Below are 61456 nucleotides of genomic sequence, written 5' to 3' on the forward strand. Positions count from 1 at the left end.
ACCGACTGGATTCCATGGGACGTCAAAAGATCGCGTGGCTGCCCACCTATGAGCTGGTCAGACGTCATCATCAAGACCCTGAACGATTGGTTTGAGGCTCTTTGTGTTCCTAGAACAAGCAGAAGCCTTTGGGCGACACTAGCACACGACGGGGACGGTGCCCGCTTGAGCAAATCGATGAATAACGGGATATCAAGTGATTAAGTGATTTGCATATTACTGTATTTTAGGATGTCAATCCCCTCCAACCTTAGCAGATCCAGTTATAATTATGATGTGTGATGAACAATGCGTGAACTGATATTTTGCCTTCCTTCATTCTCCTTTGAAACAAACTCCCTCTTGTTTTATTTCCAGCATGTCTGATTACCCTGACTGGTGTTTTAAAAACACCACGTTGCAGGTTAATGCCTTCAGGGTGACTTCCTGTTGTTCTTCCATTCAAGCTCTAAACCCTTCACGGGACTTCTGAGTTTCGTCTGAGGCAAGGTCCCCTCTCTCCTGTGTCACTGCCTTTCAAAATCCTGAATTCCTCAGTGATAGCATGTTTGCCTTGCGCGCGGCCCGGCCCGGCTGAGCCAGGTTGGATTCCTCTGCCCCTCTTGGAGAGCCTGGCAAGCTACCAAGAGTATCTCACCCGCACAGCAAAGCCTGGCAAGCTACCCACGACATATTCAATATGCCAAACACAGTAAAAACAAGTCTCACAATGGAGACATTAGGGACCCGCTCGAGCAAATCAGTGAACAACAGGAGGACAGTGCTACAGTGCTCGTTCAATAGCACGGAGCCTCAGTCCAGCCCCCTGGGAATCTTTTTTTTTTGAGAGGGCGTGGCTTGGGACGACTCATACTTTAGGATTTTCCAGGAGAGAAAGCTTGGAGCGGGGAAGGAAGCCTGTCTGAGGTGATTTTCCTGTGGTCTGTCTAGAACTTGTTGTGCTTATGTAAATGCAAACACCTGTTTGAATTATTAGTGAAAAAAGGGTGTGCTTTGGGTTCGCCTTCCCCAATGGCCCAAGGAGCCTTTAGGCTAGAAACAGTCTCTTGCTTTGTCCTCTTCCTCCCCTCAACTGTTTATCTCAGTACTTGGCACTGGGTGAGTCAGAAGCAAAGAAACTTGGTCGTGTTTAGGTGAAATAAAGCCAAGATGCTTTTTCTCCCCATGTTTGACAACCCGCAATTTGCCCTTCCGAGTGCTTCCTTTTCACAACACTGTGCTCCATGAGAAATGAGAATCTCTGCATCCTGCCAGCTTGAGCCATCCTCTCCCTGGCCCTCCACCCCTTCTTCCTGCCAGGGGACTCAAACTTCTATGACCGAGGCACATCGTGTCAAGGGAACAGACATCAAACGGGCTTTTCAATGGTAATGATTCACCTTTATTATGGCCCAGATACAGTCAATGATCCAGTAGTTTACCAGGGGAATTGGGATCTGGGGAGCATCCAGGCACGCTGAAACAAGCAGAGAAACAGCGCACTGCCTCTCTGGTCTCTGCTCTAGTAGAGGTGTTCCAGGACGTAGCCGGCGATGTGCTTCACGGCCAGCATGGTCTCCTCACAGGTTGCCTGGATCTGGCTTTCGGGGAGGGCAAAGCCATATCTGCCCTTATCTCTGAGCTCAAAGGTGAAGGAATATTTGATTCCCTGGTCATAAGCCCAGTCGTCGGAGCCGCCAGCAGCAGGATCTGAAAATGAGCAAAGAGCAGAAAAAAGATCTTCCTATCAAGGAAAGAGAGTTTGAAGTTCAAAAAGCCAGTTTTCTTTTTATACTGACCCAGGGATTCCAGGGGTCGGGGACTGGGCAACTTCTACTGGAGGGAATTCCACCAGATGCTAGGCAGGTAGCTCAGTTCTGGGGGAGTGATGCCTTTCATATCCAAAGGAGAAGGTGATTTGTTATGTGATGTTTTCCCTGAGTTTGTGAGGGAGGCATCACTTTATTGTCTCATATGTAATTTGTTTACCAAACATGAGCCATTTGGAGGCAGACAATAAAGAAAACGGCAGGATAATTGGAGAAAGACAGACATCCAACCCTGCCCCGCTGAGCAAGATGAACTGGGGGCAGTTGAGGGTGGAACTGGCCTTAGCTTTTGTTCCTGGAATCTACCCTAGGTCAGGCATTTATTGTTGTTCACGTAATGGCAGTTATGATGTTGCTGTTGCCTGCCTTCCTTTCTTTCTTCCTTCCTTCCTTCCTTCCTTCCTTCCTTCCTTCCTTCCTTCCTTCCTTCCTTCATATGTTCATCCATTCATTCATTCTTTTAAACCACCTCTCACTTTTCTCTTTCTCTCTGTGACTTCTTAGCAGGTCCCCCATTCCCTTCCCTTCTCTTGGGCTTCTCTCCATCCTTTCTCCCCAGTGAGACTGACACACTGGGGGTATCTGAGTGGGGACATCTTATGGACTTCCTAGGTTTTGTTTGTTTGTTTTTGAGTTTTTTGAACAGAAAACTGATGATAATTTTGTCACCCATCCACTGCCCAGGATTGGAGAGAAAGGGCCTTGGGGAGCCAGGTTGCTGTGGAGGCGGGAGGGTCATGGCACCTTCCCGAAGCCAAGACTCACAGATGGTTGTGGCTCCTGGTCCGTAGGTGTATCTGGTGCCGTGCAGAGTGGCCAGCTCCTTCACGGTGGCCTTAGCCAGGGCATTCTGCAAGAGACCAGAGGTGTGTGGATGAGTCAGTCTTGGTGCCCACCCATGGACCCGCACCGACCATTATAGGTAAGACAGGGAGGACAAGCATGTGCCCATTAGGGTCTGCAATTCTGAGTGCTCCAGGGCTGCTCACATTCTCGCCCACCGAGTCACAGAGACTGAGGGATTCATGGAAAAGATCATGTCTCTGAAGATCTCCCCAAAGCCTCCACGTGTCCCCTTTCACCCATAGACTGTCATGGTGTTAATGCAATTTTCTGGTCTCTGGGTCCCTGGTGACCTTCTCCCCATCTTCTCAAGTAATTGTCCCAGGACCCTGTCCAGGAATGACTCCTTGGGGGTATCCCAGCAATGTATGTTTGAACCATGAGAGTTATGAAGACTCTGCACCAAGAATTTGAGAATTAGCTTCTACCTCTTATTTTGCCTTGGTCCTGGTGTTAAGTTGTATTTTAGTCAAAGGACTATCTTTTACTTCTTTTTTTAAGTTATGTTTTAAAATCTCCATAAAACTATTTGTTTTCAAAGTCGTAATATACATTGATTTGAACCTTAATTCAGGCCACAGAAACAAGGCCAGAACTCTCTCTCATTGTCCCAAATCCCACGCATTGCCACAGCGAAATGTGACTGTGGATGAAGAACTAGGTTATGTCTCTGACTGAGCTTGGCAAATCTCTTTTGCCTCTGCAGCTTGTAAGAGGAAGACAGGAGGCAGAGAGGTATATAGGGTGGTGTCAACACGATCTGTCAAGTAAAAATCAACTGCATGCAAAATAACCTCAAGCAAAACAGAGCAGAACTCTCAAAACACGGCCAGTTCTGATGCCAGAATGAGCCCTGACAGCGCCTGTGTGAACTGAACGCTGGACACACCGCATGTGACCATGTGCACAGCCCACACCATAGCTGAGAAATACTGGAAAACCCACAGTTTCATAAGACTGGCTAGTCCGGCTTGGAAGGATTCTAGACTAAAAAGCCAGAGAACACTGGTTTTATTTCAGAGTACCGAGTAACAAAGACATAACAGGTACTAATTTATCTGTGTTCCTTTCTTACACATTGCATCACACCATCCCCTCCTACCCTCCTATTTTGCCAGCTCCCAAGGAGAAGGCTTGGTCCGTAACTCTTTCTTGCCTATAAGCTCCTCAACCCCTCTGACATGCTGCCTTTTACACACGGACCACCTGAAAAGCAAGCTTGACTCTGGCGAATAAAAATCTGAACATCATATTGTTTAACATAGGAGAATGAGCCATATTCAACCTGGTTATGAAACTGACTACATTTCATACTCTGGATCATAAATGTGTCTTGCACATATGACTGAAAAGTGTAAAAACTGTGAGCAAATCAGCATAATCCATATATTTTTTTTAGTTTTGGGGTCACACCCGGTGGGGCTCAGAGGTTTGTGCTCAGGGAACTCTATGTAAGGGTAGGCCTCCAACCTGGGTCAACAGCATGCCTGGCCAGCACTTCCACTTCTCTCCTATCTCTCTGACCCTGGTTTCTCACTCAAAATTTTTATAGTTATAGTAGTGTGTCCACAGTGGCGTTGATGTTTATGGCATTGTTGTACACAGTTATTTCACTTTACCGTCACCAAAGTGCCCAAGACCCCTGACCCATGGCCCCGTGTCATCCCCACCATGTCCCGGAATTATCAATTTGTACTCCAGTACTGAGAGTCTGTTATTGATTGATATTATCTATGTCTTGTTTTGTGTCCCTACAGATAAGTGGCTGGAGCGATAGCACAGCGGGTAGGGCATCTGCCTTGCACGCAGCCAACATGGCCGACCCGAGTTCGATTCCTCCGCCCCTCTCGGAGAGCCCGGCAAGCGACCGAGAGTATTCGATATGCCAGACACAGTAACAACAAAGTCTCCAATGGAGACGTTACTGGGCCCGCTCGAGCAAAATCGATGATCAACGGGAGGGCCTTTACCTTAGGGCTGGAGCGATAGCACAGCGGGGAGGGCGTTCGCCTTACAAGCGGCCAACATGGCCGACCCAAGTTCGATTCCTCCGCCCCTCTCGGAGAGCCCGGCAAGCTACCGAGAGTATTCGATATGCCAGACACAGTAACAACAAAATCTCCAATGGAGACGTTACTGGGCCCGCTCGAGCAAATCGACGATCAACGGGAGGGCCTTTACCTTTACCTTTTACAGATAAGTGAGATCATCTTGTGATTGTCCTTTTCCCGCTGGCTTAACAAACTAAGAAGAGAGAGAACTTTATCGCTACTCAGAGATTCCACTTCTGGATATCTACTCCTGAAACAGAAAAACACTAACCCAGGAAGACAAATCCACTCCACTGTAGCTCTCAGTACCGTGGACAAAATATGGCACCAGCACACGTGTCCAAAAACAGATGAGTGGGTAAAGAAGTTGTGGTATCTACATGCAACGAAGAGTTACGCAGCAGGGAATGAATAAAATCATGCAGTTGCTGCAATTTGATTCATTCTGTTTGAAACAAAATAGCAACTTCCCTGACTTCCTGTTCAGATATTAATAATAATGGAGTGGACTCTAATGTTCAGTAGACACAGGCATGATGGTAAGACTTGAAGGACTACAACTCCTGAAGAGCTGTACCTGGTCATTAAGTACCTCGTCAGTTGGAAAACTTGCAAAGAATCATGAAAATTAGAATAGGATTTTCTGCAATAGCCTATGAAGATGATGCAGCACTTTACTGGAACTTATTGACAAGAACAGAAAAAATGAAGATTTTGCTTCTCATTTCTCCGAACAGGTTAAGCAACGAGTGCTTTCTCTAACCGTCTGGGATCTTTGCTGGGGAGACCTACAGCCCATCCTCCTGTTGTTCCATCTTGTTCTAGCCAAGACGCTCAATCTTCTTTCCAGTTTTAGCATGGAGCCAACGCTGCTCAAACTGACAAATCCTGAGTAGTGTGCAGAAGAAAATGAAAACCACCTTTGCCTCCACCCCCAACCCCCACCCCACAAAGCATGGTGAGGTCTAGGTAAGCAGCAGATTTCCTGATATACTTCTATGTTTCTTTAACTTGCCTTTCATCCATGGACATCTATAGTTAATTATTTTTCTATGGGGCCAGAGTGAGGGCAGTAGAGAGGGCATTTGCCTTGCAAACGGCTGACCTGGGTTCAATCCCTGGCATCCCCTATGGTCCTCTGAGCACCATTAGGAGTGTGTGGCAGAGCCAGAAGTAACTCCTGAGTGTTTCCAGATGTGACCAAAAAAAAAAACAAAAACAAAAAAGAGATTTTTTTATTATAGGCAGAATTTCTGATTTTTAAAAAATGTTTTCATTCCCTAGCTTCCTTTCTTGGGCACTTCTTACAAGTATCTATCCCTCCCCATTAGACTTTGATGATTTTTCATATTGCTATTACTTATAAAGCCCTAGAATGTCAATGAGCCTTCAGATCTCCCAATATTTTTTACTGGTGTAATGTTAATACTAGAACTATCTGACCCAACCAACTGAAGGCGGATCACTTGTGATTTGTTATCTCTTTTGTCTTATCTTCTCATCAGTTTGACCATAATAACCGTTAGAGCCAAGTCAAAACATTTAGCTGGTCAAACCATGCAATGGCCTATGCAGACAGAAATAATGGGTATTTTCACAGGCACCTTTTGGAAACAGCTGCTCTGCCATTGATGCCAGGCAATGTCTGAGATTGACTTTGGCTTACAAAGCTCTTTGCTTCCTCACACTGCTGCATGTTGAGGGAACATCTAGTCTGTGCATGAGTTGGGGTTCTCCTGACCCTCAGTGCTCCCTCATCCCCACATCATCCATGCAGATCTCCCACCTGGTGTGAGAATCCAGTCTTCCCTCCAGGTGTGAAAACTCTGAGCCCCTCCCTTCTCACTCAGGTCACCTCCCCGGGGTACCCCAGGCTCCAGCTAAGTCAGGCCCTTCAGTGACTTCTATTCACCCACCTTGCCTCTTCCTATACCCAGGACTTTGGGTGCACATCCACTGAGAATGATTGCTTTGCTCTCTGTCCACATGGAGAATTGCCATGGTAGCATGGCCCCTCATGCTCCTAAGAGCCCCAGAGAATCTACCTTGGTGAGGAGTCAGACCTCCCTAAAGTTCCTGTCACTTATGTCTTGATCAATGGTTCCCATCTGTTTGGTCCTTGATTCATCTCTCTCCAAGAGCTCTTCTCTATGTCTCCTCAACCTTTTGCAAACATGGAGCACATGGTTGGTCCCATGACTCTTACACTGAGACTTCTGGGTATTACTAATGGGATAAGATTTGTGCGTGACATGTTGTCCTGAACAATGGCTGAACCATGACCCACCTGAGTAGAGACTATCAGGGTTTCTGGAGAAAGTGGACATACCAGGGAGTGAGGGTTGAGTGACTTTCGTCTTTAGACACCAACCTCCACCGAGCCCTTTACTTTCACTCCTGAAAAGATTTACAGAGTCTGAATCCTTTCTTTCAGTTTCTCCAAGGCCAAGAGACAAAGGGGAAGAAAAGTCAGAGCAGACATGAATCAACCCAAATATTATCTTTTAAATTCCAATTATCTTCACAAAAATCCCCAGTGTCAGCATGGCTCTTTCCTTTTGAAGAGGTCAAATACTTTCACAAATGTTACTCATTTATCTTCTGGGCACTATCTGTCCACATTTCATGGAGACAGGACTCTTTAGCAGGATGGAATGCCGTGTGGAGCCTTATGCTCCGTGGCAGGTTTCCATCTGGGCTAGAGGACAAATGCTGGCCAGGAAGGGTGGAGAGGGGTGGAACTGCATCTGCTGAAGGGATGCAATGGTAACTTCTTTTTTGGTATGTCTTTGTACAAAGGGACTCAGGTGCCCAAGGACCCACAGAAGTGACCACACACCAGAGAGTGTGATCTGAATTCTGAACCTCCAGTGACTGGCACCCTCTCCAGCCTGTCATTGAACGGGCAGTTTATATCTTGCTCAATGGGTCCAGAATAAGAACTTAGATTTACATAAAACCTTAGACTCTGCAAAGAACTCTCAATAAGAGTTGGATATTTTTATCCCCATTTCACAGATAAAAGGACCGAAACACAGAGATGATGAAAGAACTTAGACAAGGGAAGACACCCTGAAATGGCTTGTTTGAGCTAGATTCTTCTTGCTTGAAATCCTATGCTCTTTTTCACGTCTCCATGTAGCCTTGGAACACTTCAAAAGGCCCGTTGCCGGGGCTGCCTTAGCGGGTTGTAAAGGACAGAAGGGAGCTAAAAATAACTCAGCCTCTGAGAGAGCTTTGCTTTCCGTCGAGGCCAAACATGGCTGCTGTCATGAACCCTTAGATATGCGTTTCCCATCACATCTTATACACGTTCCCCTTTCTCACTAGTCCTCTTAAAAAGAAGTGTGGGTCAGGGAGCAAAAGACAGAGGAGTCCAAAATGTCACAGCTACCTCAAAGCCCAAGAAATAAAGGACCAACTTGTGTAATGTTTCCTCAGGCCACGAGCACTGACTAGGCAGGGGTTGGAGAAATAAGGGGGTGTTTCTCCTCTCCACTGACCTGCCTTCCTGGGGACAGGATTTCTCGGGTACACTGCCATCTCCAAACACACTGCAGGTGTCTGGATGGGGCTGCCTCTGGTGATTAATATCTGGGCCATTATCACAAATGAGAGAACTAAAGCTCAAACCTCACTATGGACCATAAACATATTCAAAAAATTGACTTCAGACAATGAAAGAACTTGGACCAGGGCAGAGAAGAGTTGATGCTAACTTCAAATCCTGTGATGAACCATCTCTCTAGGCGAATGCTTGTGACACAGCAGATTGGTCTTGATCTGGGATTTCCTTCTTTCCCTCTCTCCTGTGATGTGGCTAGCTTCACCCAGGATGTAACATTTAACTTTTAAGCCTATGTTCCCCAAGGAGAAGCCTGGAAAGCTTCCGGGGGGAAGCCTCTGGGATGTGCACACACAAATGTGTTTCTGAGAAGCCTAAGCACAGACATTGGCTCTGGTCACAAAACCCACGGATTAGAGAGAGATAGGGAGATGAAGAGGGCCCTCTTGTCTCTGCAGAGTCCCCAGGGACTGTGGGAATGCTTTCATGGATGTCAACCAAATTGTTGCTTTGGCTGATCCGCAGACATATTTTTAAGCTCTCTAAAATGCAAGGGGAAAGTAAGTCATGAGTCAGCGGAAATGGCAAAGTCGAGAGAAGTGTTTTTTTTTTTTTTTGGAAGTGGTGCTGCTTCTAAATAAATATTTAAAAAAATACTGTCTACTGGGCTTGTCCTGTTGCTTGCATGTCTGACATACAGCCGTGGAGGTGAGAATGAGATTCTGGGCCAGAGTCGGGCACTTTTTATCACGGTTAATGCAGGCATTTGTGGGTCACCCCCCTGCTTGCAAGTCTCTGCTGTGGGGTGAGGTGGAGGCACTGTCCCTTGCAGTGTGGGGTGTTGAGTAGAGTATTGACCCGGTAGCACGCCCACAAGTTTGTCAACCAAAATGTCTCCTCAAAGTTGCCAGAGCTGTAGCAATAATACAGTGGGGAGTGTTTGCCTCACACGCGGCAGGCCTTGGCTTGATACCCAACATCCCATATAGTTCCCTGAGTGCCACCAAAAGTAATTCCTGAATGCAGAGCCATGATTAACTCCTGAGCATTGTGGGTGTGATCCAAAAAAATAGCCAAAAAAAATAGATACCATGTTTTCCCTCTGGGCAGGGAATGGGGTGATATTAGTTTAAAGTCCATGGTTAGACATAAAAGAATATGTTTTAGAGAAAGGGAAATTCAAAGGGTGGACAACTGCTTTCAAAGTTGCTCTTAATGTCTTGTTTTTCTTTGCTGACCTTGGTACACGTGCCTCCTAAATCGATCAGCTGGAACTTCTTAAACTACTGACTTAAAAAAGCCAACTTGCCAGCATTAAACAAGAACACAGTATTCCCAGTTAAATGTGTTTTTTGGGGTGGGGATGGGAAGAAGGGTTTGGGCCACACTTGGAGGTGCTCAGGGCTTCCTTCTGATTCTGTGCTCAAGAATCACCCCTGGCCGTGCTTGGAGGAATAATGCAACGTTGGAGGTTGAACTCCATTGGCTGCATGCAAGGCGACCTGCTGGGCTCTCTCTGGTTTCTAAGTTTCAGGCAATCCACAGATGTTTTTCCACGTTACCCTTGTCCTTGGCAGTCACTGGAAAATGCTTTCGCTCACATGTCTTTGGGGTTTAGATGAGCTCATAACTCCTGGGATGCCTGTGTTTAACCTGGCAATTATTTGCCTACCACTGGGCCACTGGCCGTTGGAACCATGAAGACGTTCAAATCCCCCTGAATCCTGTTCCTCTCTAGGACACTTAGGGTTGAAAACACTCAATATGGGCTCTCTGCTGCTTCTTTTGACTCCCTTGTTTAGGATACGAGTTTGCTTTGAATTTTCTGTCTCCTCTCTTCTGATCTAACCCTACTCCCAAGTCCTGACTATCACTCGAGGAATCAGAACTGATGCTATCTCCTTGTCAGGAGCCATGGCCTTTGTTGAACTTCTTCATCAGGCTCCACCACTGCTCTGAATTCCTACTCTGGGCCTCTCAGCAACTTCCCATTTGGTATTTCTCCACCAGGTTTCTGATCACGGGAATTTACCATGGCAATAATGTCTGACAGTTGCTATGGCAAGAGTGGTTTGAGTGGAACACACAGCAGCTGTCATTGATATTTCTGATCAATGCCTGAGTGACTCAGGGACTGATCAGGTCTTGGAGATTAATTTTATCTGGTCAAGAAATCTTGTTTTATGATAAGCCAGATACCAGTTTTTCTGATAAGAGAAATTCCAGTTGTCACTTACACACTTTTGATCTTCTAAGTAAAATTAGGAACTCTGAGAACATTCTGTACCCAATGTCTTATGCACTAGTTCTGTCTTTGAGACATTGCTGTTCTTACCTCCCTGAGATGTCAGGCGCCCTTGAACTTGTGTTATTAGCTGTTATTGGAACTCATGTGATAACCATGATTGGTTCCACACAATCACCATTCACCACTAACTGCATCATTCCTTCACTTTGATTTTATATCTATTATCATGGTATTGTTTTTATTCTATATTTCGATGGAGCTGTGTACTTCAATATTGGTGGCTCATTAACTGAAATTTTCATTAAAATAAAAAATAAGATGCCGTTAGACCAAAAGTGTTAGACCCAAGTTTTATCATTTTTCAGAAGTACTGCCCTCTTTCTTTTAATTTCTGTCATCTTTCTGCTGGTGAATAAATGTAGACTCATGAAAATATGGGCCAGAGTCAAAGCAGAGTCTACAGAAGGCAGGTATCCTCGCTCTGAATGTACAAGGGTACACTCTTGACATGGTCCAGGGACAGAGATTAATCAAGATATGTTTTGTGGAATGAAAAGACTATCCTGGTGAATGCTCTTTTGCAAAACATCTACATGGAATACCATCATACATGACCATGGGATGTACTTATGCATGTACACACATTTTTGTGTGTGTGTCTTTGCAAATTGGACAGCCTAAGAAATTCTTCAGAATTCTGTAACTCTTGGGCCAAGATTGCCTCAGCCAAAGCTTCAATGGGATCAGCTAGAGGCTGGGAAAGTTGATCCAGTTCCCAAGATTTCCAGTTATAAAATTCTTGGCTTCAAATGCACAAACTTGGTACAAGGCTCCTGTCCTAGCTCAGAATTTTTGCACTGTGCTTAAAAACTGTCCATTTGATCAGTCTGGGGAGTGGGTTAAAGTGATTATTGGGATGATATTATTTCGAATTCCTGTTCTTTTCTATCTTTTTTTTCTTTTCTCTTTTTTGGTGGTGGTGGTGGGATGAGATCGGGCCACAGTGGCAGTAATGTGGTTTATTTCTGGCTCTAGTTAGGAATTACTCCTGGCAGTGCTCAGGGGACTATATGAGATTCTGGGAATAAAATCAGGATCAGCCACATGGAAAGTAAGTGCCTTAATTCCTATACTATCTCTCTGGGTTCTTATTTTTAAAATCTTAGATATGGCATTATGATCATTCCATTAGCATTAGTAGTGATAATGCCACGGAAGGCCTCTTTGGGGGAAGCCCACTAAGGAGCCTGAGATGTGGACAGAGTCGGAAGACTTTTAAGTTGCGTCTGCTACTTCCGATATCTTCTCATGACAAGACAGTCATACAAATCAATATTTTATTCCTTTAAACTTTTAAATACATTTATTTCTGGGCTTCAAAACTGTACTTAGGGACTGAGGAGATAGCTGAATAGTAAAGCATTCACCTCACACATGAGGCCCTGAGTTTATTTCCTGGTACCACACACACAAGTAAATAAAAGTGAAAAGTGATTTTAAAAGTCTTCTTTAAAGATAGTAACTCCATGCTGAGGTAATGGATGCTTTAAATTTGAAAATTTAAATTGAATTTGAAAATTCACCTTGTATGCTGTATTTCTCTCTATTTTTAAACTATTTTTTAAAAACTATTTTGTGTGTGTTTTATTTTCTTTTAATAATAATATGTGTAGGAACATTTTGCAGACTGGAAAATTTTTTATGTACAAGTTACCCTTATAATTTTCCAACTTTTACTGATCTGTGAATTTTTTCTTGGTACCTTTCTTTGAAATGTATACTATTGCTTTTCTCATAACTCTACTTCTTCGATTTCTTGTGTACTCCGTTAGGTTCCCTCTGAAAGTTGACTCATGAGATGTATAATTTGGTCAAGCTACATGTAAAGATCTTCCAGCAATGCAGCTACATGATTTTTTTTAACCCTAACTCATAGATCAAAGGAATCACTCTTTATATGATATATTTTGACTTCGAACTGTGATTGCTAAGTACAGAATAATTTCCTTGAGTCTCATTCTCTTTGAAGTATTTTTGACTATAAATATAGTCCTACAAGTTTTTATAAGCACAAAGAGAAATAAAAATCACATATATTTATGCTGAATTATGTATAAGACAAGTCTGCTTTGCATTCCTTTAGGAGAACTCTAAATTATCTGTTTGTGATAGGGTGCTAAAATTCATCATATTCATGTCTTACTCAATTTTATTTTCTCCAAAACAGAAAGGTCACATTTTTCTAATTGCGACGTGAAGTTTGGATGAAACATTTATCTTTCTTCTCAAAACATGTTCAAGGGTGACATTCTGGTGATACCAGATCAATTAAGCCAGCAGTTCGATGCTAGGGATGGAGTCTGTGGTGTTGCTCAGGCCTCATGAGGATGGGAACTACCAGGACCACACCTGGCATTGTCCTAGGGCCACATGGAGCACTGCTGGAGGGGTCCATGCAGTGATGAGATTAAATTGGGGTTAGGCACATGCAAAGCCTACCCTACCCCCATCCTGGTCTTAGCTCCCTGGCCCTCTAGATCAAGACTTTAACTATTTGTAATCCCTATTACAAATAAAAACCATGTAAAACAAATATATTTAGCCTAAACTTTTATTTATTTTTAAATTTTAATTAATTAATGTTTTGCTTTTTGGGACACACTCGGCAATGCTCAGGGGTTAATCCTGGCTCTGCACTCAGGAATCACTCCTGGCGGTGCTCAGGGGACCATATGGGATGGTGGGAATCGAACTCAGGTTGGCTGCGTGCAAGGCAAATGCCCTACCCACTGTGCTATCGCTCCAGCCCCTTGCCTAAACTTTTAAAAGGCACTAAAATTCTCTTTTGATTATGTGTGTGTGTAATTTTGTATTTTGTAACTAGATTCATATCCAGACTGACTTGAATACCCAAGTGAAATTTATCTTAAACCTCACTTCTAGAATAGAAGTATTTTTTTTGTTTTATTTGACACTGTGCTAAACTTTAATCATACACAAAAGAATCAGAAATTGAAGTAACTTAAGATTTTTTTGTTTTTAATAAGGACCATATCTAGCATTGTTGGGGGACCACAAATTCCTGGCACTGGACCTAGGTCCTAGCGCATGCAGGGCTTGGGGCCACACCTGACTGTGCTCAGGTCTCACACTTGCAGGTACTTCTAAAACAATATGTAGTGTCACAGATCCAGAATTGAGGAAGCTGCACACAACGATCATTCTGCGGCCCCCAGAAATAACTCTTAAATCTATGAATGTGAGGTAGTATAATTTAGTCTTTGCATTTCAGTCATCTACATAAATGAACTCTGCAAAAGATAAAAAGTAGCTTGTACTGCATTTCACTGCACGATCGTCACAGACTATGCCAAATTTTTCCAGTTTTACCTCCAAAAGTGGAATGCAACTATTATGTGAATCTTTAAAAAATGTATGTGCCTGTATTCCTTGAAGTAGGGTGCACTGATTATTTGTTGGTGATAATGATTTGGTACTTTTCCATGAATCTGTTAGTTTTGTGAATACAAAAATAAACATCCCAGATAAGATTATTCTGTAGCTAGTTTCTGGGAAGAGATCAGGCATAACTTTACTTTGATATATGTGAAATGATGTCTAGTATGTTGAAATTTAAAAATAATTTTTGAGGACAGGATATTAAAAATCTCTCCTACTATTATTACCCGTCTTTCCTTGATTTTAAATGAAAATGGGATTCTTAGTAACCCAGGTGTCCCCCCACCAAGATAAGTGCATTGTGAACGTGGAAACTGCTAACCCTGTATCTTGCATGTTTCTCTGGATAGAACTCTCAGAGGAAGTAGCAAAAACAAACAAACAAACAAACATGAGGTTCTAAAAGATGAACTTGAAAATAAAGATCGTACCTCAAAATTGCTGCTGTGCCAGACCCCAAGAACTTGGGGCAAAGTTTACCAAGAAAGTAAATGGCCAAAAGTTAGGCATGTGGGAGACACACCCACAAACCACCTACGGCTCAGCTATATAATTGGAGGCCTGGCCTCTCTGGTTCCTGATAGAACTCTTAATGTCCATGATCCCAGAGACTCAGAAACGAATCTCGGAACCCAAAGGACTTTGGCAGAAATGCGTCCTGTCCCTGCAATGAGTTACTGGCGCTTGGGCCACTACAGATGGGAATAGATTTTGTGCCTTGGCCTGTTCCCCCTGGCGGTCTAGTGAACGCCATCCTCCAGAGGCCACTGGACAGTCAGGTTTGGGCCTGCAGTGACGAGACACTCAGGGCCTCACCAGATGGGGGTGGAGCCGGCCCTTTCCTCCCTGTCCCAGTGAGACCCCGAGTCGCTGCCTACAAACAGCCTCTCTGGCTCCTGATCAAGCTGATTAATGGCCATGATCGTGGAGACTCAGAAACAAATCTCAAAACCCAACAGCTTTTGGCGGAAATGCATCTGGATCGCATACAAGGTGGCCGCTGCCTCAGAGCTTATTGGAAAGCCAGGTATGAGCTGGTGGTGGCGGGGCAACTGCAGTCTCATGGGAAGGGGGGGTGGTATGGGCTCGTCCTTCATGCCCTACCGAGGTCACGAGTTGCCCGCACAAGTGGCTCTCTGGTACGGCCATGACTCCAGAGGCAGAAGGACTTAATCCAGAGCCCGGCAGTTTGCGGCAGAAAAGTGAACAGACCATGCGTTAAACTGTGGTGCCATGCCTCCCCGGGACGGAAAGGGTGTTGCTCTCTTCTGCCTCCCCCTTCCCCCCCCACCCCCCAGCAGCAAGGTTTCCACCGCCTCTGAGCCTATAGGAAAGCCAGGTATGAGCTGGCAGTGACGGGGCAATTGCAGTCTCATGGGAAGGGGGATGGTACCAGCCCGGCCTTCACGCCCTACCAAGGTCATGAGTTGCCCCCCGTGAGCAGCTCTCTGGCACGGCCATAACACCAGACGCACAGAAACCAATCTCATAATTATCTGGCTCTTTGCAGAAATCCAAAATCATTATATGATTCTCATGACCAGCTATAGAAAACAAAGTATTTCACAATACCTTTTCGGCAATTCTGATTATTGGGGGGAAATTCTAAACAATAATGGTGCATCTTTTGTCGAAATAATGAATATAATCAATGTAGAGAAAAGTTAAGTGGAGATCATCTGCCTCACAGGCATTGGGAAGGTTGGGAGGGGAGGTATATTGGGGTTCTTGGTGATGAAAAATGAGTACTGGCGAAGGGAAAGGTGTTTGAACATTGTATAACTGAGACTTAAACCTGAAAGCTTTGTAACTTTTCCTACAGTGATTCAATAAATAAATATAAGAAGAAAAAAATACAAAAATACAAAAAAATAAAGAGTTATAGAATTTTTTTTTACATTTATATCATGGTCCTATATTTATATATGCATATGCATATGTATTATTTTAATAAAAATATTTTGGGCACTAAAAAAAGAAAATAAAGATCATTTCTAGATTTTAGACTAGGTTATGCAGTCAATATGGTGAACAAATTTTCATCACTAAAAAGGGTTTGAACTTAATTCCCCCAAATAAGAAAGGATCAATCTTTGTGAACTAGTTCATGACCAAGGGACACATTAAAATTTTTGTATTAGCTTTTGTCTTTTAGTGTCAATGTTTAAACTATATGCTATTAAGTGAACCAAATCTATGGAGAATTGCTGCCTTTCATATGGATTAAAATCTTATTTTGATATTTTACTTATGAATTCAGTAGTGTTTATTATTTTTTAATGTTTTTTATGTTTATGTATTTATTTTTTCCCAGAAGTGGTATTTATAGTTGAAACCTATTCACAGGGATGAAGTTAACATCATTATACCCATTGTCTCTCTTCTGGTGGCCAGAAAATTGGCACAAGTTGCTGCTTGTAACATTTCTGGACAGCAGACTAAGAAACACCCAGAGTTGCTGGGGGAATAAGCCTACTCGGGAAATTGAACTGTTGAATGACTCCTACTGATGATGTTTTACTTGTTTTTATTATTGGAGATAGATGGGGAAAATGGGAAGCATTTTGGAAAATAGATTTTTTAAAAAAATTAAATCTAAATAAATATTTTTAAAAAAATTTAAGTATTTTAAATCTAAATAAAGGTCAATGATTAGCTTTGTTGTTGTTGTTTTTGAAGCTGAGATATTTTTCTCTCCTTGTCACAAAATATTTTAAAATTACATGTTTTATTTGACTCTGAAAGACTGAATCTGGAAGTACAAAACAACCGCTTCCAGTAGTCAAAGTTACTTACTGCCCAGATTTATGCATTTTGATAAGGCAAATGTCTAAGTTACTGATTAAGTGAAAATTTTTTCTTTTTGCATAACTCAAGTGTTTTAAATATTATCTTTGCTCTCTCGGATGATCAACCCCATCTTTTGGTAGACAGATGTTTTAAAAATTAAAAATACATCATTTTGAGGATTAAAAATGCTGATGTGTAACGTATACTAATGTGAGTATTAAAGTCATATACTATTAAGTTTTCATGTAATTATAGCTTGATTCTCAACTTTTCTCATTTTTGTCAAAGATAATTTAAATTCTATTGTTATTTATAACCAATAGAGAACTGTTTACAGCATCTGTTCATGACTGACTTCTACGTCTCACCCAAACTATGAAACACACATTTCTAGAATCCTGTCACTCCACTCAATAGCGACTAAATGTGCCAAATTCCTCATGGTATCTGCCATGCTTTGCGTTTGTCAAATCCAGGTCAATGCTATGTGGCAACACTGAAACTCTGATAACTATTTCATTGATCATTTTACCTTATTCCCTGGACTAACCCCACAGACAGCTGATGGGCACAGCACAAAAACACTGAGATAGGGAGGAGTTTGGCTACTCTGTAGGAGGAGAGTCACTCAAGGAAAGTGATTCTCCGAAATGCATCAGGAGAGCTAATTTGGAGGGAAATAGGAGGATGTAGCTGAATTGTCATTTTGAATATCAGTAAATAAACCACCCACTGAAGAATTCATTCCCTGAACCCAAATCCTATTTCTTTTTAACCAGGTTCTTGATCCAACTACAAAGTCTTGTAAATCTGTATTGCATTTTACTATGTCCACTGTATTGCATTTTTGTTTAAACACCCACTTTAAATCAATAAAAGAAATTCCAGAAATTCTTCCTAGAGTATTTTTTTTCAGCAGTAGAATTTGCAAAATTATTAACAACAAAATACCATAGGAGTCCCGTTGGCTACTTACCAATTCAACATTGTCCTTTGCGACTGTGTAGTCATAGGAGTAAGGGTACAGCATCATCTGGGAGTAAGAGTGGATGGTCAGGTAAGCCTTGATGGAGGAGAGGTGGGCGCGGATGAAGTCAGCCAGGGCCTTGGTCTCGTTCTCAGACTCTGCAGAAGGTCCGCAGTAGGTATCATCGCAAGGCTTCCTAGAGGCTCCAATTTCTGGAAAAACACGGATCGTTACTCATGGCAGATCGTTCCCTTCTCCAGTTCTTACAGGGCAAGTTTCAAATTAGAGAGTGAATGTCTGTTTTTCAGAGGGCGTTCTTCCATTGTCCTCATGAAAGGATGTATTAGTCACAAGACTAAGGTGCTGTTTTTCAGCTCACTGTGTGAAAAATTGCAAGAGCTATCACTACTGTCCTGCATAACATTACAGAAGAACCATAGTGTCATAAAATTAATAAATAGGGGAAAAGAGTATAATTGTGAGGAACTTCTGTTACTATAAAATGGTTCCCCTTATTTGGTAAGTGAATTAGACTATCTCATTTTTGTTTAAACACCCACTTTAAATGAGTCCCTATTTAGTATGACTGTCTCCTCTGGAGATTGTACATCACACAGGTAGTGGAAATATGCCTGAGGTTTCTGGTATCTAGCACACCTGAGAATACCGGTGGTCTATGAATGGTCTGTGCCACTGTACATTTTAATTGAATAAATTTACCTATTTTCTGTGCTTTTAGAAAGTCAGAACTCTGCAGATGGAGAGATAGTATAGCAAGTAGGGTGCTCGGCCTGCACATCCAACCTGGGTTCGATCCCCAGCATCCCACATGGTCACCTGAGCAATACCAGGAATGATTCTTGAGTGCAGAGCCAAGAGTAACCTCTGAACATTGCTGGGTATGACCCCAAAACTATCAAAAGAAAAAAGCCAGAACTCCAAAATATAAAACATAGTTGTATGTTTCTGTGTTGTCTTTCATCTCTGGCTTTCAACAGGCACATGCAAAGTGGTGAAGTGTTGAGTCAGATACTTACTGCACCAACCAGCATCGAAATTCCTGTTGGGGTCAGTACCAACGCAGGAAGAACCAGGATGGATGGAGCGGGTCTTTCTCCACATGCGATTCTGGAAGTGGATCATGTGGTTAGGAAATATGTTGGAGAAAGTGGTTGTTTTTAATTTTACCAGCCCTTGGCAGAGTGAGTTTGTATACCTTGGTCCAGGTGTAAACGTAGCCATCGATATTGACCACGGGCAAGATGTAGAAGTCCAACCTTTCAAGAAGGTCAGTCATGTGGGTTTCACGTCCGTAGGTACGAACAGCCTGTGCACGAATTATACAGTAGAGTTTCATGAAAGAGTGGAAAAGCAAAATTCTGCTACTTTATAGACTGTATAAGCGCTGACTTTACTGTCCTTTATTGGGATGGATATTACGAATATTTAAAAAGCAGTTATTAAAATACAGCCAATCATTTCACTTAAAATCATTGCTTCTAGTTCTTCTGTTTTAGAGAAGACTATTTTATTGATGTGTACTTCACATAATTACTTTTGTAATGAAATATGAGCAGTTTTAATAAAATCAGAGATTTTTATAGATAACTTTTGTGTATCTTGCTATGCCTTAAATAACATATGTATTATGTAACTACAACATTTTTTCCCCTTGAATTTAGCAGGATATGAGGGTAAGACTTACTCCTAGCAAGTAAGGAGTGTGTTTGAGGAGCTAGGCATATCCCATGTAGAAACTTCAGGAAGGTCTGGCCGGCATAGAAGGAAAAGGAATCTCACATTTGGACGTGAGATCACCTCAATAAATTTGGGGAGTCTTTATTCAAAAGCCCAAGCTACATGCCTCCTTATGCCTCTTTTTTGAGAAGGAAACTCCATTACCCTATTGCAAACTGAATTCTTCCTAAGTAATGTGGAAACTTCCCTTTGATTGAAAGGACCTTTTTGGTGAGACGCTTGGGTTTGGGAGCTACACCGAGTAGTGGCTCAGGGGCTACTCTTGGCTCTGGGTTCGGAGATTGCTCCTGGCAGTGCTCAGGAGAACAGGTGTTGCTGGTGATAGAACCAGACTCAGCCATATGTAAGGCAAATGCCTTGTCCCTTGTCCTTTCACTTCAGCGCTTTATCTATAACCTATATGCTTCTAATTATTTGCACCCATCCACAGAGGTTCCTGCAATGACTATCACTCTTCTATTTTCTAGTAATTTGGTTGGTTGTTTATATTCTTTCCTCCGTTCCTCTTGGAGAACCTGGAAAGCTCCCCATGGTGTATTCGATATGCCAAAAACAGTAACAAGAAGTTTCACAATGGAGATGTTACTGGTGCCCGCTCGAACAAATCGATAAACAACGGAAGGACAGTGCTACAGTGCTACAGTTTATATTCTTTATACATCTTTTAATTATACATCATCTATTAGAGGCGTTCTTCTTTATCTAGTCATTATATCAATATGGACTCATGGATATTAAAAATGTTAGCTTTTCAGGAACTTTCACATATATCTCATCATTAGAATTATAATAAGTGAAAAAACAATGTCATTTAAGTAGAGTCTGTAATGTATTATTCTTTAATTCTTATGTGTACATTGAGGTATCGTCAGGACCCTTAATCTTGACATGATCTATCTGTGGCATTCAACCTCACCATCAAAGGTAGGTGAGAATTCAAAGGAGAGAAATTCCAATAAATACCATTTGCTAGCTACTCAGCATTTTGATTTATGAAGGCTTCCATCAAAGTTGAAACTAATATCTGAAAATGGGAACTTAAAACTAGGATTGTTTTTCTGTTAATGCCTTTGATTACAATTATATTATGAAGAGTTAGCACTGTAGCACTGTCCTCCTGTTGCTCATCGATTTGCTCGAGCAGGCCCAGTAACATTGGGAGTCTTGTTACTGTGTTTAGCATATCGAATATGTCACGGGTAGCTTGCCAGGCTTTGCTGTGCGGGAGAGATACTCTCGGTAGCTTGCCAGGTCCTCCGAGAGGGGCGGAGGAATAGAACCCAGCTCGGCTGGGCCGGCTGCGCACAAGGCAAACACCCTACCACTGTGCCATCGCTCCAGCCCCCATCAAGAGTTAATTAAAATAAATAATTCCACTTCCTCCAATCCTTCTAAGTACTGACCTCTTTCACAAACCACTGGCAGAAGGCAGGGGAAATCCACTCTCGGGCATGGAAACCACAGTCCATGAAGACGGCAGGCTTATTTTCTCCACTCTTGCCAACCTATTGCACACAAAAGGCAAAAAGGAAGAACTGTGGAACTGTGATTCACTGCACACAGGGGTTAGTGGGCCCCACCTGTCTGGGCTTCAGATGCAACAGGTGAAAATTGACAGCTAGAGATCTAGCCCATGATTAAATTAAAACATAATAGCACGAAATGTTCCTGCCTCTAGACACTCACAGTGTTTGAGCTGAGGGCTTGCGTGGCTGTTTATTATTTTTATTAAGCTTGACAAGCTCATCTTTTCAGAAGATGCTTGATTAACCTCCTTAATTGTACTCACGTGAAGTTATTTTCAGCTCTATTATTAGGTGACATGGCCACGACAACTGGGTGAGTAATTAGAAGTAATCAGGACTGTTGCTAATCTAGTATGAATTTTTCCTTCTGCCCCACTTAGTCCTTGTCTTTTTTTTTTCTTCATTAGAGTTACATGGTAAAAATGACATTAGAGGTCGACAGACACATGGTCGATGCATTCTGTAATGTTGTCTGCGAGCCTCTTTAGCAAGTGGATTATTTGCAAGCAACATCTGGAAGAGCAACGTCATCAAGGTAGGTTATCATTCACATTGCTTAGAGGTATGTGCTCAAATTTATTAGGCGTCTCTTGTTTTATTGCATCTTTCTTTTGGAATAAATCAAGATAATGTTTTGAACACCTCCCATGACAGAAAAAAATCAACAAAACTGGAGGGTCTGATTCCTTGGGGGCTTAGGCAGGAAGAACTCAGCAGTGTTGGGAAACAGATGCTCGAGTCTCAGAAGCTATTGATGAGAAGGCCTCAGGGCCGGGCCAGGGAGAAAGAGGATTACCTTCAGAACGTACATATTGCGTCCCTCAAAAGTGGTTCCGATGACGCTGCGGGTGACGAGGGCGGGATTCTCCTTGGCGATCTGTTCGGTCCAAGCCTCGATCTACCAAAAGGAACCGTGGGAGCGGGAGGTGGGGTGGAAGGAGGCGGTTAGTGAGCTGTGCTAGGTCCAACCCGCACAGCCAAGTCAGTTCGAACCACGGGCATCTCGTACCGTTTCCCAGTTGTTGTACTTCTTGTAGTTGTGTCCGGTGCTGCGGACCTGGCTGTCAAACTGATCCTCCAGCAGGGATTTCAGGTTGTTGATCAAGACCCTGTAGAATACCAGAGTGGGTGATCCCGTGAGGCAAGGCCAGCTGCTGGGGACTGCACCCTAAGGCCGGAAGCCCCTGCTTTGGCAGGTGAAACGCCGCCGCCTACTGGGGTCTGCGTGTCTTTGTGGGGTTGTTTCTGCTGCCTGGGAGCCCCACTGCTCACCCAGAGAGACGAATGCGCAAAAAGGGATGGGAGAAGCTTGAAAGTGCTTGGCAGGCTTTTCCTTGGCACTGGCTGCCCAGATCACGGGTCTCAGACCCTAAACTCAGAGCAGGAAGCCCCTGAGCTCTGGAGCTAACGAGTCAGAGGCCTGGCGCGAGCATCGGACTGTGCTTGAGCTCTCATGTGCTCTTTCCGCTTTAAGACTCTCCTGCTTTAGAGATGGACACTGGTGCGTTTCAGGAGTCTTCTCTGTCCCAGGTAAGCTGGGATATCAGCTTCCAGCTTAAGTCCTGACTCCAGATGTTAAGATATGCTTTTTAGGGGGGTGGGTCACACTCACTGATGCTGAGGGCTTACTCCTGGCTCTGCACTCAGGAATTACTCCTGGCGGTGCTTGGAAGACCATGTGGGGTGCCAAGGATTGAACCCAGGTCGGCCAGGTGCAAGGCAAACACCCTCCCTGTTGGACTATGGCTTCGTTCTGAGAAAAGCTTCCTGATGGCTGGAACTTTAGACTTATAACAAGCGAAGGTTGTAATAAATCCCAGCCCAAATATTGAGTTTAGATCATTCATTTCTGCTGGATGGTCCTCCAACTGTATGCTTGACTTTTGTTTTGCTAGTTTAGAAAAATGACCTTAAGATATAACAAACATTTTTTCTGTGTCTATCCTGCTCTTTCTGACTCATTTCGCTTAACACGATACTTTCCATGTAGTACCACTTGTATGTGAATTTCATGATTTCATCTTTTCTAATAGCTACATAGTACTCCACTGTGTAAATGTACCAAAATTTCTTTAACCAGTCATCTGTTCTCAGTTTTTTCCAGGTTCTGGCTGGAAAACTCGAAGACTCGAAGACTCGAAGCCAGCATGAAAGACCCCACTCTGTCTCCAAAGGGGGTGCTACTCAGACTTCCAGAAGGAGCAAATGAATAATTCAAGAGGGACTGTGGTGCAACATTTACTTTTCGTTTAGCAAGATTTCTCCATTGTCCTCAAGCAGGGAGAAAATCCAGGTCACATGGTTCCTTAGAGAGTGTCCAGAGCAAAGCAGCAGTGAATTGCTCCCAGGCAGTGGGTGGACATTCCAGGGACTCAGGCTGGAAGGCATGACTACAGCCATCTCTCACCTGCCAGAAATCCTGGGGAGGGGGAGGGGGAGGTGTGCACTGCTTCGAATTATCTATTCTCTGTCCTTCGTATTCATTATGCAGATTTAAATTTCCCAGGAGAATTGGAGGACTGTGGGGCTAGTGTTTTGTTTGGTGCCACAAACAGAAGAGTAATTCTTAGATCTATTATTGGGCTTAATATTAAACATTTTCATCAATAACCAGGTAAAAGAAGCGCCCTCCTTCCCCAAAGGCAGTGAAATTCCGCTTGACTTTCAAGAGTCAAAGCCTCCCCCAGTCACTTGCAAAGGAGCATGAGAAATCAGGTGTTGATGTGGTATGACTTTTTTTTTTTTGCCAGAAGGCAGGGGATTGACCTTAAGTGATCCTCTCCAGCTTAATGATGATTTCATTTTATTAGATTTAGGATGAAGCACTTTTTTAGTTATATTACAAAATATTATTACTAAATAATGAACTTCTAGGAGATTAAAACAATGCTTCTTAATATAATAGGGACGGCATTAAGTTTCAAAGTACAGAAGCTTGCACACTATTTTATACATTTATATACTATAAAAATCTTCTCTTTTTAGTGCCATCCAGCTGCCCCCATCCTCCCTCCTTAAATATGCAAGAAAATGAGATAATCCAGCTTCTCAAGAAAGCCAGGGACAGTGAGAAGAGACCCAGCTCACTTTCTCATCTCCCCTCCCCGGATTTTGATCAGTTCCCGGACTCTGCCCATTGCTACGGAAGAACACATCTGTGTCATCATGAACTGCATTGAGGCTGCTTCGTCACATGACCCTGCGACATGCAGCAGCACCATGCAGTGATAGACGATCAGTGGGGACTGTCTCGCCTTGGAGGGCAAAGGGCAAATAAAGACAGCTTCCTGCCTGTGTCAGAAGGAATTCTGCAAACCACAAAATGGAGATGAACACCTTCCAATTTCTAGGTCCCCCCCACCCCTGTCTGTGAATCAGAGTGCATAAAAACACTTAAAAATTGTTAAAAATGGGGGCTGGAACGATAGCACAGCATGTAGGGTGTTTGCCTTCCACACGGCCAACCCAAGTTCGATTCCCAGCATCCCTTATGGCCCCCCGAGCACCGCCAGGAATTACTCCTGGCGATGAAAAATAAAAACTATTTTTAACTTTTTTTTGGCTTTTTGGGGAACTTGTGTGAATCTCCAGGTGTGCCCCCAAAAGCCAAAAAAGTAAGTTAAAAATAGCTTTTTATTTTTCTTTCTTGTGCACGCATCTGAATTTTCCCGTGTGATAATTCAGAACCTGATTAAGGCTGTCAAACTATAACTAGTGCTGGTGAAGAGGGTTGGAACTCTGATAGGGCTGAAAAGTGATTTTGGCAGAATGGTACAGCAGACAGCTTCTCCTTTATACACGCACTCTGCATGATCTTGCTAGCGGGAGACCACGTGAATGTACGTTTGTTATCATTTGAGGTAATAATGGGCTGCATGGGGATACTGCCGGGGCGCATCTTGGATTCCTGGGGACTTATTATTATTTAATATTTAGAAAATTATATACAAAGGGGCCTAGCGGTGAACAGAGACGTGAACGTGAGTAAGAACCTAGTCCTCTGAGAGGGCGCTATGTTGCAGATGAGACAACACTAGGACACGGTTCTCCAGAAGTTTACTCACGCAAAAAAGAGCCGTGAATTTTCCACATGATCAAAGGCATGGATTTAGAAGTCATTCTTCCTCTTTGTGTGGGTTTAGAAGCCGTTTTGCCTCTTTGTGATACAGGGAGATCTAGGACATCATTCGGGGGGCTAGGGTTGTTAGGGTCTCTGCACCTCCTTTTGCCTTTCTCAAGGAATTACAAAGAAGCAGTCATCTTTTTGAATGCTCGACTGGCTCCTAGAGGCTAGGACTTTAGAAGTCCATCCCCGTGTAACAAGCAGAGCGAACGATCAGAGACAGGAATCTTCATTCCGTTCTGAAACGGCCCGTTATATTTCGGTTTTAAAAAGGCATTCCGTTCTTTGGGTCACATTTGGCTGCTTTGCTCAGGCGGAGGCAGAGAGCTAAGCTGTGGAAAGCATGATAATGGGGTTAAATATTGCTGTTTCTATTGAACTTTTAAAGCAGTGTAACCTGCCTCTGGGTGCGATAGCAAATCCTCCCAGCATTCTCAGCAACAGTCCTATCAGTTGAAATTTATTTACGTGGATTTCATCTTCACCTTTGAGAGATGTGATGTCTTCATTTTATGGATAAAGAAACTGTAGCTCAGGGAAGTTAAGCTAATTAGCTTGGCCACACAGCCAGGATGTTGTAGAACCTAGATTTGTATCTTGTCTGTTTTTTTCCCCCCAAAGCAATTCCTTGCTGCATTACTCTGTACCACTCCTGATGAAGATACCAATTTTATAGGCGGCACTTTGACAATGTCGCTGGCACAAATGCTCAACTATATTTGTAAAATGTGAGAGGCATGCGATGATTTCTAATCCAAAATTATGTTGCTGATGTTCTCAAAATGGGAGACTTGAGCGTGGCTGGAGATAGTTAAATTGTTTGATAAACATCTGCAGGTGCAGAGCAAAGACTGAACTCTGCATCCAACAAGAGCTCTTCCCCTCCACATCCTCTCTTACAAATGCTTCCGGGTTACAGTGGTCTCTCCCACTTCCAAACTTTAGCATTTAGTCTTTCTCTGCCCAGACTATGCCTTTTCCTTATATGAGGTAAACGTTAACTCATTTTTCTCAACTCAGCAGAAATCTCATTCCCTAGATGTGATATATGTTCTCCTGCGTCTCAGCTCCTCATCCACCTTAGTACTATTACACATGGTCCCTGTTTCTTTTTCTTTTTTTGGTTGTTGTTTGTTTGTTTAACATCACCCAGCAGTTCTCAGGGTTCACTCCTGGGTCTTCACTCAGGGATCGTTCCTGGCAGTGCTCAGGGGACCATAATGAGGTGTCTGGGATCAAACACACATTGGGATCAGGCAAGACAAGCACCTTATCTGATTTATTGTTTCTCTAGGGCTGGAGTGATAGCAAAGCGGGTAAGGCGTTTGCCTTGCATGCGGCCGACCTAGGTTCGATTCATCCATCCCTCTCGGAGATCCCGGCAAGCTACCGAGAGTATCCCGCCCGCACAGCAAAGACTGGCAAGCTCCCCATGGTGTACTCAATATGCCAAAAACAGTAACAAGTCTCTGCTACTGGAGACATTACTGGTGCCTGCTTGAGCAAATCAATAAACAACGCGAGGACAGTGCTACAGTGCTACTGTTTCTCTAGCCTCATGATCCCAATTTATTTCAAGCTTTTCTTCCTCTGACATAGGTGGAACTTATTCTATTCTTTTTGGTGCTTGGAATAAGTAGGTACTCATGACTTACAGTACCAACACTTGAATACTTGCCCCTGATTAATCTCAAAGGGCTGAGATGAACCAAAGTAGCATTTGGATAGAGGAGCATGGTGCGATCAGTTTATTCGCACTTTGTAGGGAATCAGTGTCCTTTATATCTGCCCTTTTCCCCATGCCATCTCCTGCCATTAGAGGCAGCAGAGAAGGAAAGAAGAACAGAAGGACCACTCAGTGTGACTGTAGGAACCCTTGAGGCTCCCAAGAGTCTGGATACTTAACTGGAAAGCAGACTGAATATGATCTGGGTCTACACCTGTTTCTAACTAGTAATAAGATTGTCCCATGACTTGTTCGATATATATATATATATATATATATTCATATAGAGCAGTATCTGCTCTGATATCTGGCCAAAGACGTGGGGAGCCGAACTATGCTTATGAGATCAGTAACTCAACAGACAAAGCACTGGGTTTGAAGTTTTAAGATCTGGAAGCCAGGACCAGCTCTGCCGTATGCTTAACAAGCAACCATCTTGGTCTCTGTTGGCTCTTGCCAGGACTGTGGGGAGACTGGGATGCCAGCATACCCACAGGGGCATTTAACAGCTAGAACATAAACTCACTCATAGTTGAGTTCATTCTGATCCAGGAAGTCTTCCACAGCGGAGACATCTTCTGCTGTTACACGGAAGTCAACGGAGGTGTGGGGCTTGATTTGGGTGACGGAGTCAGGTTTCCAGAAGTCAAGCTGAAGATGGAAGAAAATATTATATTGTATTGCTTTACTCCATTGAGTTACTTTGAAAATTAAGTTGTCTGTGAAATCTCTTAAAATTGAGTTAATAAGAGTTGGGACCAAATTGTTGAACACCAATAAAAATGTTTCCACAATAGCCTTCATTGATTATTCACAAGCATGAAGAATAGATAGTTATTCCCCACAATGCTAGTTAATTATAGGATTCTATGACTGCTCTTTTCTACTTATTGATTTTTCTGGAACAGTTGCTTTTTGTAATGGGAATGTTTGTCGTAACAGATAAATGTGCTGAATGAATAATGATGAATTAACTAGAGACAAAATATTTGATAGAAAATCAAGCTTCGCTTTTCACATTTTTTCCCCTGCTAATTTTTTTTATATTTTTGGTTACATTTTGTTTTTTTCTTCCCTTGGTTGTTTTTGTTGCCAAGTCTGGGAGTTGCAAGCTGTGGTGGCCCCAGGACTCACATATTTGGCCGTAGGATGCTAGGAATTGAAATTTTTGTGGGTTACTGGGGCTCCTACTACAGTTCTTGCGAGATTATGGCCTTCAGGTGCATGGGAAGGTACCAGGGATCAACCTGGTGACTTCCTGTATGAAAATCAGGTGCTCTAAACACTGAACCACACACCAGGGACTTTACTTTTAGTTTTTAATAGACTTATTTATATAAATCTCTTTTGGAACTCTTGAGGCTCCCAAGAGTCTGGATACTTAACTGGAGTAATGTCTGAGTAATGTCTCTCTCAGTTATGTATGGAAACAGGAAGCTGACCAGTAGATGATATCCTATGAGAGAAAATGTATCTTTCTACAGTAGACATCTGACCATGGCCAGAACAAAACATCCCCAAGGATTTAATACTGTATTAATATCTCTATTTGTTTAATTACTTATTAACTTCCATTGGTGACATGTATAACTTACTCGGTATACATGTGAGCATGTCACACAGAATTCTGTCCTTGGGGAGGGGGAAACTTTTAGGGAAAATTATCCCCCCACCAAATGACAGGATGATACATTATTTGAAATGATACTTGTGTGTGTGTGTGTGTGTGTGTGTGTGTGTGAGATCGTTTCAAATATCTTTTTGTATTCCCACTGAAAAACAGGAATCAAGGATATATTGCTGCCCCAGTATCCTCGATGCTGATTCTACTACCATTCTCAGTGCCATTTCAGAAGGAAGTTTCTCTTCTTTCCATGAATTGAGTAAAGGCCTGGATCCCTGACCCTTGGTATTTCTCTGCCTATGTGTCTTTTCTAGTTCCAATCTCAATGTTGGTAAGCTAGTGTCAGATTGGAGAGGAAACAGGTGGTGAGCTGTATGGCCACTGCCTAAAACTTGCCAGGACATTAGGGTAGATGCAGGGGTTATATCCTATGAGAGAACATAGGATAACTTAATGATACCCCCTGGGGAATCCAGAAGCCAATCAGGTAATCTTCAACCAACTGTTGGGGTCTTAGGGAATACCACGGCAATGGGAAATAGGGACACTAGGAGGTGACATTAGGAGGAATTCTGGAAAGAAATGCTGTCAGGGTGTTTGTCATTGTAGGGCAGGGGGGTTGGAAAGGAGAGATTAACAATGCCTTGATAAGCATCTACTGTACAGAATATGCTCTAGCGAGTCAAAGATGAGGGTCAGTTAAACAGTTTGATGATATGGTAGCACTGTGAAGGCTTGTTGTGATAAGAGCAGAGAAAGGCAGGAACTGGGGCTGAGTTCCTACTAGATAGCTTTGTAAAAGGAAGTATGACAAACACAGCAGAAGGAAAAGAAGCAGCGTTTCCAATGAGAGTAAGCTCTGAATCTCTGCTCTCAAGGAAAGCTTGTGGAACAGGAGAGGGAGGAGGAGTTTTATTATAGACATTGAGATTTGTCATAGGCAAAGCACACAAAGATTTCTTTGCCTCAGTTGGTCATTTGACAGCCCCACCCGTTAGCAATCTATGGGATATTAAATGTGCTCCAGGGAAAATTCTCTTGGCCAAGATCTGCAGCTCTGGACTGGAGAACCCCTCTCCTTCCCCTGTCCCCTAAACTGGGAAAAGGCAAGCTCACAATTAATAGGCCCTGAAAATAGACCTCTCCAGAGAAAAGCCCAAACAATGGCCCTGGAAAGTGGATGTATAAAAACTCCAATTCCATCTTTTCCTATGTGGTGAGAGCCCAAAGCATGTGTCCCTGTAGGAGCAAACTCCAGTCTTTCTCCATGGGAGCAACTTAACGGAGCTTCCTTTGCTAGCTGCCTGCCTTCTCTTTATCCACTTCTCACTCACCTTGTTCTGCTTTAGAAGATGTATTAAGATACCAGCTTTATACTCAAAGTAGCAAATGCTGCCTCAGTATCCTTGATGCCAATTCTACTATCATCCTCAGTGCTATTTCAGAACAATCTAAATGCTTTATGAAATGTTTTCTTTTTATCTCTTTCTGAAAGCTGCTTTCATTAGCCTTCTAACCTCTTACCTACTGGCCATGGGTCTACAAAATATTGGGGAAAACATATAGAGAGATAGTATATATCACTTTTTAAATTGTGCTGTGAGAATAGTGGATTCTTTAAAAGAGGGTGAGGAAATCTCATAAACATATTTGACAGAATACCTGTATACCAAACCTGAGGTCACTTAACAATTTTTAGTTTTTCATAGAGAAACTTAGCAGCAAGCATACTACCAACTCTGGAGTCCTACCAGTATGATGCAGGCTTATAATACTGAGTTTTGTCCTCAGCACTTAGAAGTTATGGGACCCAAATGTTAGGAACAATCATATAACTTGGCATCTAATTCCAATGTGAAAAGTATGGATACAAATGACATGCTTAAATATAAGCATAAGGATACATTTATAAAGTTTTCAAATTACTAAGACCTTGTGAATGTGATCTGTATCTATAAAAGGGATATGGAGTAAGTAACAAAAGATGTGAAGAATTGAATTATATATTTTGAAATGATAAAACTAAAGTAATAAAATTATAAATACAAGATCAGAATGGTAGAGAATCACAAGAAAATATTATGGAAGGTAAAGAAACATGTTGTAGTGATACAATTATGAAATACCAACTTTATAGGCCAACTGGCTACTAACTAGAGTCCTTCTGAAATATTCACAAAGCTAACAGAAAACAAGATAAAATCATATCTCTTAAATCATTTTAAAAGTAAGATGCACATTTAAGATAATAACTATTAGTTTTAATGTCCTTAATTCTATTCAAATTTGTACAAATTTGTTTGTTCAGATTGTGTTTGACTATAAGTTGAGCAACTTCGTGTTTATCTTAACAAAGTGTTCCTTTCTTTTTGGAAGAAAAGCAATTCTACTCTAGGCCTAATTCCAGAAAGCAAGGAGGAATGTTCTAGTGTTGCAGGAAAGATTAGAACATTGGAAATCAATCAATCAGCATTCTATTTTGACATCTTAAACTGGACAAACAAAGTTCAAGAAGACCCAGAGAAGTGAGTGGGCTTTTATTTTTTTTGGTTTTGTTTAGGTTTTGTTTTGTTTGGGTCACACATAACAGTGTTCAGGGCTTACTCCTGGCTTTATGCTTAGGGATAATTCCTGGTGGTACTCAGGGACTATTAGTGTGTGCAAGGGATTGAACTGGTCAGCTGTGTGCGAGGGAAGAGCCTTACCTCCTGTCCTATCACTCTGACCCCAAGAGAGTGGTTCGTTCTTATTTATTAATTTTTTAAAATAATAAATGTCTCCCTGAAGGGAACAAGTATGATTCTGATTCAAGAATACCAAGTGCATCCTGAAAAATTACAGATGAAGAAGGGAAAGCCACTGGCATCCAGAGTAGTTACAGATTTCCTCAATGCATTCAACTTGTTAAAGGACATGTTCAAAGTCAGAAAGAAGGACCCATGACCAAGGATGAATGCAAAGATGAGGTGACCTTGTACCAATCTTGTCAGGAAGGCTGCAGACCAGAATATGCTGCACTGGCAGGATGGCTCAGAAGAATAAAATATCTCTCAGCTATGCTGGAAATAAGATGAATAAAGAAGCATGCAGCCTCACAGCTTGGAGTACAAGTCTAACATTTTTGCAAAGTAATCTGACTTAACTTTTGTTTATCTTTGTCTTTTCCAAGAAGGAGTTTTACTATATCTTGCTTCTTTTCTACTTCCAGCAAGAAATAGTATTATTATGAGTAAAGAAATTTCTACATATGATGATTTGGCAGAGATACATTGTTTGGAAAGACCAAGGCAGCAAACAGTCACTGAGAGAGTGGGGATTTTCGGGCCATGAAAATTGCATTCAGACTTCCGGATGGAATTGATGATGATGATGACAGACACAAAGTTTATCCTTATCAAGATAAAGCCAGGACTTGAACTCAGGAAGTCTGAGCCCATATTGGCAGCTCGTGGCCACAAGAGAGTGTCGACTTTTATATGACCACACTGACATTATTGATGTGACAACAGTCATCTCAGTAATATTGAAGGAACCAGAATTTGAAGAAGTCACCAAGGAATAGAGGGGATAAATCTTAGATATCAAAAAGGAAAAAAAGGTGAATCCCTGAAGCAGGAGTTTTAGCAAAGCTGTGGTGTAGACTGGAAACAGATGGAATAGCAATCCTGAGAACAGGAAGCTGTGATCACTGGAAGCCAGAGTGGTTCAAAGCAAGAATAAGTCAGGCCCAATTAACTAATGGAAGAGTCAACTAGAACATTGAAATGTGGTCTTAGCAAAGAGTTTGACCAAATCTTTGCATATAGATTCTTCTTTGCAAGATGGAAATTAAGACAGTGTTAGCTAACACTCCAATAACTTGGAAGTTGAACAAATGTTCAACAAGGAGAGTTGGTTAATGACTTGCTCTCAGAGCTTAATGCTTGTGTCTGGCATGTTTTATACTCGTGATAAATAGGTATCGGATGAATAAACCATGAAGGCGGTATCTAATTCTGTACTGACCCCTGACATGCGTAATATTTTTCTGGATCAGTGACTAAGTGTTAAGAGGGCATGCTTATCAAACTTGCTGGTAATGCAAAGTTCTGGGAATGAATTATTTTCCTGGGTGCTGAATTCATTTTTATTTTTTTCAAATATCTAGTTTTTATTTATTTATTTATTTTGCTTTTTGGGTCACACCGGCGATACACAGGAGTCACTCCTGGTTCATGCACTCAGGAATTACTCCTGGCGGTGCTCAGGGGACCATATGGGATGCTGGGAATCAAACCCAGGTCGGCTGCGTGCAAAGCAAATGCCCTACCTGCTGTGCTATTGCCCCAGGCCCCTGAATTCATTTTTAAAATGGTCTTACCATGCTAAAAGTAGCCTAAATCTTGCATATAGGCAAATAACAATTAGGCATGCTCAGAAGGAAGATTACTTGAGAGTGATTCATGTGAGAAAAAAATAGCATCATGGTTTTGATTGGTCATAGGTTTGTATAAGTGAAGATAATTCTATAGCCATTGAGGATGATGTAAGGACTGTGAGGACCCCTTCATAAATGTCTGCTTCACACATGAACCTAAAGGTATATTATTCAGAGGATACTTGAAGTTCTATCATCAATTATGAGAGCTATATTATATAAAAGGGATAGAAATGGGATGACTGAGCTGTATACAGAGGGGACAAGCATGATTAAAAGTGAGTAAACCAGCACTAAGAGAAATGATGGAAGGACTGAAAAAAGAAATGTCTTAGAAGCATGACAACATTAAGATCAGGTAGGTCCAGTAGATCAAAGTTAGAGACATTTTTTTAAAGCACAGAATAATAATTGAAATGCTTTGTAAGACAGTCAGATGACTCTGAGAAAGAGAGTTTTCTCATTTCTCTGGATGTATTAAGAGATTTTGTTAGGCCTCAAAATCAGGAGGATTGGGAGGATTCCAAGGAGGGTATTATATATTTGAAATATGAATGCCCCCAAGAGCCCCAACAGCTTATTGTCATCCTACATATATAATTAATAATTTCAGTTTGAATCAATGTACAGTGAATATTATTTTGCCACCCCTGGCAGTGCTCTGGGAAGAATATGTGATGTCAGAGATGGCACCCTGGATCATACACATGCCAGGCAAGTGCCCTGTCCTCTATACTCTGCAAGTCCAGGATGGATCTTTTAAAAAACAGTAGCCTAGATATTTTTGTTTCTTGAAAATGAAAGAAAAGTATGTAAATCACTCATGGCAATTTTTTCCTTTTTTCACCCAGTCTGACCCTTCCTGCTATGTCATTACAAGAGAGCTTGAATCAAGGTCATGAAAACTCAAGCTGTTTGATTTGGAATGAAAGAAAATAAAAGAGAACAGATGATGCATGGGATGTGGAAATAAATTTCTAGTTGGACCAAAGCCCAGTTTTTCAGTCTTATCCATGCTGATCATTTTTCTTTTTAGCCTTAGAAAGGAAGTAACTGTACATTAGATGTTCTATGACCTTTGCACAGTTCCAGCTCATCCAGTTGCTCTGTCAGCTCTTTGTAAAGTTCTCACAGATTTATAATGCTACGGGGCTTGTGGCTATTGCGTTTAGCCTGGAAAAATGTTTTGTGGTACCATTTTTCAAGTATTTAAAAATTTATTATTATTTTTTAAAACTGCAGAAGTGCTATAGCTAATATATCATGCCATTCTTACTTGGATGGGAGCATATCACACTCCCAGATTTCTGAATAAGTGTGAAGCGAAATAAGGAATAGAGTTGCTATTTACCTGGGTAGTGCTGGCCAACTTCTTCAGCAAGTTGATGTGGCTTTCATCTTCAACATCAACGCGGAAGACCTTCTCACTGAATAGCGGGACAGCAGCAGAAGAGAACAGTCAGAATAAAGGAATGCACTGAGATCTAGGGTCTAGCAAGAAAGAGAGATCCTCTCATTGAGGGAGTCGCTTACTTACCCTTCAAAGTGCTCTGCAGTCTGGTGAGATGACACAAGGGCCACAGACACGAGAACCAAGAAGGCCAACATGGTGCCTGACTGAGTCAGTCATTGCGGGCATCGCACCTGCTTTTATAAACCAGGGTGTTCTCTGTCCAGGGACACTATCAAATCTTGATCACTGTTTTTCCTGGCATTATTGCCTTGGGAGCTGTGGAAAGTGTGAGTGGCTATCTCCCTTCACACCTGTGAAAACAACAAAAAATCTCAAGTCCAACTGTCCTAACTTGGATGTCAGACCTTGAGTCATTGACTTTTCAATCGTCTAGTTTGTGCTCTTGTTTCCACTTTGAACTAAGATTTGCATGCAATAAATTCTAGAGGTTAAGTATAAATTTTAAGAATTTGGACCAATACAAACTATATAATAGACATTCCGGTCAAGAGATAGAACATTTTCATCATCCCAAAAAGTTCCTGGGAACTTCTTTCCTGTCTATTTCTATAGTCACCTCAGGAAACTATCTTTCAGATTTCTATCTTCCTACATTTATTGTGCACGTTTTACATCTTAATATAAATCAGAGCATACTGTGTGTACTTTTTCAGTTTGTCTTCTTTCATTGAAGACAATGTTTTTGAGATTAACTTATATATATGTATATATGTATATATATAATTGGTTTGTTCCTTTTGTTAATAAGCAATAGTCCATTGCTGGATATTTGTTTATTGTATTTTTGTTGATGAACATTTTCTCAATTTTGGGTGATTGCAAAGTTGAAATATTTTTTGTACAATTTTTTGTTAGAATATGGTTTCATTTGGGGAGGTCAAAATTTTAAAGGGGGAATTGCTAAATAATAATGGAGGTTAACATTATTTGACGTTGCCAAACATTCTTACACAGTGGTTGTACCATTTTAAGCTTCTACCAGTGTCCAGTTCTTCTGCATTCTTTACAGCATTTTGATATCACCAGATTCTAATTTTGGTAGTTCTAGTGAATATGCAGAGGTATGTGAATGTGACTTGTATTTGTCTTTCCCTCTACTACCAATATAAAGAATATTGTCATGTACTTATAGACAACTTATAAATATTGTTTTGGGAAGCATCTATTGAAGTCTTTAACTTGTATATCTTTTGTTCTTCTTCTTATTTTTTCTTTCTTTTTTTTGGCTGGAGCGATAGCACAGTGGGGAAGGCATTTGCCTTGTATGTGTCGGCTGACTCAGGTTCAATTCTTCCGCCCCTCTTGGAGAGTCCGGCAAGCTACCGAGAGTATCTTGCCCACACAGCAAAGCCTGGCAAGCTCCCCGAGAAGTAGTCAGTATGCCAAAAACAGTAACAACAAGTCTCACAATTTGCTGTGAGACGTTACTGGTGCCCCCTTCAGCAAATTGATGAACAATGGGAGGACAGTGCTACGGTGCTTTGTCTTTTGAGACACATCTGCCAAGACTCAAGGTTATTATTGGTTCTACTCAGGAATCACTTCTGGTGGGGCTCTGGGGAACAAATAGGGCGTTATAGACCAAACCAGGATCTGTTACATGCAAGCCAAGCACCCTACATGCTATCCTACCTCTCCAACCCCATTTATTTGTATTTTTTTACTCTGTTTATTGGGCTGGAGCAATAGAACAGTGTGTAAGGCATTTGCCTTGCACGGGACTGACCTGGATACGATTTCCTCCACCCCTCTCCTAGAGCCAGGCAAGCTACCGAGAATATCTCGTCCGCATAGCAAAGCCTGGCAAGCTCCCCGTGATGTATTCAATATGCCAAACACAGTAACAACAAGTCTCACAATTTCTTGCGAGACGTTACTGGTACCCACTTGAGCAAATCAATGAACAACAGGAGGACAGTGCTACAGTGGTACTCTGTTCATTGTATTTATTAAATTGTTTTTTTTGCCTCTTTAGTATTGCTTTGTAGCAGTTCTTTTTGTATTCTGGATACAAGTCCTTTGTTATATATTGCAAATATTTATTTTCACTATATGCTTGCATTTTAATTTTTTAATAAAAACTTTAATGAGAAGTTTCATATTTTTATAAAGTTTCATTTATTACCATTTTCCTTTTATAATGATCTCAGTTAGCATTTTTTCCAAGAATATTTTGATCTGCTCCATGGTCTTTTATGGGCTGGAGCTACAGTACAGTGGGTATGGCGTTTGCCATGCATGCGGCCTACCCGGGTTCGATTCCTCTGTCCCTCTCAGAGAGCTTGGAAAGCTACCGAGAGCATCCTGCCTGCAGGGCAGAGCCTGGCAAGCCCCCCCGTTGCATATTTGATATGCCAAAAACAGTAACAACAAGTCTCACAATGGAGAAGTTATTGGTGCCCATTCGAGCAAATCGATGAACAGTGTGCTACGTTGCTATATTCTTTTATGGAAACTATGAAGTTTATCATTTATGTATGATGTGGAGTCTGGTCCAACAACTTAGATAAAGAAGGTCCAGTAAATCTAGTACTGTTCCTGAGAAGGCTTTTCTTTTCCCATTGAATTACAGTGGTTTCTCGGTTAAAGTTTTTTTTGCCATATATATGTCTAAGGAAAATTTGTACTTTCTATTGTAGACCACGATTTGTCTAATTTGACACGAGCATCACTATGTCTTTATTACTGTACTCCATAGATCACAAGGTATAAGAGTTCATAAGTCCTTCTTAGTATTAACTTGTCAATTTCTGTGAAAAATCTTGTTGGAATTTTGATGAGTATAGCATTAAATCTATATACTAGTCTAGGGAGAGCTGACATCATTATAATATCAAGTCTTTCATTTCACTAGCTTGATATAAATATACATATAAATCTGGGCCTTTGCTCAAAAGAATGAATGGTCTAAGATTTTATTCTACCTTCAAGATAAAAAAAATTCCTCCTAAGTTTTCATAGCTTATAGCAGAAGATACAAAATTCTTGAATCAGAATCAAAGACTTTATGGCACATCTTACAGTGAGTAGCATAAGCTTTATGTTGATTTCAATCCTATTGCTCCCCAGTTCTGTAGGATGATTTAAGGTTGGCCCAGGGGGATGCTCAGTACATAGGTTTCAACACCAAATTTAGAAAACTCAATTTGAACAGAGGCTACTAAAAAATCTGTATATTTTCCCCAGATGAGAGTTTAACTATTGTCCCAGAGGGAAACAATACATTTTTATTCTTATTTTAAAATTTTTTTAAGTCTATTTTTTAAAAACAGTGTCACTGTGAGATACAGTTACAAGACTTTCATTATTTTTAGTCATACAATGTTACAATATCCATCCCTCCACCAGTGTACATTTCCCACCAATACTCACCAGTGTACAATACCACCTCCTCCATATCCTTTCCTCCCTCCCCCAGCCTGCCTCTATGGCAGGCATCTCTCTCTCTCTCTCTCTCTCTCTCTCTCTCTCTCTCTCCTTTAGGGCATTTTTGTTTGCAATACAGATACTGATTTTTTTCTTATATTTATTTATTGAAATTTTCAAGAATTTTGTATCTTCTGCCATAAGCGGGAAAATCTACAAAGCTTCCGGGTCTAAGTCTTGGTCATACAATGATCAAACACCTTTCCCTTCACCAGTGCTCACCTTTTACCACCAAGAACCCCAATATACCCCCCTCCCACCCCTCCCAATGCCTGTGAGGCAGATGATCTCCACCCAACTCTTCTCTACATTGATTACATTAATTATTTCGACAAAAGATGCACCATTATTGTTTAGAATTCCTCCCCCCCCCCCCCCCAACAATCAGAATTGCTGAAAGGGCATTGTGAAATACTTTGTTTTCTATAGCTGGTTATGAGAATCATATAATGTCGTGCGGATTTCTGCAAAGAGCCAGATAATTATGGTTTCTGTGCATCTGGTGTTATGGCTGTGCCAGAGAGCCGCTTGTGGGGGGGAACTCGTGACCTCGGTAGGGCATGAAGGACAAGCCGGTACCGCCCCCCTTCCAATGAAACTACACTTGCCCCATCACTGCTGGTCCACACCTGGCCCTCCCACAAGCTCTGAGGCAATGGCCACTCTGCTGTTGGTGTGTGTGTGTGTGTGGGGGGGAGGTGGAAGGGCGTAACATCCTCTCCCTCCCAGGGAGGCATGGCGCTGCAGTTCAATGCATGGTCCATTCACCTCTCTGCCACAAGCTGCCAGGCTCTGGACTAAGTTCTTTTGCCTCTGGAGTCATGGCTGTGCCAGAGAGCCGCTCGTGGGGGGAAACTCGTGACCTCAGTAGGGCATGAAGGACGGGCCGCTACTGTCCCCCTTCCCATGAGACTGCAGTTGCCCCGTCACTGCCAGCTCATACCTGGCTTTCCAATAAGCTCTGAGGCTGCGGCCACCTTGCTGCTGGGGGTGGGGGGGGGGGAAGGTGGAAGGGAGCAACACCCTTTCCCTACCGGGGAGGCATGGCGCCACTATTTAATGCATGGTCCATTCACTTTTCTGCCGCAAGCTGCCAAGCTCTGGATTAAGTCCTTTTGCCTCTGGAGCCATGACTGTGCCGGACAGCTGATTGTGGAGGGCAACTCATGATGTTGGTAGGGAGTGAAAGACGGGTCGGTACTGCCCCCCTTCCCATGAGACTGCAGTTGCCCTGTCACCGCTGGCTCATACCTGGCTTTCCAATAAGCTCTGAGGCGGTCCAGATGCATTTCTGCCAAAAGCCGTTGTGTTTAGAGATTTGTTTCTCAGTCTCTGGGATCATGGTCGTTAATCAACTTGATCAGGAGCCAGAGAGGCTGTTTGTAGGTGGCTACTCAGGGTCTTGTTGGGATGGGGAGGAAAGGGTCGGCTCCACCCCCATCTGGTGAGGCCCTGAGTGTCTCGTCACTGCAGGTCCAAACCTGACTGTCTAGTTGACTCTGGAGGATGGTGGTCACCGGGCCACCAGGGGGAACAGGCCAAGGCACGAAACCTATTCCCACCTGTAGTGGCCCAAGCGCCAGTAACTCACTGCAGGGACAGGACGCATTTCTGCCAAAGTCCTTTGGGTTCCGAAGTTCGTTTCTGAGTCTCTGGCATCATGGCCATTAGGCAGTTCAATCAGAAACCAGAGAGGCATTGCCTCCAATTATATAGCTGAGCTGGAGGTGGTTTGTGGGTGTATCTCTCACATACCTAACTTTTGGCCATTTACTTCCTTGGTAAACTTTGTCCCAAGTTTTTGGGGTCTGGCCAAACGACAGCAGCAATTTTGGGGTATCTGAAAGTCTGACGGTGCCATCAGGCTGCTGATGCACTCACCTCACAGGTACAGATTGACCTGCTGGCGGCACCATACCCCCCAGATAATGAATTTTTAAAAGCAAAAAATGTCATAAGTTCTACAAATCTTCCATAGACATTAGAATTTCCGCTTCCTATATCAATGATTCATTTTATACACAGCATTGATAATTAATAGGCCAACAGACACCTTTGAGTCTTTGTTTCATATATAGCATAATTTGGAAGTCTGTAAATTTGGACGGCCACCTATAAGATGGTCAGACTTCTTCGTCAAGACCCTAAATGATCGGTTTGAGGCTCTACATGTTCCTAAAACGAACAGATACCATTGGGCTACGCTAGCACGCAACCGGGATGAATGGAGATGTTACTGGCACCCGCTCGAATAAATCGATGAATAATGGGGATTAAGTGATTAAGTGATAAGTGAAGTAAATTTGCCCCATGATGTTAAAAATTCGTCCTAGGTGATATCTCAGTTTCTACAAAAACATTTCCCGAAACATATCCTGTGATGTTAAGTAGGAAAAGGTTCTGAGGTCAAATTAGTTTGCTTAAACAAGACAAACAATTTCATTTATTGTAGAGCTTTTGGGAATCCTGAATATGATTTGTAAATTATCAAAGTGGGACAGGACTGTGACACAGCATTTCCCAAACTTCTCAAATTGAAGTGCAGGCTTGATCAACACCAGAAAACATGAAAAGACTTGGGCTCATGCCTATGTTCTAGTATCTTTTGATCATAGTATTATTTTCTTTAAAAGTATCATTTAGTACCAGTTATGTTGGGAACATATTTTGGGGAGCATGGCTGAGCTACAGATGGAATACATCAACAGAGTTTGGCCCTGAAGGTTCATGACCACTTATTCAAGCCCAAAAATCTACTGTGACTTTCATATTAAAGTCACTCAGCGAAAGGGACACTCCTTCACTGTTGGTGGGAATGTCCACTGGTTCAGCCCTTCTGGAAAACAGTATGGACGATTCTCAAAAAATTAGAAATTGAGCTCCCATTTGACCCAGCAATACCACTCCTGGGAATATATCCCAGAGAGGCAAAAATGTATAGTCGAAGTGACATCTGCACTTGTTTGTTCATTGCAGCACTCTTTACAATAGCCAGAAACTGGAAGAAACCTGAGTGCCCAAGAACAGATGACTGGTTAAAGAAACTTTGGTACATCTACACAATGGAGTACTATGTAGCTCTTAGAAAAGATGAAGTCATGAAATTTACATACAAGTGGTACAATGTGGAAAGTATCATGCTAAGCGAAATGAGTCAGAAAGAGAGGGATAGACATAGAAAGATTGCATTCATCTGGGGGATATAAAGTAACAAAGTATGAGATTAATACCCAAGAATAGCTGAGATCAGCACCAGGAGGATTACTCCATAACTTAGAGGCCAGCCGGGTATCCTAGAGGAAAGGGCAGTTCAGATAGAGAAGGGAGCACCAAATAAAGGATGTTTGGAGGATCCTCCCAGGAGGGGAGATGCATGTAGAAAGTAGACTATGGACTGAACATGTTTGCCACTCAATGCCTCTTTTGCAGACCACAACACCCAAAAGGAGAGAGAGAACACAGGGGATTGCCCTGCCACAGAGACAGGGGGGATGGGGGGATGGGGGTGGGAGGGATATTATCCATGGTGGTGGAAAATGGGCACTGGTGGAGGGATGGGTATCTGATCATTGTATAATTGAAACCAAAACACAAAAAATTGTAAATCTACAACTTTAAAAAAAAATAAAATACAATAAAGGGAAAAAAAAAAGTCACTCAGCTACATGCTGTGGAGTATTCAGAGCTTCAAAGGCTGAGTTCCTGCCCGTCAAGTCCTGCTGTGCCAGGTGGGCACATTCCGCGTCTTAACCAAGCTGGCCAGTTGTCAGGGAGGCAGCCAGAATTTTCCTCTAACTTGGTGGGTTTAATTGATTGATGACCCAATCTGCTGGTATTTCTCCAAAGTCGGCAAAAACAACCTGAAAATGTTATCCAGGTGCACCAATGGCCTGTTCACTTTGGATAATTATCTTTAGTATTCAAATAAATGACCTTCTTGTGGATATGAAGTGAGAACCATTTTCTTGGCTGGTATTTCTCCTTGGCGTCCTCTATGGTTGGCATATATATATTTTTTAAACGCGATCATTGTCATTCGTGAGTGGAGTCTGCATATTTCGGTGGGAATGCCTTTTGTTAGTGATTTGCAGACTAGTATTCTTGAAAGCTGGGAGATAAATAGGACGGCTTCATCTCATAAATCTTACCACCTGAATCATCAATTTGTGGTTCCTTATTGAAACAAGAAAAACATCTTTAATCATGCAAATATTTGGAAACTATAAGCACATCTCTATTTGGAGTTTGGGAGATAATTAAAATGGACAAGTTATGATTGATTAACTCATAAAGAATGGGTCATTTAAAAGGTGGTTGGTTCTCTTTCTATCCTTATATCAACACTCTATCAACAGGAATTAAGAAAACAGCATCACTAGGCTCCAGCTCCTTGCTGAGGGCAATTAATCAGGACAGAAGAGGGAGGAGGTATGTTGGAATAGGGCCAAATGAACCGACCTGGTTTGGGACCTACCTCTGCTCATCTCAGTTCATTCTGAGCCTGTATTAATATTTTGATCTTTATTTGTGTATTGCATGACAGAGTTCAGGGAAGATTCCTTGGTGCTTGGATAAGTGAATACATCACATGTATTTCCATATTAACATCTTTATGAAATTGAACCTGTAAGAAGATGCATGTTTCTAGCTTTGATTCAAATATAAGAAATGTCTGTTGTATTCTGCTTTGCAAGGTAACAAGGGAAGGGATATGTTTTTATTTGAAAACTCCTTAATTGCTATTTTTAAGATGCTTAAACAAATTGACTATTAAAGCTCTTTAAATCCCATTGAGGAAAGGGCAAGATTTTAATAGATAGAAGTTAATAATATCAGATGCCATTTGGGCAGAGAAATAAAAGCACAAAGTCAATTCAAAAGAAGAGAATGTCAATATGTTTCTGACAACCTGTTTACTGTTTACCCGATGGATCTGCCAAAAGGTCTGTGTTCTACTTTGCATGGCTCCAGTTCAATTTCAATTTATTTTTAAAATTAGTTTGGAAGGGCAACCCCCAGGCACACACACACTGCAGCTGATGCTGTCATTTGGCAATCTGGTTCCAAGCACCAAGAGTGTTTTGTTATTCTTGTTCTGTTCTTAGATTCCAAGTCATTGAGACTCATGTGTTTCTTTATATTCTATTATTGTGAGGAGACTGAATAGCCTAACCCTATGATGAACAATCTGGCTAACACCTGAGAGAAATAAGTTCACAGTAGATTTTCCTGGAGCCATTTGAAAAGGTTGACATCTGAGTGCTCAGAAAGATGATCAGGGCTGCAGAACATGTTAGCTCATGAATGTTCTTGCATGAGGCGTGATATATTTTAATGCTCAGATGTTTTTGGAAGGCAAGGAATTCTATCATCTCACTTTAATCCTTCTGTAATACTGTGAGAATTACATAGCTAAATTGACATCTTGATTGAGATTTAGAGGAAGTCTTCCAAATCTTTGATTGTTCCCTTTCCTTTGACTTCAGTTGTTTTGGTCTCTGAATGCATGGAGGGTTGAGCTGGCTTTGCAATTAATGACCTAATTTTGCCGCTCTGCATGCTGCTCCCCAATATTGATCTGACTCGGAGGCAAGTCTGTTAAGCACCATGTCAGTAGGAATGATTCTGACAGATGCTAGGAACAGTAATATAAGACTCCAGAAGTTTTTATTGCAGAATATGTAGCCTGGAATATGGGTCTGAGGGAGAGACTCTCATGATCAGACATCCTGGCCCTGTGTCAGAAAGAACCCACAGGGAAAAGTGATCTCATTGTAAATCAAATGAAACACCAGTTTTCTCAGTGAGCATTCAGAGGTAATCCTAGCAGGCACAAACATATCCCTTCCTATTTCAGATGTGAGCTGGAGACACATAGGCACATTCTCCCTATTGATGGATACTAGGATTGCTTCCCAGTATCCATCAATAGGGACAAAGCCTCATGAAATGCTCTCCCTACTTCATGGAGTGTTGGCTGTTGACAGGTCACTGTTAGTCCAAGGAGAGAGCTTCTGTGGCTGGACCACGGTTTTTATTCTCAGGATTGATGCTACAACAGCAGATAACGTGTTCCATTAGCGCCAAGTCTGGTCTTGTGTTGCCTAATAGCATTAGACAAAACATTCAGTATCCGTTTTTCAAAGTGGTAACACAAGGATAAATCAAATAGCAAATTGCATTTAGGTATGCCATCTGTTGCCTTTATTTGATGAATTCCAGCCCAGAGTACTTTCACTGGGCATGCATGTATGAGCCATTGTCTTTTATGGTCTGACTTCCTGCGAACATCGGACAAATGCTCATCCATGCTGTCAGTCTTCTAGGAAAGATGAAAATTCAGCAGAAGTGAGTTTTCTCTAGTTTGGGAAAGTTTTTTTTTTTTTTAATAAGATAAACCACAACAGAAGAAAAACCAGCATGTCCTCGTTTCTCTGAGTGCAACTTCTCAGCAGGCTTTAGGAACTCATCCACGAGGGGTAAATTGTTTAATGTGTAATTATAAGCAGAACTGTAAAAAGGCCATATTAGGTTTCCATGATTTTATTCTCTCCTTCTTCTGGTAAAAGATCATTACAGCTCCCTGGGCACCTAATGGTTAAGTCTCTCACATTTTTTTCATTAAGAAGAAAATTTTGACTTCTGATGATTGTGTCTTTCTTAGGCCATGGTTGTGCTTCGGGTTTCTATTTTATTATTTATTATTATTTTTTATTTCGAAGGAGGTGGTGCTAGTCTTTACGCAGCAGCCAGCTGTATTTGGACAATTCGAGGTTCCATGTTCAAGAACGATCCCAGGTAGATCTTTGGTCCTCTGTGTAGTGCTCCCATTTGTTGCCTTTTGTTCATTTGTTTTTGTTTTGAAGCTATACCTGGCTGTGCCCAGCACTTACTCAGGCTTTATACTCAGGAATTACTTCTGGCAGGACTTGGGGGCCATATGTGGGAACTGAATTGAGGTCAGCCTCATACAAAGCGAGCACTTTCACTCTTTTACTCTGTTTCTGGCCTGTGTTGAGATTTGAACTGGAGTCAGCCACATGCATAGCAAATTTTTTCCATTGTTGTTTCGTTGTTTTTTTTTAAATTTATTTTTTCCCAATGTTTGGGTGGAATTTTCATTTTTTGCCGTATTTTGACATATAAAATTTAAAAAGTCTATTTTTGAAGGGCGTTTAATTAATTTTTTCAGACAAGTTTACATTGTGGTGCTATCATTCGGAGGTAATTTTATCTTTTTGAATATTGTTACCTAGTTGTTTTTTTAGTAGCCTTTTCTCAAAAAACCTCTTTTCAAGAACTTGTGTAGATTTTTAATACCATAGAGTAAGTTCTCAATTTCCGAGGCTAACCCAAGTCCTCATGGTATGTAAATCCAACAGATGGGACAGAGGGTTAATTTGGCATTGGGCAATTGAAATCTGCCTTTAGTTATTTGTAGAAGGCTCTCGGTAAAGTCCATAAAAATTCATTTTCACACTCAATTTGGTTCAGAGTACAAAAAATGGAGAAGGGAAGCTGGTTTTAGTCCAATAGGCATAAGGACAGCAGTTGGTCAACATTATGTTTGAGAGCAAATCCGATGCCACTGGGCGCATTCAGGGTGGTAAGGCCATAGACTGGATGGCGAATTTGAACTGACAGACGGACTCGGTGATGGAGAGAAATACAGGACCAAGTCACAACCTGGACAAAGGAGGACTTCAAAGTCAAAATGAAAAATACAGCTGATAAATTGTCCCCATTTTGATGATGTAAATCCTCCTAATGCATGAGCTGGGGATGTGTTTCCATTTCCTCATGTCCTCTTTTATTTCTTTGGGTAATGGCTTATTTTCTTTGTAATATTTTTGACGAGTTCTTCTCTCTGCAACATCACCTTTGAAAGTGGTCTTGCAGTTTTTTGTTTATTTCTTTGTCGGGGGATTCTAGCTAGGAGTGCTCTGTGATTTTTCCTGGTCTGTGCTCACAGATCACTCCTGATGGTGCTCTGGGTACCATATGTTGTACTGGGGTTTGAAGCCTTGCCAGGGGTGTTCAAGGCAAAATACTTTCACCCAATGAAACTTCCCCCAAATTTCAGTCGTTACAGCTTTATTTTTATTTTATTTATTTTTTTGCTTTTTTGGTGTGTGTGTCACACCCAGCGATGCTCAGGGGTAATCTTGGCTCTGCACTCAGGAATTACTCCTGGCGGTGCTTGGGGGACCATATGGGATGCTGAGAATCGAACCCAGGTCAGCCGGGTGCAAGCAAAGTACGCCCTATCTGTACTATATAGCTCTTGCCCTTGTTACAGTTTTAGTCTAAGACGTCAAAGCCCAATTCGGAGAGATTGTGCGCATGAAGCATTGGTGAGGAACCAGGCGATCAATTTATATGGTTGTATAATGATGCGATTTTCTAACGTATAGTAACTATATAATTGTGCAAATAATGTGTAGTTGGGGAACTGAAGGTTCACCTCTGGAACCTATCATCCCAAATCTTTCCCTTGGGACCCTTTGTAGTCAATCTCTGCTCTTACCTTCAGATGCAAGTCACCAAGGATCTATTTTCTACTACCTATATTCCTATTTTCTGGGCATTTTATCTCATTGTAATTATGTGATGCTTGACTTTTTTGCACCTGACTGATTTCACTGAGCATAATGCTTCTGGGGCTCATGTGTGTGGGAGCGTATTCCTTGTTATTACTGGATGATGTTGTGTTGTCTGGCTGGGTCCAGTCCATTCATCAGTTCACAGTCATTCTGATGGTTTCAAACCTTTGGTTATTATTAATGATTCTGCAAAATTATTCACATATAAGCCCAGGTATAAATAGAAAAGAATTTCTTGATAAAATTATGAATCTTGTCTCAAAAACATGATGTTGTTCGATAGACATCTTGGGATTTTTTTTAACATGTGGTTCTATAAAAATCTAAAGTTATGTACCTAAAATTCAAAATATTAATGAGTATCTGAATATGGGAAGTATAGCTAAAAGGCTGTTAAAATTTACTTGGCATCTGGTACAATTTACTGTCATTCAATCCAGTCTTCCTGTCTGGAATGAAAATGACATATACATTATATTTACTGCTCCGATAATATCACCCCAAAGCCTAGCAATTGTCATTTCAGACTGTCAGCTGTGAGGCCATCTAATTCTTTAACATCAGGCCCTTGAATGTATTATTTGATCCCCTTCCTCCGTGTCCTTTTATGACTGAAGGACATTTTGCAATTGAAAACTGGGATTGAAGTTGACTCTAAAAAAGAATGAAGAAAGAAAAAGAATTTGTTTTTAATATGTCTTTAGATCCAGAACAATATGCATGTTGATTTATCAGAAAAACTAAGAGATTGGAAGATTTCTACCATCTTGATGGTTTTTGTTCATTGACCTCTTATATCACTGCAGAGAAATCTGGGGTGCAATTCTACATGTGCACATTTTCAACAATATGCATAAGGAAAATGTGATGATGATGGATGTAGAAATGACACTTCTGTTCACTCTAGACTTCTGTTCCCTTTGTCCCTCCCTCCTCCCTCCCTCCCTCCCTATCTCCCTCCCTCCCTCCCTCCCTCCCTCCCTCCCTCCCTCTCTCCCTGTCTTCCCTCCACACACCACTATAGTATCAGTGTTCCTCCACCAATGTCTCATGGTGCCCTGCCAAACCTTCCCTTCCTTGGTAGAGTTAGTTCTGTAAACCAATGCTCAGGGTCTGATAACATTGGCTAATTGTTATTCATTATTGTGTTACTTTTATTGACTTTTCTTATATAACAGTGATGAAATATTTGAGTGTCAGCAGTGAGTGAATGTGATTTATTGTACGAAATCGGTATTTGGTCTTTATTCCCCATTGCTGACACAAAGCTCATCAAAAATGTGTAATATCCTCCATGCATAAAGGTGTCTGGATATGATTAACAAAATCCATCTGACCTTATGTAAATGAGGTGAACGTTGTAAAACACCTAAGGTTGGGAACTTGGTTATTAGGGAATTGATCTTGAGACTGGAAGGTTGGATTTTCAGTACCACCTTGCCTGATCCTGGGCAGGACAAGAAACAGAAGTTTAATTCATCTCAAAAGTTCAATGATTTGAATCAGTTATCCCTCATCAGAGAAAAAGATGGTAATGGTATGGGAATTCTAGGAGAGGGCAGATGCAGAGGGCATGAAACTTCCTTTTCCCCAGGTCTTGCCCTATACCACTCTTCAATCTGGCTGTTATATACTCTTGACCCAGTAGCATGATGAAACAGGAAGCAAATGTTTCTATTTGTTCTGTGAGTCACTCAGGAATGAATCAGAGCACTGAGGTGCTCTTGGGATCTTGGGTTCATGGTTCATAACCTGGATCATGCTTATAGCCAATAGACAGAAGCTTGAATGACACCTAAGGTAAATGCGAACTCAGGCAGTCATGAGCCATAACTGTTGGATCAGGTGTGTTTTTCATGTAGTGTCAGAGTTGCATTAGGTAGAAGAATACCCAACCCAAAGGTGTTTTTTTTTTTAAATATATACACAAAATGGAAGTGGCCACTCATGCTAGATTAGTATGTGCACTTTAAAGATTCCCTGTCAGTGTTCTAGTTTTTACATAGGACAAAACCAACAATAGTTGTTTTGGAATATCAGAACAAAAATACAATTCGAGGATTGTGCTTCACGAATCTACCTTCACCCCAGACCCACAGGAGAAGGTGGGGGTTTTGTACACCAAAGGAAACAGACCCCATGGAATACTCAGCCTCCTGTTTTCTCTTGGTGCTGTGCATATGCTGATGGTGATGGTGGCCAGGTGGAGAATTTGGCTAACCCAGCTAATTGCTTGTGTCTGGAGGAATCAGGGAATAGAGCAGTAACAATGCACTACCCTAGACACAGATTAAATAACACTGAAGAGCACTTAGAAGAAATTAACAAAGCTCCAGAATGGAAAGTGACTTTAAAAAATTCATTCTCTTTTTATTTCAATTTTATGATTAATGGGAAATGAATAAATGAAAAGACCAGGGAAGAAAGGAAATGGTAAGGGCTTATTACCACACATAAAGCTTTTATAGATATTATATTTGAGTAGGCTGAATAAAGAAGATGGATTTTTAATCATTTCCCTCATTTTAAAAAATCACTTTGATTTAAAATATTGTAATTCTAAGGAAATTCTCAGACTAAGCCAATGTGCTTTAGGTTTAAAAGTACAGAGATAATTAAAATTTGATCTATTCTCCCTAATGTAAATAATGCTATCACTGTCCTGTTTTTCTAGCTGGATGTAAGTCTGGTTTATGTTGTATTAGGCAGCTGACACCCTCTTAAGCTTGATCTGAGTGATTTGCCCTTGAAGCTACAATCTTCCAACTACTGACTTCAGTGTGTACAAAAATGAGATAGTTTTAGCATGTCATTGTTATGTATTTCCCTAAATAGGTGAGGAGAATAGATTTCTAAATGGGCAAAAGTCCTTCCACAGTACAGAAATCAACAGAGCTCTTTTCCAGTTTGAAGTGTAATGCCATTATTTGGCTAGATCAGTTCAAGAACAATGCCATGATACTTACTAACTTAGTCTGTTCTCAGCCCAGTAATAAAATCATTGACAGTCTATTTCTGATTTTATTAATTATTCTATCAGTCCTTCCTTTGCAATCCTGAAGACTTCTGACTTTAGCTCTCCAGACGCATGAAGGTACTGGCAGAGGAACAAGGGCATGCGGCTCCCGGGGCTGAGATCTCCAAGCCTGCTCGGATCAGGGCTGAGCATCCTCCACCCTCCACCCAGATCCTCCATCTTCCAGTAGGCAGGGGTCACACCCACCAACTGCCCCCCAGAGCCCTGTAATCCCATCAATGGCCAAGACCCAGAGACTATAAAATCCAGCTTCCCATTTTTATTATCTTATTATCTCACTCTTACTTTGGACAACCTGGCAGGCTACCAAATGTAGCTTGCCCACATGGCAAACTCTGGCAAACTCCCCGTGGTGTACCCGATATGCCAAATACCAGTAACAATGATGGGTCTCATTCTCCTTACCCTGAAACAGCCTTCAATATGGTACTTTTAAAAATCTCAAGGCTAGGGCGAAGGAGACGTTACTGGTTTCTACTCGAGGTAATCGGGGAACAACAAACAACAGGATGATCATGATTGTGATCTGACTTTAGCAAAAACGTTTTTTTAAGTTCATACCATTGGCTGAGGGGTGTAATTATGTGTGTTAATAATCACATTCAGGAAGAAAGATGTGTTAAGTAAAGTATTGGTCTTTTGAAAAAAAAGTGTAAATTAGTCTGACTGACAGCTTCTGTCTGCCTCCTGATTGGTTCTTTTTTATGAACAAAACAACAATACAATGCCTGGGTCAGAGATTTCAGGCAAATCTAAAATTTGGTCAACAAGACTGGGTATGAGGAACATAGAGCAGGAGGAAGACTTTCCATTATGCAGTCCTTCTAAAGGAGGTTCTTTCTGACTGAGACAGAGGAAGAAAATTCTGGGGATCCATGAGTGAAGATGTGAAAAAAATTGCTTCTTTGTTTTTTCTCACTTCCTGTGCAAATTTGGCATTTCCCTCAACAATAGATAGAGGCCACACACAACTGCAATGTTAGCTGTATCCAGGACTGTCTTTAACGGAAATTATAAATATTTGTATATCACTTTGTTATTGTTGCAGATCACTATCACTATCACTATCCTCCCATTGTTCATCAATTTGCTTGAGCGGGCTTAGTAACATTGTGAAACTTGTTACTGTGTTTGGCGTATTGAATACCTCACTGGGAGCTTGCCAGGTTTTGCCGCGTGGGTGAGATACTCTCCTAGCTGCCGGGCTCTCCTAGAGGGGCAGAGGAATCGAACTCGGGTTGGCCATGTTGGCTGCGTGCAAGGAAAACACCTTAACTGCTGTGCTATTACTCCAGCCCTTTGTTGAAGATATCCCAAATTATTATTATTATTTTTTACTCCTACTGACTTGGAAACGATGATGATAAAGAGACTTGCCACAAGATCTTTGTATTAAAGCTTTAATAAAATGCATTTTTCTGAGGCTGGAGTGATAGTACAGCAGGTAGAGCATTTGCTTTGCATGGAGCTTAATCCAAGTTCAATTCCAGACATCCCTTATGGTCTCTTGAGCCTTCTATGAGTGATCCTGAGCCTAGAGCCAGGAGTAAGCTTTCAACACAGCCAAGTGTCGCCCCCAAACAAAACAAACAAACAAATGAAAGCACATATGCACAAATGGATTCTACATTTGGTTTTCTTGCATTTTATAATTGTATTTCAATAGAATTAATTTCCTTTCCAATCCAACAAATTGTATTTTGTACATTGAAATATTATTCTTGGAAGGAATTTATAGGCATCACCAAAGGTGACCATAGCCCCCCAAAAGTTAAATACTGCCTGACATCAGTTATTCCTGACATCAAAGTTTCTTCCTTGAAGACCTTCCAGTGTGCTTGGAAGAAATAACTGTGTTCTTTGTCCCCAGAGTAGCCGGGCCTGGGACTGCAGGAGGGACCTCCACGTCACGTTACTTGACCTTTTGTAATCATTAACGTTGTGTCCAACAAGGAAGAGAACAGGGAGTTATTTGCCTCTTACCAGCGAAAGGACTCTTCTCTTGGTTTTATAAAGAAAACACCCCCACCCCCACCCAAACCCCTTTATAGATGATCTCATACATGGTGTTGTCATTGCATTTCAGGGTGAGAGAAATTTTAGTGCAGAGAGAAGCCATGCCTTAGAGCAACAAGAAGCATTATGAACCAGAGACCCAAGCATTTGGAAAAGAGTTCCTGGATTCCTAATGCAGAAAGTTGGAGCAACGTTAAAAGAACTTTTAGGGGCCAGGAAAAGTGGGGCCAGAGTCTTCCTGATATGAGTATCTTCTCATGCCAGGGATTCTCTTCTCTTCTATTTCAGGGAGTGGCAGTCTTCATGTTCACTTTTACAACTAGCTACCAAATTTCCCATTCATGGTTTCACCTGCTACCCTCCAAAGCTCTGTGTCTTTTAACACAAGTAGCTCTAAAGGTGTCACATCTTACCCAAAGGCAAAACTTCTATAGCTCATTGTCTTCTGTCTAGAATATGCATGCAGGCCAATTTCTCCTCAATTTGGGAAGAATTTAATTACCAGAAAGGAAGGCAAGGTGGTGAGTTGGAAGGTTTTTTTTTTATAGGTTACTCAATTTGTCTCTGTCACAGAATCCCCAGGCCCCCAGTTTTGTTGGAAAAAGCTTCAAGGAAATGGAATTGTTTTCTTTTAAACCATATTAAGTCCAAAGCACAACATGCATATGAGCAGGGTGGAAGCATAGGACAAGATAACTCACTGACTTTCTGTCACAATCGCCTATTTCTTGGTATCCTAGAGACGGAAAATTGTTTGGTTTTCTTTATCTAGGCCACAGCTGTCTTGGGCCTGATTCCAATCATTTTGCTTGGGTGAAGATTCTTGTTGGCAAAATAAATGCAGCTGAGAAGGGGCCCTAATGACATGGGAGTGACAACTGAAACACACATCCTCATTTTGGTCGAGGTGTGTGTTTGAGGTTCTATTGCTGGATCCCATCTGCATATTCCTCTCTCACTTCTAAGAGATTTTGTAAAGAAACCAAACTCTGGACAAAGAGCAATTGCGAGCCAGGGTGGGTCAATCCATCATATTGTAAAGTATGAAGTCAATAAGCAGAAAAATGTAAAGCACTCCTCTGGCCCCCCTCCACGGAATTGATTCATCAGGAGAGGCGGCATTAGAGCAGATTTGGTAGCCTAATGATGATGTATTTCTTTTTAACCAGTGTGTCTGCAATAATTGATCAAAAGTCTTCATACAGGCTTCCCAGAGATATTCATTAGTTCAGTAAAACAATGTGAGTAATAGTTGGAGTGGGCTTGCTTCATCATCATTTTGTTAGGGGAAAAAAATAAAAAAGCAGCACAGCAGCTGTAGTTCAGTGTCGATGGCCATCAGAAACAGTTGATTTATCAAAATGAATTGATCTTGGCAGTTTCCATTCTGGGGCTTAGCTAGAGAAACACAATTAGAATTCAGGGTTGCTCACGTTGCCAGAACAAAGTAATGTTGGCTCATTTTACACTGACATGAAGGGTTATGCCACGGATAGATGGAAAATTTGAAATTTATTTGGCCATACAGATTAAGCCACACATAGAAACCATTAATAAGTGGAATAACAGCATACTCTGCTTTCTATCCAGAGGAAAATGACAGGTCACTCTTTTTAAAACCCGAATCTGCTTTCATATCCAGAAACCCAAAGCATCGCCAATCACCCTACACTAGTCTGACACTACAGGAAACTACTGAACAAGAGAGTTAAGTTTGAGCTTGCAAAGGCCCACCCCCTCCCCTTTAGAGGGACTCGACTTTGCATCTTGTTCCCTCAATCCGTTGGGCATGAAGTCCTGATTTTTGACCATTGATCTCAGCTCCGCACAGCTGCACCCATCCCCAGCTTGTTTCCTTTTTCCGACTCACGGTCTCTGTCTTAAAAATGGTGGCTTGATTCATTTAGCTTAGCAGCTGCCTCCTTCTAACACATGCCTCCCAGATACACAGATTCCATCAATAACTGGCCATCTGTGCTCTGCAGTCACCCGCACCAGCTCCAAATCTTTTTGGCTTCTCTGTTCAGGCTCTCAGTGGGATACTTGACCCCCAGGTACTAGGAGGCAGTGAGAGACTCCACACAGAACTTTGGATCACACACAAGGGATGCAGGGCGTAGGGGTTGGATGGCAGAGGTCTGTGCGAAACTGTGGCCAATTGCTTTTTAATGTAGAGAGAGTTTGCAGAGACCCAGACCTTGTTTCCACATTGCCTACCTTGTCCTGCCCAAGAGCAAGTGGGTTTTCAGGCCAATCTCATTTGCTGTTGCCACGCGGCTTTCAGTGTCTAAGTCTGGCTCTTTTACTGCTAGGAAGAACATTCAGCTGAATATATTGCCCGTTCCCAGCACTCCTCAGTCTAGGGACTCTGGGTATGCCCATGTTGCCTTGGATGCCAGATCTGTCCTCTGGGGGCCGGCTGGGGAGTTTGACCGAGAGACAATGAACTCGCTCACATGCTTGCCGGCTAGACAAGGCATAGTTCTGGGGAGTCAGGAAGAGAAATCAGATCCCCAAATTTCTTCTTGGGAAGTTTTTGGCTTACTGCTGAAGGGGAGAGAAAAAGGGTCATGCATGGGGGGTGCTTACAGGCTAGGGTGACTGAAAGCAATTTCTGGAAGGTACAATTGTGCTCAGTTTCCCTAAGTCATGTGTTGTCATCTTTTCAATTACAAGTAAGACAACACTAACTTCCAAATGCTGCCAAGGGTTTGCAAGCAATTGCTCACGTGAGCAATACAGTATAAATAAGTTAGTATTTGGGATGAACAAAGACTGGAGATTTGATTTGTGTATGATTACATTGATTTCTGTGAAAATAGTCATTACTGTGCCTTTCTGTATGGAGAAAGTGGTCATATTAAACAGGCATATGAGACCAAGAGTCTGATAGTCATATCATGTGATTTCAGTGTATTTCCAGCATTTCCAGCATTTAAAATGTCTCTGCAATAGATGAGTGGCTCTTAGTGTTGATAGCTTCCTTCTCACTCACATTTATGTATTGAGATTAAAAAAAAACATAGATTTTTGGCCATTTGGATGGTCCCACACATTTTGGTTTTCCCCCATAATTATTGTCTTAAAGCACCCATATAAACCATGTAATTTGAGAATGTTAAAGGTACCTTTGCTATACCAATGAAAATATATTTTGGGGACATCTGAAAAGAGGCTGGTTGATGAGGAAAATACAAGATGATAGGTTGAAACTTTCAATCTGATCTACATGACCACAGGAATTGAAAAGGGATCAAGCATTGAGTTAAGTTGTTAATAGCCGGTGATGTCACTACTCAAGTCTATGGAATGAAGTCTTCACAGATGCCCCAGAAGAGGAGTTGGATTGGGAGAGCTTCCTGGTTGGTGAGCACAGAGGTTTGGGAGAGAAGGACACACCAGGAGAGAGTATGGAAGCTCCATGTCTTTTCTCTGTACCTCGTGCTCGCAGCCCCTTTCTCACTGACAACTAGTATCCTCTAGCATAGATTTTAGTGAAAAAGTGATCTATCGAATAAACAGGTTTCCTAAGCTCTGTGAGCTATTCTGTAGAAAATGAATTGAACAAAAGGAAGCTGTGCTGGGAACCCCTAATTTATAACCAGGGAATAAGAAGCCAGGGTCATAATCTCAGAGGATGTCTGGCCTCTGAGGACGGGTCATGGGAACCTCCCACTTGAAGCTGGTTGACCAGAAGTCCCAGTAATTGGCTGGGACTTTCAGTATTCCAAGTGGAGGCCACTGGGGACTGGAGGACTGAGCTCCAAGCATGTGGATTCTGGTCAATTTCTGGGTCAACAATGTAAGTTGAGATGAACTTTCAGACACCCTGATAGTCTCTGAGAAATAACTGGAAGGTATTGGGAAACCTATCAAACCCCTATTGGAAATGAGTCTCAGGCCACTCACCACACATGTTCCCTCCCCCCATACAGCAATGTCTCATTGATGATATTTTCTAGACAGATACAGAAGGCCAGAGGAGAGATCTCATGACAGCATTGAGTTGGGGGCATTGGGTAGCCATGCAATGTTGGATGAGTCACTTAACCATTCTCAACCCAACTCAATGTCTCTGAAAATGAGAGGGTCCTTTGATAGTAAAGTCCTATCATTCCTCTTAGCCACATGAGACAAAGCCCAATGCTTTGACACATGAACAGAGCTGAGTTCGTGTTCAAGCTTGAAGCCATATCATGAGCATCAATATGGCAAACACAGCAAACAAGAAGTGAGGATTGGTAGGTGTTGGACAACCAGCATATTTCTCCCCTCCCCCAAATTCTGTTTCCAGTGCAGAGCTTTGCTGCCCCCAGACACCCTGGGAGCAATGTCATTTAATATTAGCAAGACTTGGACATCATAGGCTAGGTAGGGCGACGCTGCATTTAGTAGGTTAGTAGAAAGACTCTCCCCAGAGACAGCTCTCTGCTGTTCCTGATCATGGGGTTTTTCTTTCCTTTTCCTTCCTCTCTCTCCAGAGTCCCATGTCAGCAGCCATGAATGCTTAAGTAAGCTCTGTCAGGAAAACTCTCCGTGACCCTGGAAACGGTATTTAACCTTTCCATGGATCAGCATCCAAATTGCAAAGCAAAAATGACAGGCGCTGCTTCCTTCACAAGTCTCTGAGTTATGACTCAGAGGAGGCGTCGTAAAACACTCTGAACATCATAAAGGTTGCAGGCTGATCTGGGGCTGGGAATGATTAATTCTCTGACTCATGCCTGAAGCCTGCCCGCAGCCCCAGAAAGCCCATTGTTCTGTGGTTGTCCAGGTCATTTTCTCCTGGGAAAGGCTGAAATTCAAAAAAAATCAACCAGTACGAGATGATGGTTACTGAGAAAGCTAGACTCTATGAAGTTCTGGTGAAACAGGTGCAGGTTCACTGAGGCTGTTTCTGGTAAGGCAAGTCCATGGTCACGGGCATTTAGTAAAACTTCTTCCATTGGCACAAAATTCACATGTCTCCCCATAAGCAGCATTTCTTTCTCTTCTTGGTTTTTGAGGAGAGGAAAGCAGATTTGGCATAAGTTATATGACAGTCTCAATGAGGCTTTCTTATGTATGAAAGACATTGACAGTCAGCCCCATGGGGTATGTGTAATTTGAGAATATAGCTTTAAAAATCGGATTACAGGTGGCAGTACTTAAGATTAATACAGAGGCCATTTACCTTTTTATTACATGTTTTATTAGCACTTAGCAACTTGATTCATGAGAGGAAAGTGAATATAGTGTGTCAAAAGGGAAAGACTGTTTTTTAAAAATTAACAGAAGAAGGTGACACCACCCTCGGCAGTTTGAATAGAGAAAGTTGTGGAAAGTTTTCTGCAGTGTGACTCTGGGTTGAGAGATGATGCCCCTCAGGAGAATAGAGAGAGGAAATCTCTGAGGAAGCAGCATGGTGGGGTGGGGGGGGGAATCAAAGGAGCCATGGGGGATGGCAAAGATCAGAAAGAAGATGAGCAGATTCTGGAGACAGGTAGAGTAAAGGGGTTGGGACATCTCCAAAACAGGGAGGGGCACAGGCAAGGGAAGTTTAGGAGATGCAATTATACAAGGATTTCCGAGACTCCAGGGTCGACAGTGCTGGAATGGGAGGCCTGGGGATGCGTGCTCTACAGCTGGTGGTGTAGATGCTCAAAGCTAGAGCTGGTGGCGTAGGTGCATATCCCGGTAGAACTATGCTTGGACCTGGCAGTTCTCAGTGACTCATTCTGGGGGTGCTGGTTGGCCGTTCAGGATTAGCGTTAGAATCCAGGGCTTTGCTTACACAAAATGTGTGCTCCATCATTTTGAGATAAACCTCTAGCCTCGCAGTTACATCTTTTAAATTAAATCTATGGTTTGCAAGGTAAAGCCAGTTTATTTGCTGAATAAAGCTTCAAAGGAACGTGAGGACATTGGTGAAGGGAAGTCAATCTGCTAGGGGGACTGGTGTGGGAACATGGTACATCTGAAACTCAACAATGGATGACTATGTAAATCATAGGGACCTTTTATTTAAACAATAAATCTAAAAAATAAAAAACTCTGCCATATCGAGCTAAAATTTGTGTCTGTATATTTTTAAAACAGAGATCCCATTTTGAGGGATTCTAAGATTATGATGACACCCCATCTCTTGCCTATATAGGTTTTTATACAAGGATGCTGATTAATTGTTGCTAGATTTTGTTCTTTTAATTGAACCTACTTAGTTTCCGTAGTTTATTCTTTGTCCACCTGTCTATAAAGATTGATTAGTTTTTGTTATACATTTTATTCTGTTAACCTGGAAGTACTAAGATGGAATTGCAGTTAACTATTACAAATAATATACTGAAATATAAAGTGGATAAACTGTGCTTGAAAAATAGTATTAGGTTAGGAAAAAAGTTGTTATTTATGTAAGGCAATAAAAGTAATATTTAAGAAAAATTTCTGTAAGAATAAACCGAATGTTAAGAGTAGTAACTCTGGCTCATAGGTTTATGATTGAATTTTTTATTTCCTATAGAGGAACATAGAAGAAATTTTTGCAAACATTTCTTTTTTTTTATGTAGGAGTATGCTATTTATTCAGCCACTGATTAGGCTGATTAAATTTTGCATGAACTCCACCTAACTTTTTTTCCCCAGTTTTTATAATTTTATTTATTGAATCATCGTGAGAGCAGTTACAAAGCTTTTGGGTTAAGTCTCTGTCATACAATGAAACACCCGTACCTTTACCAGTGCCCATTCTCCACCACCAAAACCCCCAGTATACCCCCATCCTACACCCTCCCCCTACCTGTGGGGCAGATGATTTCCACATTACTCTCTCTCTACTTTGATCACATTCAATATTTTGACACCAGACCCACCATTATTATTTGAGATTTTACCCCAACACTCAGATCTGCTGAAAAGGCAACAGTAGACAATTTGTTTTCTATTGCAGGTTATGAATAACATATGATGTCGCATGGCTGCAGTAGTGGCTGCGCAATTTTGAAATTCCAAAATTTTAACACTTAAATCTGGAGAGATTTCTGCCAAAACCTGCTGGGTTCCAAGGTTTGCTCCTGAGTCTCTGGGATCATGGCTGTTAAGCAGCTTGATCAGGAGCCAGAGGGGCCGTTCGTGGGCGGTGACTTGCAGTCTTGTTGGGTGGGGAGGAAAGGGCTCCTCCACCCCCATCCCAAGAGACCCCGCATGTGTCGTCACTGCGGGCCCAAACCTGACTGTCCAATGGCCTCTGGAAGATGGTGGCCACCAGGCCACCAAGGGGGAGCAGATGGAGGGGCAGCAACCTTTCTCCCCTGGGGTGACCTGGCAACAGTAACTTACTGTGCGGTCCAGACGCATTTCTGCCAAAAGCTGCTGGGTTTCGAGATTTGTTTCTGAGTCCCTGGGATCATGGCCATTAAGCAGCTTGATCAGGAGCCAGAGAGGCTGTTCCTGGGCAGTGACTCAGGGTCGGTTGGGACGGGGAGGAAAGGGCCGGCTCCACCTCCATCCTGTGATGCCCCATATTTCTCATCACTGCGGGCCCAAACCTGACTGTCCAGTGGCCTCTGGAGGATGACAGCCGCTGGGCCGCCAGGGGGAACAGGCTAAGGCACAAAACTTATTCCCACCTGGGATGGCCCAGCACTGGTAGCCTACTGTAGGGACCAGACGCATTTCTGCCAAAAGCCGCTGGGTCCCGAGATTCGTTTCTGAGTCTCTGGGATCATGGCCATTAAGCAGTTCGATCAGGAACCAGAAAGGCCATGCCTCCAATTATATAGCTGAGCTGGAAGTGGTTTGTGGGTGTGTCTCTCACATGCCTAACTTTTGGCCGTTTACTTTCTTGGTAAACTTTGTCCCAAGTTTTTGAGGTCTGGCCAAAGGCACAGCAGCAATTTTGGGGTATCTGGAAGTCTGAAGGTGCCACCAGGCTGCTGATGCACTCGCCTCACAGGTACAGATTGACCTGCTGGCAGCACCATACCCCTGGCAAACATTTCTAAAGTACATAATTTGTCAAGTAAAAGTAGTAAAATACTAATTGGTACTTTATAGTTCTGATGTTGGCTGATTATTTGAACATTGATTAAAGTAAGATACTTTAAGCTTAACAAGAAGAGAAAATTAAGCAACTAAAATTGTGATATCAGAACTAAAAATTTTATTTTTTAATCTTCTAGTTTTCATTTAAAAAGTAGGCATGGACGATGACAAACCTTGGGTTATAAAACTCAAATCACCAACCAATGTGGGGAGGGAAAAGGCAAGTTGGGGGAAGATGAAGAAGTAGAATACAACTGACATGAAGATATTACTGCACAGTCTTGGGTTTTTCAATGGTGGTAGAATGCAGTAACTTTTTAGATTATTGTTACTGTTACTGTCCTACTGTTGTTCATCGATTTGCTTGAGCCGACCCACCCAGTACAGTAACGTCTCCATTTTGAGACTTGTTGTTACTGTGCTTGGCATATCGAATACGTCACGGGTAGCTTGTCAGGCTTTGCTGTGCAGGCGATATGCTCTCGGTAGCTTGCCGGGCTCTCCGAGAGGGGCGGAGGATTGAACCTGGCTCGGCCGGGCTGGCTGCAGGCAAGGCAAATGCCCTACCACTGTGCTATAGCTCCAGCCCATAAATTTGTAGGTAAATATTATAAATGTTAATACCATGCTGGGCTGGAGCAATAGCATTGTGAGTAGGGCATTTGCCTTGCACACGGCCGACCCAGGTTAGATTCCTCCACCCCTTTAGGAGAGCCCGGCAAGCTACTGAGAGTATCCTGCCCACACTGCAGAGCCAGGCAAGCTCCCCATGGTGTATTCAATATGCCAAAAAATAGTAACAACAAGTCTCACAATGGAGATGTTACTGGCTCCTGCTCGAACAAATTGATTAAGAATGGGAGGACAGTGCTATGATGCTAATACCATTCTACCTTAACCATAATAAAATAAAATAAAATAAATAAAATGAAATAAGGACTTCAAAGACTAGTTTGACGATGACTAAAAGGATAAGCTACTTTCTAGAAGGTTTAGTTGTAAGATTTTCCCTACCTTTGGGACTGAGTAAAAACTTTTAAAATTATTGAACCAGAGAGATTGTATAGTGGACAGGTTGCTTGCCTTCCATGCAGTAAATATGGGCTCATACCCCGGAAACCTATCTCTAAACTCTGGTCTAGAAAGATCTATACCTTTTTTTTTGTGTGTATTCTTTTGTCTTGACTATATCTCCTGAATCATTTGCTTCTGGATTGCCAATGATTTTATTTTATTTTTCTTCCATTTCTAATAATTTATCCCATCAGTGTTCTCTGAGCATCTTCGTTGTTGGGGTGTCATATTTCTTGGTGCTGCTTCATCTTTTTGCAAACATAGAAAATGAGGGTAGCTTTACACACTGTGGTAAAGAGAACAGTCTTTAGGGTCCCTCAACCCCAAGACTGGAGACCACTGTCTCATTTATCTGTGGGCTCACCTGGACCCTGGCAGTGGGGACAATTGAAGTTTGCGAATTGTTCTGTTTTGTTGAAATTTTGTTAGAATTTTCCCCCAGAGATCTCTTCTATATCAAGTCATTTTTGAGTTTCTTAAAACTTAAGAATATGTGAACCAATATTGGAAATGTACAAATTACTTAATTGAGGAACCAAATCCCTATGATGCATAGGATTTGCATAGAGTACTTAGAAATGATCTCCGCTGCCATGCTCTCACCCACATTTATGTGAAGAAGCATCAATTTCCTGGAATCACTGAGAGATTAAGAGATTAGTCACTGAGCTGGGAGTGATTAAGAGGAAAGTATTGGATCTCTTGGTGGTGCTTGGAAGACCATATGGGGTGCCAGGGTTCAAACCCATGTTGACTCGGTGCAAGGCAAGAACCCTACTCACTGTACTATCTCTCCAGCCCCAAGAAAACCTATTTTTTTCCCTTTATTTTATTTTATTTTATTTTTTTTACAGTTGTAGATTTACAATTTTTTGTGCTTGGGTTTGATTATACAATGATCA

At 41.9% G+C, this 61456-nt stretch overlaps 1 protein-coding gene across 1 annotated transcript; it reads right to left on the bottom strand.

The window, feature by feature from the left end:
* Positions 1-1493: 1493 nt before the first annotated feature.
* On the bottom strand, positions 1494-34513 carry CPB1 (carboxypeptidase B1). Its single transcript, XM_056122060.1, has 11 exons — positions 34443-34513; positions 34257-34332; positions 27391-27515; positions 22025-22124; positions 21812-21913; positions 20893-20994; positions 18948-19058; positions 18769-18859; positions 17741-17943; positions 2574-2658; positions 1494-1689 (listed from the first exon to the last, which is right to left on the bottom strand). The coding sequence occupies exons 1-11, from the start codon at positions 34511-34513 to the stop codon at positions 1502-1504; spliced, it is 1254 nt and encodes a 417-aa protein (XP_055978035.1). The 3' UTR covers positions 1494-1501.
* Between the last annotated feature and the right edge of the window lie 26943 nt (positions 34514-61456).

This window comes from Sorex fumeus, unplaced genomic scaffold (genome assembly GCF_029834395.1).
Source record: "Sorex fumeus unplaced genomic scaffold, SorFum_2.1 ptg000044l, whole genome shotgun sequence".
NCBI lineage: Eukaryota > Metazoa > Chordata > Mammalia > Eulipotyphla > Soricidae > Sorex > Sorex fumeus.

What these genes read in the sequence shown, in the direction of transcription:
- CPB1 (XM_056122060.1), bottom strand. Translation starts at nt 34,513, where the DNA reads ATGTTGGCCTTCTTGGTTCTCGTGTCTGTGGCCCTTGTGTCATCTCAC. An exon ending in GCAATATGTACGTTCTGAAG is followed by an intron (nt 20,995 to 21,811) that starts GTAATCCTCTTT and finishes TGTGTGCAATAG; the next exon opens with GTTGGCAAGAGTGGAGAAAA. An exon ending in ACCAGGAGCCACAACCATCT is followed by an intron (nt 1,690 to 2,573) that starts GTGAGTCTTGGC and finishes GCTCATTTTCAG; the next exon opens with ATCCTGCTGCTGGCGGCTCC.